This window comes from Macrotis lagotis, chromosome X (assembly GCF_037893015.1).
Source record: "Macrotis lagotis isolate mMagLag1 chromosome X, bilby.v1.9.chrom.fasta, whole genome shotgun sequence".
NCBI classification, from domain to species: Eukaryota; Metazoa; Chordata; class Mammalia; order Peramelemorphia; family Peramelidae; genus Macrotis; species Macrotis lagotis.
Window position 1 is genome coordinate 7,246,462 of NC_133666.1, and position 72,089 is coordinate 7,318,550.

The 72,089-nt window shown below is 36.3% G+C and overlaps 1 protein-coding gene across 1 annotated transcript; it reads right to left on the reverse strand.

The window, feature by feature from the left end:
• Positions 1 to 15,006: 15,006 nt before the first annotated feature.
• On the reverse strand, positions 15,007 to 51,186 carry LOC141498591 (uncharacterized). Its single transcript, XM_074201796.1, has 4 exons — positions 50,928 to 51,186; positions 46,157 to 46,209; positions 45,851 to 45,970; positions 15,007 to 15,619 (listed from the first exon to the last, which is right to left on the reverse strand). Exons 1-4 carry the CDS (start codon positions 51,184 to 51,186, stop codon positions 15,029 to 15,031), a joined length of 1,023 nt encoding a protein of 340 aa, XP_074057897.1. The 3' UTR covers positions 15,007 to 15,028.
• Positions 51,187 to 72,089: the final 20,903 nt, after the last annotated feature.

The following is a 72,089-nucleotide window of genomic DNA, read 5'->3' on the forward strand; positions in this document are numbered from 1 at the left end:
TGCTTTGAAAAAAAGATACAGAAGTGTTCCTTTGTTCCCTTATTATATTACTGTGGCTATTTTAAGAATGCTTTATCATTATTTTCTATTGTTAACAGTCAAGTCTCTTGCCAATAACTCTGGCCCCAACTTTATCTTACAAAGAACAACAGTTAAGCAAAGTTAATTGTCACCAAGACTATGTTGACATCATATGCAGCATTACACACCTGTAGTTATTCATCTCTCTACCAGGAGGAAGTATGTTTCATCATCTAGTCTCCAAGAGCAATATTACTCATTGTGTTAACTTCAAAGTGACAAAGTGATTGGCTTTGTGTGGTAATATTTTTTAATTTAATGTTGTGGTTATCTTGTATATTGGTGTCTTGGGGCATATAGGATGGTCAAAGAGGACTAGTACCTTTATACTGGAACCTGCTGAGCCCTTTTTGGGGTAGCTCATCTGACCCTGATGTTGATCTGGCACTCACCTCTCACCCAATACTCCAAGAAACTGTGGGTCACACTCAAGTAAATCAATATGGGCCAAAGCAGACTGAGAGTAACACATGGGTCTCAAACTGGTCAGTGAGTTGGGAGGTAGGGGGAAGCATGTGAAGACCCTTGTGATGTCATTGGTCTTATGCAAAAGTGAAAGAGAAACAACAATATTGATCAATTGATTCTGTTTTCTTTTCTTTTGTTTATGGAATGATTTTTTTTTACAAAAATTTTATTTTGAATTTTACAATTTTTCCCCTACCCTTGCTTCTCTCCCCCCACCCACACAGAAGACAGAAGTCTTTACATTGTTTCCATGGTATATATTGATCTCAGTTGAATGTGATGAAAGAGGAATCATATCCTTAAGGAAGAAAAATAAAATATAAGAGATAGCAAAATTATATAATAAGATAATGTGGTTTTTTAAAATTAAACGTAATAGTCTTTGTTCTTTGTTCAAACTCCACAATTCTTTCTCTGGATACAGATGGTATTCTCCATCACAGATACCCCAAAATTGTGCCTGATTGACACACTGATGGAATGAGCAAGTCCATTAAAATTGACCATCACCCCCATGATGCTGTTACGGTGTACAATTTCTTTTAGATTTGCTCATCTCACTCAGCATCAGTTCATGCAAATCATGCTGGGTTACCCTGAATTTTCATCCCTCCTGGTTTCTAATAGTATAATACTATTCTATCACACACAAACACACACACACACACACACACACACACACACACATACACACAAATATCAGTTTGCTAAGCCATTCCCCAGTTGAAGAACATTTACTCTTAATTTCTAAATCTTTGCCACCACAAACAGGCTGTTATGAATATTTTTGTACAAGTGATATTTTTACGCCTTTTCATAAACTCTTCAGTAGTGGTATTGTTGGATCAAAGGATATGCACATTTTTGGTGCACTTTGGGCATAAGACCAAATTGCTCTCCAGAAAGGTTGGATGAGTTCACAGCTCCACCAAAAATGTATTAGTGTCCCAGATTTCCCATATCCCTTCCAACATTGATCATTGTCCTTTCTGGTCATATTGGTCAGTCTGACAGGTGAGAGGTGATAATTCAGATATGCTTTAATTTGCATTTCTCTAATAATTAGTGATTTAGAACAATTTTTCATATGACTGTGGATTGCTTTGCTTTCCTCATCTGTAAATTGCCCTTGCATATCCTTTGACCATTTGTCAATTGGGGAATGCCTTGTCTTTTTAAAAATTTGACTCAGTTCTCTGTATTTTTTTAAATGAATCCTTTGTCAGAAAAACTAGTAGTAAAAGTTATTTCCCAATTTACTACATTTCCTTGGATCTTGGTTAAAGTGTTTTTGTCTGTGCAAAAGCTTTTTAATTTAATGAAATCAAAATTGTCTAGTTTATTTTTAATGACTTTCTCCATCTCTTCCTTGGTCATAAACTGCTTCCCTTTCCATAGATATGACAGGTAAACTATTCCTTAATTTCCTAGAATGCTTATAATATTGTTTTTTATGTCTAAATCATGTATCCATTTTGATCTAATCTTGGTGTAGGCTGTGAGGTGTTGGTATAATCCAAGTTTTTACTTCCAATTTTCCCAACAGCTATTATCAAAGAGAGAGTTTTTATCCCAATAGCTGGACAATGGGTTTATCAAGCAGCAGATTACTATAATCAGTTCCTGCTATTGCACCTAGTCTATTCCACTGATCCACAACTCTATTTCTTAGCCAATACCAGACAGCTTTGATGACTGATGTTTTATAATATAATTTTAGATCTGGTAGGGCTAAGTCACCTTATTTTACAATTTTTTCATTAAATCCCTGGAGATTCTCGACTTTTTATTTCTCCAAATGTACCATTTTTTTTTTCCTAACTCATTTTAGTAATTTATTGGAATTTTGATTGTTAGGGAACTAAACAAATAGTTTAATTTTGGTGGAATTGTCATTTTTATTATAATAGTTTGGCCTACCCATGAGCAATTGATATTTGCCCAGTTATTTTATTCTGATTTTATTTGTATGAGAAGTGTTTTGTAATTGTTTTCAAAAAGTTTCTGAGTCTGCCTTGGAAGGTAGACTACTAGGTATATGATATTGTCTGAAGTTAATTTGAATGGGATTTCTCTTTCCAGCTCTTTCTGCTGTATCTTGCTAGTCATATATAGAAGTGTTGAATATTTATGAGGGTTTATTTTATATCCTGCAACCTTGCTAAAGTTGCTAATTGTTTCTGTTAGTTTTTAAAATGATTTTTTTGGATTCTCTAGGTATACCATCATGTCATCTGCAAAGAGTGAGAGTTTTGTCTCTCCTTCGTCAATTTTAATTCCTCCAATTTCTTTTTCTTCTCTTATTGCTGAAGCTAACATTTCTAATACAATATTGAATGGTAATAGTGATAACAGGCATCCTTGTTTCACCCTGATCTTATTGAGAATGGCTCTAGCCTATTCCCATTGCATATAATGCTAGTTGATGGTTTCAAATAGATACTGCTTATTATTCTAAGGCACAATACATTTATTCCTAGGCTCTCTAGTGCTTTTAGTAGGAATGGGTGCTGTATTTTGTCAAAAGTTTTTCCCACATCTATTAATATAATCATATGATTTCTGAAATAATTAATTATACTGACATTATACCGATAATTTTCCTAATATTGAACCAACCCTACATTCCTGGGATAAATTCTCCTATTATCCCAGTGATAACTTGTTGTAGTCATTTTGTTAAGATTTTATTTAAGATTTTTGCATCTATATTCATCAGGGAGATAGGTCTATAATTTTCTTTCTCTGTTTTAACTCTTCTTGCTTTAGGTATCAGCACTATATTGGTATCATAGAAAGAGTTAGGCAGAGTTTTGTCTTCTTCTATTTTTCCAAAGAGTTTATATAGAATTGAAACCAATTGTTCCTTAAATGTTTGACAGAATTCATTTGTGAATCTATCTAGCCCTGGAGATTTTTTCTTAGGGAGTTCAATAATGGCTTGTTGAATTTCTTTTTTCTGAGATAGGGTTAAATTTTAGGTTCTTAATTTCCTCTTTGTTTAATCTGGGCAACTTAAATTTTTTGTAAATATTCATTCATTTCACTTAGATTATCAAATTCATTGGCATAAAGTTGGGCAAAATAATTCTGAATTATTACTTTAATTTCCTCCTCATTGGTGGTGAGTTCACTTTTCCATTTATGATACTAGCAGTTTGGCTTCTTTCTTTTTTAAAATCAGATGGGCTAGAGGTTTATCAATTTTAATGAGTTTTTCATAAAACCAACTCTTGGTTTTATTAGTTCAATAATTTTCTTGCTTTTGATTTCATTAATTTCTACTTTATTTTTTAGAATTTCTAATTTGGTATTTAATTGGGGATTTTTAATTTGTTCCTTCTCTAATTTTTTTAGTTGCATATTTAGTTCACTGATTTCCTCTTTCTCTCTTTATTCATTTAAGCAGTTAAGATATATTATATCCCCTGACAGCCACCTTGAGTGTATCCCATAGGTTTTGTTATGTTGTTTCATTATTGTCATTATCTAGGATGAAATAATTAATTAGTTCTATAATTTGTTCATTGATCCACTCATTCTTTAAAATGAGGTTATTTAATTTCCGATTAGTTTTGGGTCTATATCTCCTTGGTCCAATATTTCATGTAATTTTTATTTCATTATGATCTGAGAAAGATGTGTTCACTATTTCTGCCTTTCTGCCATTGATTATTAGGTTTTTATGCCCTAGTACATGGTCAATTTTTTGTGTAAGTGCCATGTACTGCAGGAAAAAAGTATATTCATTTTTATCCCCATTGAGTTTCCTCCATAAGTCTATCATGTCTAGGTTTTCTAACCATCTATTTACTTAGCTTCCTTCTTGTTTATTTTATGGTTAGAGTTAACTAAATCTGAGAGTGGGAGGTTGAGGTCTCCCACTAGTAGAGTTTTGCTGTCTATGACTTCCTATATAACTCCTTCAACTTCTACTCTAAGAATTTGAATGCTGTGCCATTGGGCACATACATATTTAGTATTGAAGTCACTTTATTGTCTTTTAGGAGGATATAGCTTCCTCTTTTTTTTTGATATCTATTTTTGCAGCTGCTTTTTCTGAGATAAAGTTTGCTACCCCTGCTTTTTTCACTTCAGCTGAAGCAAAATATATTTTGCTCCAAACTTTTACCTTTACTCTATATGTTTATGACTGCATCAAATGAGTTTTTGAAAGTATATTGTAGGATTCTGGATTTTATTCTACTCTGCTATTCACTTATGCTTTAAGGGAAGTTCATCCCATTCACATTCATAGTTATAATTACTATTTATTACCCTTCATGTTATCTTCCCTCTGCTTGTATTTCCCCCCTTTTTTCCCTTTTTTCCATATCCCCCAGTATTTTGCTTCTGAATACCACCACCTTAAGTGTTTGCCCTCCTATATCCAACCCCCTCCCCCTTTTTCCCCTTTCTACTTGCCCCTTCCTTCATTTCCTTCTGTTGGTACCCCTTTTCCTCCCCTCTCCCTTTTCCCCCTTTCCCCCTTTTAATACTTGAAAAGTATGATAAATTTCTTAACTTAACTGATTTTATGTATGTTAACTTTAATCCAAATCTGATGAGAGTAAGATTCATGGGGTTCTCATCTCCCTTCTTCCACTCTATTACAATAGGTCCTTTATACCTCTTAATGCAATGGGATTTATCCCATTCAGTATCCTCTATCTTCCCATCTCTTTAGTGGCTCCCTTTTTAAGGGTGTATTGTTTTCAGATCATTCTGAGTCACAGAAAAGTCATGAGTGTCCATCTCTTCTGACTAAATATATTCTCTCTAATAGAGTTACAATTTTTGAGAGTTGTTAAAGTCTTTCTCCTAGGTAGAGATACAGTCAGTTTCAATCTTATTGGATAACAGTTTTTTTCTTTTTTTTTACTACCCCCCCCTTTTTTTTTACCTTTTCATGTGTCTCTTGAGTCTCCTGTTTGAAGTCCAAATTTTCTATTAAGGCCTGGTCTTTTCATAAGGAAAAAGCTCGAAGTCTCCTATTTCATTAAATGTCCATATTTTGCCCCGAAAGAGAGGGCTCAGTTTTGCCAGATAATGAATTCATACCTACATTCCAAGCTCCCTTGCTTTTTGGAATATTGTGTTCCAGGCCCTTCGATTCCCTAATGTTGATGCAGCCAGGTCCTGTGGCTCCTTGGTATCTAAATTGTTTCTTTCTGATTGTGTGCAGAATTTTCTCTTTTATCTGACAGTTCTGGAATTTGGCCACAATATTCCTTGACATATTCATTTTGGGATCCCTTTCTGCAGGGGATCAATGTATTCCTTTTTTTTAGGATTTTACAAGGCAAATGGGGTGAAGTGACTTGCCCAAGGCCACACAGCTAGGTAAACATTAAGTGTCTGAGGCCAGATTTGAACTCAGGTCCTCCTGACTCCAGGGCCAGTGCTTTATCCACTGCACCACCTAGCCACCCTAATGTATTCTTTCAATAACAATTTTCCCCTCTGGTTCCATGATTTTCTGGTTCCAGTTTTCCATTACTAAATCCTGTAATATGAAGTCCAGGCTTTTTTTTTTCTTTTCAGTGCTTTCAGGAAGACCAATAATTCTATCTCTCCTCAATCTATTCTTGAGGTCAGTGGTTTTTGCTGATGAGGTATTCTACATTTGTATTTTCGATTTTTTAGTTTTGTCTAACAGATTATTGCTGTCTCATGAAGTCATTAGTTTCCACAGACTCCATTCTTTTTTTAGAGAAGAATTTTCTTCATTTACCTTTTGCAACTCCTTTTCCAATTTGCCAGTCCTATTTTTGAGTTTTCCATTTGACTAATTGAAGTTTTGAGAGAATTATTCTCTTTTTGCATTTGTCCAATTATATTTTCCAAGGATTTGTTTCCTTATTGCAAGGTGTTAATCTTCTCTTGGGTTTCTTTTCCCAAATTTTCTAACTGATTTTTAAACACCTTCCTGATTTCTTCATGGAATTCTTTCTGTGCTGAAAACCAAATTATTTTCTCCTCAGAGGTTCTAGGTCTTTCTGAGTTAGGGTCTTTCCTTCTAGGAATTTTTCTATGGACCCCCTTCCTGCTGGCCTTTCTTCATTTCCCTAAGATCTTGTGTTGGGGGGAGGGTTCAGTTCACAGAGTGGTGTTGGGATCCCTAGAGGCTTTACTCACTGGATTTAGTAACTTCAAGTCGTCCTCCAGTAGGGGGTTCTAGAGGTTTTGCTCACTGATTTTAATATGTGCATGTGGGCTGACCAGTAGAGGATGCTGGCTGCTTTTTCTGGAATGTCTGTGATCTTGATTTGAGGTCCTCTCCTTTGACCTGGAGTGGGTGGGTAAAGCTTCTGAATATTCTTATCTTTGAACAATGGTGGGCTACAGCTGATGGAGCTCTGCTGTTCAGGCCTGAGCTTGTGGGGGGGGGGGGGGGAGGTAGGCTGTAATTGTATTCGTTCTGGGAAGAGGCTTCAGCTGAAATGAAGGTATGGAGTCTGATGTCCTCCAGACCAAAGGATCCCAGGGATCGATGTCTGCAACTCTCAGGCACCACTGATAAGACCCAGACCATTAGTCCCACAGCCTGTCAGTCACACAGCCAATGCCTCTGATCCCTAATTGGCTCTTGGACCATGGTTCCCACAATCAGTGTCTCCGTGGCTGCTCCCAGGCTAGTCCTGCTCTCAGGCTCTCATCCCATCCTGTCCTCCTGGCAGAGTCTCTGTTCTCTGTGCCCAGCTCACCCATGATCACAGAAGACAAACCATGAGGTAGATGTTCTTCTCCCAGCTTCTCTTTCTGGGTTCTGTTGATCAGATTTCTGTTAAGAGGTTTGTTTCATATTATATATGATGGAAGATCAGGAGACGTTAGCACAGTGCCTGTCTTCTCTCTGACATCTTGACTGGAAGTCCCTATTTTCTTTTCTTGATGTCAAGTTTTGTAAGTCTTCCAATGTTTCTTTGAATTCCTTGTATTCATTATTTCTTATACTGTAATAGTATTCCATTGAAATAATAGTCATTCCCCAAACAATGAAGGGTTATTCACTCATAGTGGTTTGGGCTCAAAAGATATATATGAGCAGTTTAATGAGTTTTCCTCCATAATTTTTCTCATTTTTTTCTAAGATATTTTGGTCAAATTACAGCTTTATCTGTATTTCCCATAGTCCATCTTACATAGATAATAAACATCATAGAGCTATCTAATGAAATATATTCCAACTCACTAGTTTCTTTTTATTTTAGCTGCATTTGTTATGTTTATGTAAAGTTTTTGAATTTTATATAATAAAAATTAATTTCTTCCTATATAATTACTTCTATAACTTGTTTCTTTAAGAATTCCTCCTTGCAGGGGCATCTAAATGGCGCATAGGGCGGCTAGGTGGCACAGTGAATAAAGCACCGGCCCTGGAGTCAGGAGTACATCAGTTCAAACCCAGTCTCAGACACTTAATAATTACCTAGCTGTGTGGCCTTGGGCAAGCCACTTAACCCCATTTGCCTTGCAAAAAGCTAAAATTAAAACAAAAAAGAATTCCTTCTGGCGGTGATGATCAACCATGATACAAATGTTCATTCCATCAGTGTAATGATCAGGGACAATTTTAGGGGACTTGTGATGGAGAATGCTGTCCATATCCAGAGAAAGAACTTTGGAGTTCAAGTGAAAACCAAAGCTTATTATCTTCAATTTTTAAAAGTTGTCTTATGTATTAGCAATTCTGTTATCTCTAATGTTTTCTTTCTTCCTTTTGGATCTGATTCTTCTCTCACAACTTGTTCAATTTTTATCTATATTTATCATGATTACAAATGTAAAACCTATATCAGATTATCTTCTGTTGGGGGAAGAGAGACAAGGGGGGGGGGGAAGGGAGAGGAAAGGGAGGGAGGGAGAAAAATTATAAAGCTCAGAACCTTGCAAAAAATAATTGGTAGAAACTACCACTGTATGTAATTCAAAAAAATAAAACATTTATATAATTAAAAAATAATTTTCCTCTGAAAACTTAAATGAACTGATACAAAACAATATACAAATGAATACAATCTAAATATAATGAACAGATATAGTAAAGTATCAATTTTTTTAATATTTAAGGCAATGGGGTTAAGTGACTTACCCAAGGTCACACAGTTAGGCAATTATTATCTGAAGACAAATTTGAACTCAGGTCCTCCTGACTCCAGGGTCAGTACTCTACCTATGGTGCCACATAGCTGTCCCCTGTAAAGTATCAATCTTAATGCTACACAATAATAATGCTCAAGCTTAAGCCCCTCCAATAAAAGATATGAGAAAATACCTCTTCCCTACTTTGCAGAGGTGGGGGACTATGAACATGGAGTAGTGCATGGGGTGGTTAGGTTATTTTCGCTTTGTTATTCTTTATCATGAAGACTGGCTTTTCATATCCTGGGAAATGTAAATAATGTAAAAACAAAAGATACGAAGAGGAATTATTTTACAAAGATTACCCCAAAATAAGGGTCTAATAGGTATGACTTTCTTTTCTTTAAGTAGCATGTATAATTGAAATGTGTTGTGGTCTGTGGTTTAAATTGTTGTTCCAAACCTCATTTCTACCCCTTTGCTTTCTTATTTTCCCAGTAGCTCTTGTACTACTATAGTAAATCCTTTCCCCATTAGTTTATGTTTTGAGTTTTATTGGAAGTTTATCTGCTGGGTTCATGTGCTGCCAGGACTTGTTCCTTTAAAGTACTTTTCTCTTTTGTAATCAGTATCAACTAAGTTTTATGATTACTATTTTATAATGTTGTTTTAGACCTGGAACTGTTATGCACCTTTCAGCTCCACTTTGATTTTTTTAAACTTTTTCCCCTGGAAATGATTTTGAATTCCATAAAATAATCCTTCACTTGTCTGATTACTATGGCATTAAATCTGTAAATTTATTTAGGCAGGATAAATATTTTTATTAATATTGGAACAATTCAACTATAAACAATTTATATCTTTACAAATATTTATCTCTATATTCCTGTAAAGGGCATTTTGGAGTTGTATTTACATAAATCTTATGTCTTATTAGATTAACAGTCAAATATTATACATTGTATATAAATTTTGAGTGAAATATGATTTCTCAAAAACATTTTTGGTAATATACAGCAAGGTTATATATGGTTATATATGCACTTATTTTAAATTCTACTGCTCTCCTGAATCTATTATTTTAGTTCATTTTGAGCTTTTCTGTTGTAATCCATGATGTTTTCTAAGTAAGTCATTATAATGCCAGCCAGTAGAAATAGTTTTCACTTGCATTTTACGTATTTCTCTAGTTTTTTGTTTCCTATTAAAGGAAGCATTCTGTCACTAATTTATATTATGTTTTATATATATATATATATATATATATATATATGTATGTATATACGTGTGTGTGTGTATGTGTGTGTGTACCATCATTGAACCATATAATCTTAAAAACTTGTCTAGGACACTGAGAACTTAAATATACTTATACACATGTACATATTTACATACATAGAAGTGTTGATGTATATATGTATAAATACACACATGTATGTGTTTAATCTAAAGTGATCCATAAATATGGATGTATAGATATGGATAGATGAATATATTTGAGAAAACTATTTGGTGCAGTAGATTGAAATCTGGAAACAAGGAAAACCTAAGTTCAAATCTGTCATCAGACAGTTACTAGTTGTGAGGCACTGGACAAGTCACTTGATTGCCATCTGCCTGAGTTTCTTCAAATGTAAAATGGGAATAATAGTAGTAACTACCTCCTCAGGTTTTTTTTTTTGAGGATCAAAAGAAAAATTTGTAAATCACTTAACAAGGTACTTAACAGATAGTAGGTGGTTCCCCCCTCTGTATATATGCATGCATGTATATATGTATTTTATATGTTTATGTGAGTATGGATATTGTATGAATATAAATATATACATAAACACACGTACAAAATTGTATGTATGTATTAAATAATTGCTAGTATTTTATTTAATATTTGTTTGCTTCAATAGTTGACCTTAGATTTCTTTTTTCTGATTTGTTAATCTCAAGTTTGGATGCCAGAATCATATTTGACACCTGTGAGCACCATCCTTCTTGAATTTTTAAGAATAATATGCAATTCTTTAGCCATAGTTTCTTGTTTTTTTGTGAAATTCATTTGTAAATCTAGATTCACTTCTTTTTTTCTTTTTGGAAATCATTTATAATTTAGTTTTTTCCCTAAAATTTGTTATTTGCATCATTTATTCTCTGTTTTTATTTGGAATATTTTATAATTTTTTTAAAATATGTATTCATTTTGTGTAAGTTTTCAAGTGTTTGGGGCTCATGATTGAGTGTAATAGTTTCCTCTCCACTGGCTGCATATCTTTTTTTCTCTTTCTCACATTCTCACATGGTTCTCTCTCTCTCTCTCTCTCTCTCTCTCTCTCTCTCTCACTCTCTCTCTGTGTGTGTATCTGTGTCTCTTTCTTTCTCAGATCTATTTCTAACTCTCTATCTCTCTCCCTATCTCCTTCCCTCTCTCCCTCCCTGAACCGCCCCCCCCCCCCACCTCCTCTCCCTGTATCTCTGAGAGTTAAGCTAAAGGTAATAGTTATAAGTGTTAGGAATTCCCATGTGAGGAAACTTCCTCTGCTAATTTAGTTTTGCACCATCTCTGAACCATATAATCTTAAAAACTTGTCTATGACACTGTGAAGTTAAATGACACATGCATAGTCACTCAAACAATATACTTTGTGGGTGAGACTTGAACCCAAGTCTTCCTGACTTAGAAGTCAGTTCCCTATGTATTATAAACCTTTGTCTCTCTTTTTTCCTATTCTTTTGATTTCTTCAAACATCAGTTTTATCAACTCAATAGGTTTTCATTTTGTTTATAATTGGCTTTTATTTTCAGGATTTCTTTTTTTTCTAGTTTTATTTAATTTTAGTAATATTTATTTAAAATTTTTCTTTTTGATGTTGAATGCTTTAATTGACGACCTCATAATGTTTCATGTTGTTTCATGGTCACAAATATCTCTTGTTTAGAGAATTTTTCCTTTGACCTACACATTCTTTAGGGTATATTAATATTTCTACTTTTAAATCAAAATGTTTTGTATTTAGATTCCATATTTATTACAACACCTATTGAGTTGGTTCATTAAAAGTTATGGTTGCTTAATGAACTTGCTAATTCCATCAGTGCAACAATTAGACACAATTTGGGGGTATCTGCAATGGAGAATACCATCTGTATCCAGAGAAAGAATTGTGGGGTTTGAACAAAGACCAAAGACTATTACCTTTTTTTTTCTTTGTGATCTTAATATAGCCTTTATTGATAACATTAACATTCCATCCTTAATATTTCCTCTCTCCCCATCTGTCTCAACATCATTTATCATGATGAAATTTTTGTATTGTAGATTGCCCCACCTGAAACACCAGATGCCAAGGAGAGGATGGTGATCATCACTGGACCCCCTGAAGCCCAATTTAAGGTAGGGTCTATACAAAACGTCATGGTTAGGTGGTGTCAAAATGTTAGAGAATGTGTTATTTTTTTTCCAAAATGATAGTAACTTTTTCTTCCCTTTAAAATGAACTTGAATAATATTGGAGATCCATTTTCCTAAGGCCCTAATGTTTGATTATATGAGCATAATTGGAGTTATCCTCAAAATAACTCATTGGAAACCATTTTTTATGCTCAAGATTTTAAAATAAACATGAGGAAAAATATTTTTTCTTTAAAATTTTTTCAAAGCTGCTTTTGTATTCCAGTTTTAAGTCCCTTGTCTTTCATAGATTTCATATTTACTAGTTTCTTGGTTTGTTAAGAGTCACAGAAAATCAATTTTTTTTATGCCTAGGTTTTCTAACCTCTTCTGAGAAAATTCCTTATCTTCAGCAAATGGATTCATTTCCTCCTGCCCTTCCCTGGTGGACCTAGATATGCCCTCTCCATTGGCCTCATTTTGACAGGCTGCCCTTCTTTTCTAGTTCTTGCTTTCACAAAAGTGGAATTGTTGCATCTGAAACCAAAGTAAACCTTTTGGTTAAAATACTGAGGATACTGGATTGCCTTTTGATCATTTACTATTACAAAAGTTTTATTCATTACTTTTATTGAAAATGACAAATCATTGCCTGGAATTATGACTTAGAAATTTTTGTATGTTGAGAGATGCCCCAACTGTCTTCCTGGCTTTTGTACCAACTCTTAAAGTTTGCCATTTACCTCAATTATGTCAATTAGCTGTTTTAATTTGTGCAAAGGCTCCTATTTATGTTGGTAGAAGGGAAACATTTTGTCCCATAGTTTGCCTTTCTTCCCAAGTACTATCTTTCCTTATCTTAAAGCTGAATCACTTCTATGTCCAGAAATTTTCAGAATAGATATTAAAATCGAGGAAATTGAAACAACAGACTTTCTCTTTCCCGTACTCCTCTAATGTTGAATTAGAGCTGTGCTTGTATTTGACATCAGTGATGACTGCTGACAGGAGGGAATGTGGGCTCTATGGTTTTGCCTTGGCATATCAGTTGCTAGTTGACTGGAATTTTCATTATTCTCTTCTTACAGTTGGTTTAAATTAGTGTGATTGGAGGAAATGCTAGCGTAAGTTCACCTGAACCAGGTGTCTTCATGCTTTCTGAAAAATGAGCTGACTATTCCCCATAGTTTATGTATTTGACTCTGTTGGAAAAGGATCAACAGCATGCGCTGATTTCATTTGAGATCTGATTGAATTCTAAAGTCCTGACCAGGGCAGAAAACAACTTCCGCTTGGTCTGACGCATGTCAGCGTAGGGTCTTACTTGTCTAGGAAGAGTACCTCTGCACTAAGAGGACAGTGTGACTGAGCTTTGACAGAACAGCATACCACCAAGAAAAAGCACTTAAGTAATTTTTGGTTACATGGAACTATGAGGGATTTCACCTTTGGGCCTGAAATATAGACAAAATAATTTTCCTTATGTGATGATGACAAATTACTCTAATTTGCTGCCAAATAGCAAGTAATATCCCGGGTTATCTCAATCACTACTTGATCAAATCAGATGTCTTACCCTTCCCTGTGCATGGCCACCTACTCTCTTTAACTGAGGGGCTCTCTCAAAGTCATAAGTATGTTACTACTCTAGCAGAGGTTACTGTTCATTTATCTGCTCTCTTGTGATCGTGGGGTTGATGTTTGTATTTCCAGGCTCAAGGAAGGATCTATGGAAAGCTCAAGGAATAGAACTTCTTTGGCCCCAAAGAAGAGGTGAAGCTTGAGGCCCACATTAAGGTGCCCTCTTACGCTGCGGGAAGAGTCATTGGCAAAGGAGGAAAACGGCAAGTGTTTAAATAAAACCTTTGCAATCCTATGAAAGGGAGTCAAGTTTCAAAGAACTCTATTTGGGCCTAATCATGTAAACAGGACCAAGGGCAGGGTGTGACCATGTGCCAAAGGCTCACCCCTCAGCCCTATGTATTCCTAGTCAATGATGGATGGGATGTTGGCCCATTAAGGCCAGTCGGGAAGTCAAGCTTCTCGATTTTCTTTCACAATCATGGACCAACGCTGCTCAGTACAAAATACTATTAGGCATAGGGGTGTGAAAAGAGTTGTCCTTGAAAGCACTCATTTGGCACCTCTACAATGTACAACTAATAAGGGTGTGAACTTCTAAGTATGTTAAAACTTATTAAAAAAGCATAGTTCACTTAAACATAGTTCCATTCAAATTACACATTAAATTTAAATTGATAAAAAAAAAATGAATCTTGGTAATACTAGCTAACCTGAGTTTAGGGGGGATGTTGCCCTTATTCCCCCCCTCTTTCCTAATGCTTTTATGAAGGGATAATGTTTTTACAGTGTCTTAAAGATCTATGATTTTCATTGATGTGGCTGTTTTCTCCCTCAACATAAAATGAGAAGACCCCTGTATGGCTTACAAGTTAGTCTTTCAGAAATAATGTGGTCTAAAATCCATTGTCCACAATCATCCTCGTGGTGAGCTTACTGAAACTTGGGTTGTTCTTGGGGTAACACAAAATTAAATCATACTCGATAAGCTTTCCCAGCTTAGGATCCAATTGGACTCATGTTCATTTCCCCCCTGGCTTTTAAGAACCTCCAGTCAGTCACTTCCACATCTTGCTGAGGGATTGGGTGAAACTCTTAAGAACAGGAGGATCATTACTTATCATTAGACTTCCTATTATATGAAAAAGACATCCCCAATAATCATTTTAAAACTTGTTTGCAGGTGAACAAGCTGCAGAATTTGACCATTGCTGAGGTGGTTGTTCCCCATGATCAGATACCTGATGAGAATGATGAGGTGATTGTGAAGATCACTGGCCATTTCTATGCGTGCCAGGTAAGTGGTAGAAAATACATAGGCAGACCTTCATCTTTCTAAAACTTTAGCATCCTGTGTTCTTTCCTTCCTTCCTCCTCCTTCTTCTGCAAGTATCTCTGTGAGGTTGGTGACTTAGTAACACTAACTTTTATTTTTTCTTGGCCTCTACTATAGACCATGCCGCAGGCTCCTCTTCTGGGGGAAACCCGAGGATGAAGTCTTCCGGCCGCGATTCTGGAGTGATCTCAGCTAACTGATCATCATAAGTGCCCAGAGTCCATAACTTTTCCAATTCATAAGTTTCTCGGGTCTCGGGAAGCATGAAATGAATTACCATGATGCCAAAATCCACACACAGCCAATCATCTGCATCCTTCCCTTCAATTCGAACATAAGCATCACTTTTGGATTTCAGGAACTTAGGCATCTTCACCACGTACTGGGCCATAGCCTGCAAGTGTCTCATGGAGGCTCCACTCACAACCACAAAATAATCCGTGTATTTCAGTTCTGGAGAAATCTGGATCACACAAATGTCTTTTTCATTTTCTTGCCTCAGGAGAGACACAAGCAGATAGATGTCAAATTTGGGTCCAGTGTGACCTGCCGCCTGGTCCCGCCGCGCCACCCCGGAGCTCTCGCGCTCCCATGGCCGAGGCAGCGGCGGCGGAGGCCGAGGCCCGGGCCAGGCCGCCCCACGGGACCGCAGCAGCGGCAGGAGGCGCCCCCCGACTATTACCTTTAATTTAAAAAAAAAAACAATGTTATCTTATCATGTAATTTTGCTATCTCTTACACTTTATTTTTTTCCTTAAGGATATCATTTCTTTCTCATAAAATTCAACTTAGATCAATGTATACCATGGAAACAATGTAAGGACTAAGAGACTGCCTTCAGTCGGGCGTGGGGGAGGGAAGATAGATTGGGGGAAAATTGTAAAATTCAAAATAAATAGATAAATAAAATTTTTAAAAGGTATGGTTGCATTTAATTGATATCATATTGCTTGGCTTGTCTTAAGGAATAGGGGAAAAGTGAAAAGGAAGAAGAAAATTTAGAAATCATCAATTTTTAAAATGAATGTTAAATTTTTAATATGATTAGGAAATATTTAAAGAAATAAAAAAGTATATTTTTATTTTTTAAAGATTTTATTTATTTTGAGTTTTACAATTTTCCCCTAATCTTATTCCCTCTAACCACCCCCAACAGAAGGCAATCTGCCAGTCTTTACATTGTTTCCATGGTATACATTGATCCAAATTGAATGTGATGAGAGAGAAATCATATCCTTAAGGGAAAAAAAAAACATAAAGTCTAAGAGATAGCAAGATCAGACGATAAAATGTCAGGTTCTTTTTTCTAAATTAAAGGTAATAGTCCCTGGTCTTTGTTCAAACTCCACTATTGTTTCCCTGGATACAGATGGTATTCTCCATTACAGACAGACCCAAATTGTCCCTGATTTTTGAACTGATAGAATGAGTGAGTGCATCAAGGTTGATCATCTCCCCCATGTTGCTGTTAGGATGTAGAGTGTTTTTCTGGTTCTGCTCATTTCACTTAGCATCAATTCATGCAAATCCCTCCAGGCTTCCCTGAATTCCCCTCCCTCTTGGTTTCTAATAGAACAATAATGTTCCATGACATAAATAGACTACAGTTTGCTAAGCCATTCCCTAATTGAAGGACATTTACTTGTTTTCCAACTCTTTGCCACCAAAAACAGGGCTGCTATGAATATTTTTGTACAAGTGATGTTTTTACCCTTTGTCATCATCTCTTCAGGGTATAGAACCAGAAGGGGTATTGCTAGAACAAAGGGTATGCACATGTTTGTTGCACTTTGTTCATAGTTCCAAATTTCTCTACAGAAAGACTGGATGATTTCACAGCTCCACAAACAATGTAATAGTGCCCCAGATTTGGCACAACCCTTCCAACAATGATCATTATCTTTTCTGGCCATATTGGCCAGTCTGAGAGGTATGAGGTGGTACCTCAGAGAAGCTTTAATTTGCATTTCCCTAATAAGTAATGATTTAGAGCAATTTTTCATGACTATGGATTGCTTTGATCTCCTCATCTGTAAATTGCCTTTGCATGAAATAAAAATATATTAAAGTTATGCTTAACCATTCTGTTTTTATTCAAGTGTTGTTTCGTAGAATATTATTAATTTTGTAGAGCTATAAAACAATGTTGAAAATGTATTTATTGCATAAGATTTCTATCCAGTATCTAATTTTTCAGATATTCTTTTCATTTCCTTAATTCATATGAGATCATTGTAAAGTAGATAGCAGGTACATAGCAGGCAAAATATAAATGTTAACTGTTATTTTTGATAGTGACAGCTAGGTGGCACAATGTAAAGACTGTTGGGCTTAGAATCAGGAAGACTCATTTTCCTGAGTTGAAGTCCCACCTCAGATATTTACAAACTTGGTAACAATGGGCAAGACATTTCACCACCTTTGCCTCAATTTTCTTATTGGTAAAGTTAACTAGGGAAGAAAATGGAGATAACCCCAATATCTTTGTCAAGACAAAAAGTCAGACATGACTGAAATAATCAAACAAATTATCATCATTATTTTTGCCTTTCTCAATTTTCTTTCGTACTTGTCCATGTTTGAAAGGGGAAACCCCAATAATTTCTCTTGTTCCTCTCTGTATCTTTCTATATTCAATTATCTTTTCTTTCAAGTTGTTTATTATTATGCCATGAAGTATAATAGAATTAATAATGAAATTGATTCATTATTAAGTGTACTTTTAAATAAATGGAGGTTTCCCAGATAGTCTCTCTTAGCCATATTTTTTTTTACTATGACCTTATATGTGATAACTCCTGTTTTAAAAAAAAATTGTTATAAAAAAGATGTTTTCAAGATGGCAGAGAGAAGACAGGCACAGTTCTAAAGTCTCCTGATCTCTTCCCCAACGATCACATGAAACAAGCCTCTTAAAAGAAATCCAACCCACAAAACCCAGAAAGAAAAGCCAGGAGAAAGAACATCTACCTCAGGATTTGTCTCCAGCAGCAGCTTTGGCCGAATTTGGGCGGGTGAGTCTGGGCTCAGAGGGAGGATCAGCCCTGGATCAGCCAGATTAACAGCTGAATTGGAACTGGGAGTCTGAGGGCCTGAGAGCCGGACCTGCTGGATCAGTGGTGGGGCTGGACAACAAGGGCTTGGGTCCGCGGGGGAGCAGAGGCACTGGTGTTGGTGCTGTCTGCCTGGAGCTTGGGGACAGGGCTGGGGGAAGAGTTCTGGTGCAGGAGAGCTGCGTACACCATCCTGGGCTCCTGTGGTCCCATTACAACTCAGACCTCCTCCCAAACAAACAAATGCAAACTACTTCTGCCTCAGGCCCAGGTGTGTGAGCAGAAGAACCAGCCCAGCTGAGGAATGACCTCAGGTTAGGGTAAAGCCCACCATTGATTGAAGGCAAAAGGATTCAATAGCTCCAACCCCTCCCTTCAAGCAAAGAGAGAAGGCCTCAGCCAAGGTCACAGACACTCCAGAGAAAGCAACCAACACCTCCTACTGGCCAGCCAGAGAAACTGCACTCAGTGAGTAAAGCCTTTAGCAATACCAAGCCCCGGTGAACCAACCCCCCCCCCCCCCCACAACCAAGGTCTTAGCGAAAAGAAGAAGGGTCAGAGGAAAGGTGGATCCATAGAAAAATTCCTGGAAGGGAAAGACCCTAACTCAGAGAGACCTGGAACCTCTGAGGAGAATACAATATGGTCTCCAGCACAGAAAGACATCCCTAAAGAAATAAGGAAGGAGCTTAAAAATTTGGGAGAGACAATTAATTCCTTGCAACAAGAAAACAAAATCTTAGAAAGTAGAATTGGACAAATACAAAAGGAGAATAAATCTCTCACAGCATCAATTGGACCAATACAAAATGAGAATAAATCTCTCAGATCATCAATTGCACAATTACAAAATGAGAATAAATCTCTCACAGCATGAATTGGACAAATACAAAATGAGAATAATTCTCGCAGATCCTCAAATGGGCAAATGCAAAAAAGAAATTAATTCTCTCAAAACCTCATTTGGTCAAATGGAAAGCTCTTTCAAAAGTAGAATTGACCAATTGGAAACGGAGTTGCAAAGGTTAATGAAGAAAACTCCTCCCCAAAAACAAGAATGGAGTCTACAGAAACTAATGACTCCATGAGACAGCAAGAGTAAGTAAAACAAAATAAAAAATAGAAGCAAGTGTAAAATACCTTATCAACAAAACCACTGACCTCGAGAATAGATCGAGAAGGGGCAACCTGAAAATTATAGGACTTCCTGAAAACATTGAAGAGAAAAAAAGCCTGGACTTAATATTACAGGATCTAGTGATGGAAAACTGACCTGATATCATGGAACCAGAGGGCAAAGTAGATATTGAAAGTGTACATTGATCCCCACCAGAAAAAGATCCTAAAATGAAAACACCAAGGAATGTTATGGCCAAACTCCAGAACTATCAGATAAAAGAGAAAATCCTACAAGCAGCCAGAAAGAAACAATTTAAATATCAAGGAGCCACAGTAAGGATCACGCAGGACCTGGCTGCATCAACATTAAGGGATCGAAGTGCCTGGAACGAGATATTTCGAAGAGCAAGGGAGCTTGGAATGCAGCCAAGAATCTACTTTCCTGCTAAGTTGAGCCATCTCTTCCAGGGAAAAAGATGGACATTTAATGAATTGAAAGAATTCCAAAAATTTCTGATGAAAAGACCAGAGCTAAACAGAAAATTTGGACATCAAACAGGGGGTTCAAGAGACGCATGAAAAGGTGAAAAGAGGGGGGCCAGTAAAAGGAAAAAAAATGCAATCCAGTAAGTTGAAACTGGCTATATCCCAGCATGGTGGGGCGGCGGGAGGAAGATTCTCATAAATCTTGAGAATTGTAACTGTAACAGAGAGAATATACCTAGCCAGAAATGATGGACATTCATGACATATCCATGAGACTGCTATCTAATGGGATGTAAATGACTTTAACCCCACTTGGGAGAAAGACTCTAATAACTGTCAGGAATTTTGACTCTATTTGATAGAATATACTGAACTAGAAGGGACAGACACTCAGAAGTTTCTATGACTTGGAATGATCTAAAAAAACACTACCTCCTTAAAAAGGGGGACAGGAAAGAGACTGGAGGAGGGAGGGGATTGAATGGGGTAAATCTCATTACACTAAGAGGTACCAAAAACCTATGGCAATAGAGGGGAAGAAAGGAGCAAAGGAGAAACACCTGAATCTTCTTCTCATCAGACTTGGCTTAAAGTCAACCTACACATACTCAGTTAACTTATAAAACATCTAACCTTTCAAGTATTAAAAAGGGAAAAGGGGAGGGGGGATGGAGAAAGGGAAGGGGAATGGAGGAAAAGGAGAAATAACAAAAGGAAGTGAAGGAAAAAAGGGAAAGGGGAAAGAAAGAAGAGGGTGTGATATAGGAGGGCGAACACACTGAAGGGAGTGGTATTCAGAAACAAAATACTGGGGAATATGGATAAAGGGGGGGGAAGGGGGAAAATAAAAACAGAGGGAAGATAGCACAGAGGGCAATAAAGAATTAGTAATCATAACCTTGAATGTGAATGGGATGAACTCTCCCTTAAAACGTAAGCAAATAGCAGAGTGCCTTAAAAACCAGAATCCTACAATATTCTGATTGCAAGAAACTCATTTGAAGCAGAGAGATACATATAGTGTAAAGGTAAAAGCCTGGAGAAAAATATATTTTGCTTCAGTTGAAGTAAAAAAGTAGGGGTAGCAATCCTTATCTCAGACAAAGCAGCAGCAAAAATAGATAGCATTAAAAGAGATAAGGAAGGAAACTTTATCCACCTAAAAGGTACCATAGACAATAAAGTCATTTCAATACTGTATATATATGCACCCAGTGGGACAGCACCCACATTCTTAGAGGGGAAGCTGAAAGAACTACAGGAAGATATAGACAGCAAAACTCTACTAGTGGGAGACCTCAACCTAATGCTATCAGATCTAGATAAATCAAATCATAAAATAAACAAGAAAGAAGTTAAGGAGGTAAATAGATTGCTAGAAAAATTAGATATGGTAGACTTATGGAGGAAACTGAATGGGGATAGAAAGGAACATACCTTTTTCTCTGCAGTACATGGAACTTATACAAAAATCGACCATGTACTAGGACATAAAAACCTAATGATCAACTGCAGAAAGGCAGAAATAGTGAATACATCTTTCTCAGATCACAATGCACTAAAAGTCATATGCAATACTGGGCCAAGGAGATATAGACCCAGAACCAATTGGAGACTGAATAACCTCATTTTAAATAATGAGTGGACCAAAAAACAAATTATAGAAAGTATTAACCATTTTATCTTAGATAATGATAATAATGAAACAACATACCAAAGCCTATGGGATTCATTCAAAGTGACTCTCAGGGCATATATTATAGCTCTAAATGCTTACATGAATAAATTGGAGAAAGACGAAATCAATGAACTGAACATGCAACTAAAAAAAATTAAAGGAAGAACAAATCAAAAATCCTCAATTAAATACCAAATTAGAAATTCTAAAAATTAAAGGAGAAATTAATAAAATTGAAAGCAAAAAACTATTGAATTATTAAATAAACCCAAAAGTTGGTATTATGAAAAAACCAATAAAATTGATAAACCTCTGGTCAATTTGATTTAAAAAAAGAAAGAAAAAACCAAATTGCTAGTATTATAAATGAAAAAGGTGAACTCATCACCAATGAGGAGGAAATTAAAGTAATAATTCGAAATTATTTTGCCAAGTCTATGACAATAAATTTGGTAATGTAAGTGAAATGGATGCATATTTATAAAAATTTAAGTTGCCCAGGTTAAATGAAGATAAGAATAAATACCTAAACAACCCTATCTCAGAAAAAGAAATTCAACAAGCCATTATTGAACTTCCTAAAAAAAATCTCCAGGGCCTGATGGATTCACAAGTGAATTCTACCAAACATTTAAGGAACAATTGGTTCCAATCCTATATAAACTCTTTGGAAAAATAGGGAAAGATGGAACTCTACCTAACTCTTTCTATGAAACCAATATGGTGCTGATACCTAAACCAGGAAGAGTTAAAACAAAGAAAGAAAATTATAGACCTATTTCCCTGATGAATATAGACGCAAAAATCCTAAATAAAATCTTAGCAAAACGACTACAACAAATCATCACTACGATAATACATTATGATCAAGTAGGATTTATTCCAGGAATTCAGGGTTGGTTCAATATTAGGAAAACTGTTAGTATACTCAGTTATATCAACAACAAACCTATCAGAAATCATATGATCATATCAATAGATGCTGAAAAAGCTTTTGACAAAATACAACATCCATTCCTATTAAAAACACTAGAGAGTGTAGGAATCAATGGACTGTTCCTTAAAATAATGAGCAGTATCTATTTGTAACCATCAACCAGCATTATATTCAATGGGGAGAGGCTAGAGGCATTCCCAATAAGATCAGGGGTGAAACAAGGGTGCCCATTATCACCATTACTATTCAATATTTTATTAGAAATGTTAGCATCAGCAATTAGAGAAGAAAAAGAAACTGAAGGAATTAGAATTGGGAAGGAAGAGACAAAAACTCTCACTCTTTGCAGATGACATGATGGTCTACCTAGAGAATCCCAAGAAATCATCCCAAAAAACCACTGGAAACAATTAGCAATCTTAGCAAAGTTGCAGGTTATAAAATAAACGCTCATAAATCCTCAACTTTTCTTTGCATGTCTAGCAAGAAACATCAGGAAGAGCTAGAAAGAAAAATCCCATTCAAAGTAACCTAAGACAATATAAAATATCTGGGAGTCTATTTGCCAAGACAGACTCAGAATCTTTTTGAAAACAATTATAAAACACTTCTCACACAGATTAAATCAGATTTAAATAACTGGGAAAATATCAGCTGCTCATGGATAGGTAGAGCTAATATAATAAAAATGACAATTCTGCTAAAACTAAACTATCTGTTTAGTGCCCTACCAATCAAAATTACAAAAAATTACTTTAACGAGTTAGAAAAAAATTGTAAGTAAATTCATATGGAGAAATAAAAAGTCAAGAATTTCCAGGAGCTTAATGAAAAAAAGTGCAAAAGAAGGTGGCTTAGCCCTACCTGATCTAAAATTATATTATAAAGCATCAGTCATCAAAACTGTTTGGTATTGGCTAAGAAATAGAGTGGTGGACCAGTGGAATAGACTAAGTGCAAAAGCAGGGGATGATTATAGTAATCTGCTGTTTGATAAACCCAAAGAGTCTGGCCATTGGGATAAAAATTGCTGGGATAATTGGAAGTTAGTATGAAAGAAACTTAGGTTAGACCAACACCTCACACCCTTTACCAACATAAGATCTAAGTGGTTAGAGGACATAGACATAAAAAACAGTACTATAAGCAAATTAGAAGATCAAGGACTAGTCTACCTGTCAGATCTATGGAAAGGGGAGCAGTTTATGACTAAGGAAGAGTTGGAGAACATCACCAAAAACCAATTCGATGACTTTGATTACATTAAATTAAAAATCTTTTGCACAGATAAAACCAATATAACCAAGATCAAAAGAAATGTAGTAAATTGGGAAACAATCTTTACAACTAATGATTCTGACAAAGGACTCATTTCTAAAATATACAGAGAACTGAGTCATATTTTTAAAAACAAAAAGCCTATCCCCAATTGACAAATGGTCAAAGGATATGCAAAGGCAATTTACAGATGAGGAGATCAAAGCAATCCATAGCCATAAGAAAAAATGCTCTAAATCATTAATTATTAGCGAAATGCAAATTAAAACTTCTCTGAGGTACCACCTCACACCTCTCAGATTGGCCAAAATGACCAGGAAGGATAATGATCATTGTTGGAAGGGTTGTGGGAAATATGGGACACTACTACACTGTTGGTGGAGCTGTGAACTCATCCAACCCTTCTGGAGAGCTATTTGGAACTATGCCCAAAGGGCAACAAAAACGTGCATTCACTTTGACCCAGCAATACCACTACTGGGTCTATACCCTGAAGAGATGATGAAAAAAGGTAAAAACATTACTTGTACAAAAATATTTATAGCAGCCCTGTTTGTGGTGGCAAAGAATTGGAAATCAAGTAAATGTCCTTCAATTGGGGAATGACTTAGCAAACTGTGGTATATGTACGTCATGGAACACTATTGTTCTATTAGAAACCAGAAGGGATGGGATTTCAGGGAGTGATGTTCAACCTTGAAGGACTTGGTCATTCCACCAGTGCAACAATCGGGAACAATATTGGGCTATCTGCAAAGGAGAGTGCCATCTGTATCCAGATAAGGAGCTCTGGAATTTGAACAAAGTGCAAGGACTATTCCCTTTAATTTAGAAAAAAAACAGATATCTTATTGTCTGATCTTGTTACCTTGTTACCTCTTAGACTTCTGGTCTCTTCTTTAAGGATATGATTTCTCTCTCATCACACCCAATTTGGATCAAGGTACAACATGGAAATAAATTAAAGATTGACAGAGTGCTTTCCATGGCAAGGGTGGGGGGAGGGAAGCAAGATTGGGGGAAAAATTGTAAAACTCAAATAATATCTTTAATAAAAATAAATTTAAAAAATAAAACAAAATAAAGATGTTTTCAAAATGAAGGGGAGCTGCAACTTCTTAATTTAAGCCTGAATGACTCTTTGTTCTAAATGCTTCTTTTCAATCAATAAATTTAGAGGCGTTGCCTTCCTAGTGCATTCATTCTCCTGTTTCTATTTTATTATGCACAACATTCATTACCTGTATTGTTGCTGTTATATTTGTTTATGCCTCTTTATCAAATTTCTCCTCTTCGATTTTCTCTCATTCTGGGCCTTTAAGACAAAACAAGCAAAAGGTGGAAAAAACCAACACTTACATTAAGCACGTGTTATTTTTTTTTAATTTTTAGATTTTGGTAGGCAACGAGGTTAAGTGACTTGCCCAAGGTCACACAGCTCAGCAATTATTAAGTGCCTGAGGCTGGATTTGAACTTAGTTTCTCCTGACTCCATGGTCAGTACTCTATCAACTCTGCTACCTAGTTACCCCTAAGTATATGTTATTTACATTTCCTGTCTATCCCAGCTTTTCTCCTTCCTTTCTTCTCCCAGACTATAACCAAATCACTTTGTTCTTTTCCTGTTTTCCTTCCCTTTTTATAACTGCAGTTAAGAATTTGTAAGGATAGGGTTGATTGGTACTTATTCAATCAAGTAACCCCCATTCCTCTTGAAGTAAGAAATAAGAGACCCAATAAAAATTATTTCTCTCAAAGGCATTAGATCAAGGGTTCTTATACTTCTGGGGGTCATGGAACTCTTGGGAAGTCTGGACACCTCTTTAGAATACCTTTTTTAAAGCATAAAATAAAATAGAATTTCAATGGAAACTCTATTGAAATAAAGTTATCACAATATTCTTAGCCAAGTTCATAGATGCCAGATTAAAACCCAAGATATAACCTCAGAAGAAGATAAAAATGTGAAATCAAGTATAAACAAAGTCTCAAAGGAAAATATTAATTCAATTCAAGTCTTACAAGAATTCCTGGAGTTTTAAAAAAGAAAGGTAAAAGTGGTAGAGAAAAAATTAAGAAAAGAAATAAGAGTGATGCAAGAAAATTATGAAAAGAGAATTAACAGCTTAGCTTTTAAAAAGGCTAAAAATACTAAAGAAAATAATACTTTAAAAAACAGAATTGATCAAATGAAAAAAGATGAACAAGAGCTAACTAAAGAAAATAATTCCTTAAAAATTAGAATAAGGAAAGTGGCAACTAATGACTCCATAAGTCAATATTCTTAGAATGAACACAATAAAATAAAGTTAAAAGAATAAAATAGAACAAAATTTGAAATATTTATTGGAAAAGCAATTGGCATGGAAAATAGATTAAAGAGATATAATTTAAGCATTTTTTGCACTACCTGAAAGTCATCATCAAAAGCCTAGAAATTATCTTTCAAGAAATTATAAAGGAAAGTTACTCCCAATATCTTAGATCCAGAAGATAAAATAGAAATGGAAAGAATCCATTGATCATTTACAGAGAGAGATTCCAACATGAAAAAAAGGAACATTATAGACAAATTCCAGAGCTTCTAGGTCTAGTTGAAATTATAAGAAGCCAGAAAAACACAATTCAAATATTGTGGAGACAGAGTCAGGAACAAACAAGATTTAGTGGCTTTCAGATTAAAGGAACAGAGAACTTGAAATATTATATTCTAGTTTGAAAAGAACTAGAATACCAACCAAGAATAAATACCCATCGAAACCTAATATAATCCTTCAGGTCCTTGGAGGTGGGTATAAGTGAATGGATATTAAAGAAAATTACTGATAAAAAACAAAGCTGAATAGAAAATTAGATATTCAACCACAATATTTAAGAAAAGCATAAAAAGGTAAACATGAAAGGATAATCATAAGGGATTAAAAACTAATCTGGTTATATTCCTATAGGGGAAGATGGGATATCATATGGTATATCATAATGTCTAAAACCTTTTTCATTATTAGAGCAGTTAAAAAGAGTTTTAAATAGGGGGCTTGTAGCTGAGTTAATTACATTGGAATGATCTCCCCCCAAAATGAAGGAGTTAAAAAGAAGGATGTACTGGTAAAAGAAGGAAGAGAGTGGTAGAATGGGGAAAGTTTTCTCACATAAAAGAGGTGCTCAAGGAAGAGCTTTTCCAGTGTAGGGGAAAATGTGAAGTGGGCAATACTTGAAAGTTACTTTATCATAAGAATTTGTTCAAAGAGGGGAGAATAAATATATATATTTTGTTGTGCATAGAAATGTAACTTATCCATTAGGGAAATAGAAGGAAAAGGTTATGATAAAAAGGGGAGGGAGTAGGGATGATAGAATGGAGGGCAGCAATGGTTAGAAGCAAAATATACTCTTTAAAAATTAATTAATTTTTTCAACTATAGGTAAATATAGTATACAACATTAATTTTTGCAAAGTTTTTTCCTTTCCACCCTTCCTTCTGCAGCTCTAAGATTTCAAGTAATCTGATGTGGATTGTTCATTCAAAATAATGTTACACAGGGGCAGCTAGGTGGCACAGTGAATAGAGCATTGGGCCTGGAGTCAGGAGTACCTGGTTTCAAATCTGACCTCAGACACTTAATTATTACCTAGCTGTGTGGCCTTGGGAAAGCCACTTAACCCCATTGCCTTGCAAAAAAAAAAAACAACTAAAAAATAATGCTCAGATTCTGACTCAGCAGGACAGTGGTAAAGTAGGCCAGCACTGAGGATCTAAACTCAAGCTTGGAAGACAAAGTTCAAGCCCCAGGAACATTGGTGCAACAGGCAAGGCAAGTTGGGCTACCCTAATGCAGGGAACAAATGACCAGTACCTGAAAGTCTAGAGCAGAAAGTCAGGAACCAGATGCCCGACCCACAGCCCGAGAAGCTTGGAACTGTATACCTTGTGCCCCAGGAGAAGAATTCAACTATCAAAATGAGCAAAATAACCCCCAAACCTCTAACCCTAGATCACTACTATTGTGATAATGATAAGAATAACATCTCAGAAGAGGAAAGCAGTGACAAAATGTTGACATGTGAAGCCTCAAAGGGAATTATGGATTGAACTCAAATCCAAAAAGATCTCTTAGAGAAACTTAACAAGATTTTTATAACCAAAGAAGAGAGGAAGAAGAAAAATGGATAAAAGAAATGAGAATCATGCAGGAGAATTATGAAAAATTGACTGAAGAAAACATACCCTTTTGTGTAAAATTTCTCAACTGGAAAATGAATGAAACTCATCAAAAAGAAAAATTGAGCAACTAGAAAAGGAATTAACTCATCAAAAATTAAAATTAGCCAACTGGAAAAGGACAAAAGCTAACTGAAGAAAATAAAACTCTAAAAACCAGAATTAGACAAATAGAAACTAATGACTCTATGAGATACTGAGATTCTATCAAATCAAACCAAAAGGCAGAAAAAATAGAAGAAAACGTAAAGTAATTCTTGGGGAAAAGGATCAATCTGGAAAATAGATCCTGAAGAGATAGTTTACAAATTATTGGTAAACCTGAAAGCAATGATCAGAAAAGAAACTGGAAAATATGCAGGAAATCATCATGGAAAACTCTCATAATATCCTAGAACAAGAAAGCAAAAGTCTTTGAAAGAATCCACCAATCACTGCCAGAAAGAGGCCCCAAAACAAAAAAGGAATATTGTAACCAAATTTCAGATTTTCTAAACTAAAGGAGAAAATTGCAAGCAACCAAAAAGAAGTCATTTAAATACCAAGGACCCACAGTCAGAATTACACAGTTCATATCAGCTTAAACATTAAAGGATCTGAAGACCTTGTATATGATGTTCCAGAGGGCAAAGGAGCTTGAATTACAACCAAGAATTCCCTGCAAAATTCACCATGTTATTTCACAGGAAAAGATGGTTTTTCGAGGAAGTCCATCAAGGTTGATCATCACCCCCCCCCCCCCAAAATAGCAGATTTTCAACCTTACCTAATAAAAAGACCAGAACTGAGCAAAAAATTTGATCTTCAAATATAAGACTCATGAGATATGGAAAAAAAAGATAAAAAGGGGGGATGTCAGTCAATAAAACTAACCTGTCTCCATCCTTACACTGAAAGACAATACTTGTCAATATTGAGAATTATATTTCTCTTAGGACATTTTAAAAGGAGCATATTTAGACAGAATGTATGGGTATAAGATGATTATAATGTGACTATACTTTAGCACCTGAGGACTGTATTTCTATTGGGATAGATGGAAAGTGTGGGTAAAAAATTGATTATAATTTGATAATTCTTATGGCTCATGAGAATTATATTTCTAAAGGGACAGTTTAGGTGAGCATGCTAGGACAGATGGTATAGGAATGAAGAGATTATGATGCAATCATAATTATCAATCAATCAATTAACCCTAAAAAATTGTACATCTATCAAGTCAGATAAAAGGAGTATAATTTGACAGAGGGTGTGGTTACAATTAAGACATAAAAAAGATTATAGCGGGAGAAGAAGACAGAGTCATTAGAGGATAAATAACAACACATGGAGAGACACAAAGGAGATATTATGGTAGAGGGTGAGAAGGGAGGGTGTGAGCAGATTTGACTCAAAGAGGGAATAGCTCATATTTCCAATCAGGTTTAGAAATGTATTCTACCATTCAGGGAAGTAGGGGGGAAAGGGGAATGAAAGAGGAAAGAGGAGCTGATAAAAAGGAGGGGGAAAGTGGAAATAAAGAGAAAGTTGAAGTAAAAGTAAAAGAAGAAAGTGAGAAGAAAAGGGAAGAGAGATGATTGAAGGGAGGACATATTGAGAAAGGCAACAATCAAAAAGAAAACATTGGTCAGAAGGGAAAAAGAGAAAGGAGAGGAAAAAATACAAATGGGGGAAGATAGTATGGAGGGAAATACAGAGCTTATCATCATCACTGTGAATGGGAGCAACTCTCCCATAAAACAGAGGTGGATAGTAGAATGGGTTAAAAATCAGAATCCTACAAACTGTTGTTTACAAGAAAGACATTTGAAGCAGAAAAATACACACAGGGTAAAGGCTGGAGCAGAATATATTATGTTTCACTTGAAGTAAAAAAAAAAAGCAGCAGTAGCAATCCTGATTTCACACAAAGCAAAAAAAATAGATACAAGTGAAAACAATAAAAAGGGGAACTACATTTTCTTAAAAGGTACCATAGGCAATGAAGTGATATTAATATTAAACTTATATTCTCCAAGCAGTATGGCATCCAAATTCTTAGAGGAGATACTAAATTAGTTACAGTAGGGAAACATGGCAAAACTATATTAGTGGGGATCCTCAAGCTCCCTCTCTCAGAAGTATATAAATTTAATCACAAAATAAACAAAAAGGAAGTTAAGAAGGTGAATAGATTTTTAAAAGTTAAATATGATATTCCTCTGGAAAAAACTGAATGGTAATAGAAAGGATGATATCTTCTCTGTGAATCATGGTACCTACAAAAAAATTGATCATGTATATTAGGGCATAAAACCTTTTCAACCATAAAATGCAGAAAGGCAAACATTTTAAATGCATCCTTTTCAGATCATGATGCAATAAAAATTACATATAATTTAAGTCTACAGAAAGTGATATAAAGATTAATTGGAAACTAAATAACCTAATTTTAAGAATGAGTGGATCAAACAAATCATAGAAATAATGAGCAATTTCATTCAAGACAATGACAATGGGGTGGTTAGGTGGCACAGTGATAGAGCACTGGCCTTGGAGTCAGGAGCACCTGAGTTCAAATCCAGCCTCAGACACTTAATAATTACCTAGCCGTGTGGCCTTGGACAAGCCACTTAACCCCATTGCCTTGCAAAAAATATAAATAAAATAAAAAAAAGACAATTACAATGATGAGACATCATAACAAAACTTGTGGGATGTAGCCAAAGCAATTTATTAGCAGAAATTTGATATCTTTAAATGGTTACATGAAAAAAAGCAGAGAAAGAGGAGATCAATGAATTGGGCCTGCAAATAAAAAAACTAGAAAAAGAAAAATGAAATTTCTCAATTCAATATTAAATTGGAAATTCTGAAAATCAAAGGAGAAATTAATAAAATTGAAAATAAAAAACTACTGAACTAAAAAATAAAACTGAGTTGATCCTATTAAAAAGCAATAAAATAGATAAACCTTTGTTTAATCTGATTTTTTGAAAAAGAAGGAAGAAAACTAAGCCATCAATATCAAAGATGAATAGAGTGAACCCATCACCAATGAGGAAGAAATTAAGATAATTCAGAGCAATTTTGACCAACTGTATGTCAACATATCTGACAATACAAGTGAAAAAATATAAATATTTACAAATATATAAACTGTCTAGATTAACTGAAGAGAAAATAAACACTTAAGTAACCTCGTTTCAGAAAAAGAAATTGAACAAGCCATCAATAATATCCATAGGGAAAATTCTCCAGGGCCAGATGGATTTACAAATGAATTCTACCAAACATTTAAAGAACAAGTAATTCCAATTCTATATAAACTACTGTAAAAATAGGTGAAGAAAGAGTTCTGCCAAATTCCTTTTATGAGAGCAACACAGTACTGATACCTAAACCAGGCAGAGCCAAAATAAAGAAAGTTATAAACCAATTCCCCTAATAAATAGTGAAGCAAAATTGATAAATAAAATTTTAGCAAGTTATCACAAAGGCAATATACTATGATCAGGTAGGATAAACACCAAGTATGCAGGAATGGTTAAATATTAGAACAACAATGAGTCCAATTGATCATATGAATAACAAAATTAACAGAATTCATATGATTATCTCAATAGATACTGAAAAAGTCTTTGAAAAAATACAGCACCCATTTCTATTCAAAACACTAGAGAGGGGCAGCTAGGTGGTGCAGTGGATAGAGCACCAGCCTTGGAGCCAGGAGTTAAGTTCAAAACCAATCTCAATCATTTAATACTTACTTAGCTGTGTGACTTTGGGCAAGTCACTTAACCTCATTGCTTTGCAAAAATCAAAATCAACAACAAAATACACTAGACTAAATGGAGTTTACCTTTAAATGATTATCAGTATCTTTCTAACTAGTATTATATATAATGGAGAAAGAGCAGCTTTTCTAATAAGATTATGGGTGAAACAAGAATACTCATTATCATCACTATTATTGAACATTGTATTAGAAATTTTAGCTTTAGTAATGAGAAGAAAAATAAATGTTAGCTGTGTGGCCTTGGGCAAGCCAGTTAACCCCATTTGCCTTGCAAAAACCTAAAAGAAATAAATGGAAGGAGTTAGAGTAGGCAATGAGGAAAGAAAACTCACTCTTCAGATGACATGATGGTATATTTAAAGAACCCTAGAAAATCAACTACAAAACTACCTGAAAAAATTAACAACTTTAGCAAAGTAGCAAGATAAATAAATCCACATAAATCATCACCATTTCTATAAATGATCAACAGAACTCAACAGCAAGAGATAGAAAGAGAAATTCTACTCAAAGTAACTGTAGACAACATAAAATACTTGGGACTCTACCTCTGAAGATAAACCCAGAAACTATATGAACACAATTTACAAAACACATTTCACATAAATAAAGTGAGATTGAAATAAGTGGAAAAATATTGATCACTCGTGGGTACACCAAGGTAATATCATAAAAATGACAATCTACCTAAAATAATCAGCTTATTTAGTGCCATACCAATCAAACTTTCAAAAACCTATTTTACAGAGCAAGGAAAAAGTAAGAATAATATTCATCTGGAAAAAAAGTCAAGACTATCAAGGAAATTAATGAAAAAATATGGTAAGGCAGGTAGCCTAGGTGTACCAGATCTAAAACTAGATTATGAAGTGACAGTCATCAAAACTGTCTAGTACTGGCTAAGAAACAGAGAATGGATCAGTGGAATAGATTGGGACAAAAGAAGCAGTAGTAACTGACTGTAGTAATCCACTGTTTGATAAACCCAAAGACTAGCTTCTGGGATAAGAACTCACTATTTAACAAAAGTCAGTAAATAGTATAAGAAAAACTAGAATAGACCCACATCTCACAGCCTATACCAAGATAAGGAGGAAATGGCTATAGAATTCAATCATAATAGGTGATATCATAGGCCAATTAGGAGAACAAGAAATAATCTATATATCAGATCTATGGAGAAGGGAGAAGTTTATGATTAACAGGAAATAAAGAATATTATAAATTGTAAAATGAATGATTTATACAACATTAACAAATTTTTGCACTAAAAAACTAATGCTGCCAAAATTGAAAGGAAAACAGAAACCTCGGAAACAATTTTCAAAGCTAGAGGTTCTGATAAAGGTCTCACTCCTAAAATACATATAGAGAATTCAATCAAATGCATAAGGTTACAAAGTCCTTTCCCAAATGATAAATGGTCAAAGGATATGAACAGTTTACAAATGAAGAAATTAAAAGTATATATAGTCATATGAAAAATGCTCCAAATCATTACTGATCATAGAAATGCAAATTAAAACAACTATGAAGTTCTAAGATGATAAAAAGTGGAAAAGATAAATGTTGGAGAGGCTGTGGTAGGATTAGGACATTAATGCACTGTTGGTGGAGTTGTGAACTGATCCAAATATTCTAGAGAGCAATATGGAACTATGCCCAAAGAACAATAAAACTGATCATACCCTTTGATGCAGCAATCCCAGTACTAGGCCTATAGCCAGATGAAATCATAAAAATAGGAAAATCTCACTTATTCCAAAATATTGATGCAACTCTTTTTTTAGTGGCAAAGAATTGGAAATTGAGGGGAGGTCCATCAATTAGGAGAATGGCTGAACAAGTTATGGAACATGATTGTGTTTTTAGAAGGTTTTTATTTTTAGTTTTACAATTTTTGTTCCTATTCTTGCTTCCCTCCCCCCACCCCCCCACAGAAGGCAGTCTGTAAGTCTTTACATGGTTTCCATGGTATGCACTGATCTAAGTTGAAGGTGATGAGAGAGAAATAATATCCTTAAGGAAGAAAAATAAAGTATAAGATATAGCAAAATTACATAAAAGGTAATGTGGTTTTTTTCCCCTAAATTGTTGCACCAATGAAATGAGCAAATTCATCAAGGTTTATCATCACCCCAATGTTGCTGTTAGGGCATACAATGTTTTTCTGGTTCTACTCATCTCTCTCAGCATCAGTTCATGCAAATCATTCCATGCTTCCCTGAATTCCCATCCCTCTTGGTTTCTAATAGAACAATAATGTTCCATCACACACACAGAAATATATATATATATATATATATATGTATATATATATATATATATATATATATATATATATATATATATATATATATACCACAGTTTGATAAGCCATTCCCCAAATAAAGGACATTGCTCTCCAGAAAGGTTGGATAAGTTCCCAGCTGCACCAACAATATATTAGTGTCCCAGATTTACCACATCCCTTCCAACATTGATCATTATCCTTTCTGGTCATATTGGCCAATCCGAGAGGTGTGAGGTGATACCTCAGAGATGCTTTAATTTGCATTTTTCTAATAAGTAATGATTTAGAGCAATTTTTCATATGACTAGGGATTGCTTTGATTTCCTCAACTGTAAATTTCCTTTGCATATCCTTTGATGATATGTCAATTGGGGAATGGAATGTTTTTTTTTAATATTTGACTCAATTCTCTGTATATTTTAGAAACAAGTCTTTTGTCAGAAATGCTAGTTGTAAAAATTGTTTCTGAATTTACTTCATTTCTTTTTATCTTGGTTAAAGTGGTTTTGTCTGTGCAGAAGGTTTTTCATTTAATGTAATCAAAATTATCTAGTTTGTTTTTAATGAAACTGCTTCCCTTTCCATAGATCCGACAGGTAAACTACTCCTTGATCTTTGAGTTTGTTTATAATATTGTATGTCTAAATCCTGTATCCATTTTGATCTTATCTTGGTATAGGGTGTGAGGTGTTGGTCTAATTCAAGATTCTGCCACAATAACTTCCAATTTTCCCAACAGTTTTTATCAAAGAGAAAGTTTTTATCCCAATAGATGGACTCTGAGTTTATCAAACAGCAAATTACTATAATTGTTTCCTGCTATTGTACCTAGTCCATTCCACTGAAGCACAACTCTGTTTCCTAGCCAATACCAGACAGTTTTGATGAATGATGCTTTATAATATAAGTTTGGATCGGGTAAGGCTAAGTCACCTTCTTTTGCACTTTTTTTTCCTTTGAATCCCTGGAAATCCTTGACTTTTCATTTCTCCATATGAATTTACGTACAATTTTTTCTAACTCCTTAAAGTAAGCTTTTGGAATCTTAAGTGGTAAATATTAAACTACTAAATAAGTAGTTTAGTTTTGGTAGAATTGTCATTTTTATTATATTAGCTCAATCTATCCATGAGCAGTTGATGTTTGCCCAGTTACTTAAATCTGATTTTATTTGTGTGAGAATAGTTTTGTAATTGTTTTCAAAGTTTCTGAGTCTGTCTTGGCAGGTTGACTCCCAGGTATTTTATATTTTTTGAGGTTACTTTGAATGGGATTTCTCTTTCTAGCTCTTTCTGCTGTACCTTGCTAGTCATATATATAGAAAGGTTAAGGATTTATGAGGTTTTATTTTATAACCTGCGAGTTTACTAAAGTTGCTAATTATTTCTAGTAGCTTTTTAGATGATTTTTTGAGATTCTCTAGGTAGACCATCATGTCATCTGCAAAGAGTGAGAGTTTTGTCTCTTCCTTCCCAGTTCTAATTCCTTCAATTTCTTTTTCTTCTCTTATTGTTGCAGCTAACATTTCTAATACAATACTGATTAGTAGTGGTGATACTGGGTATCCTTGTTTCACCCCTGATCTTATTGGGAATGCCTTTAGCCTATTCAGTTGCATATAATGCTTGTTGATGGTTTCAAATAGACACTGCTTATTATTCTAAGGAACAATACATTTTATCCCTACACTCTCTAGTGTTTTTAGTAGGAATGAGTGCTGTATTTTGTCAAAAGCTATTTCATCATCTATTGATATAATCATATGATTTCTGATAGGTATGTTATTGATATGATTAATTATAGTAACAAGTTTTCCTAATATTGAACCAACCCTGCATTCCGGGGATAAATCCTACTTGATCATAATGTATTAACTTAGTGATTACTTGTTCTAGTCATTTTGATAAAATTTTAGTATCTATATTCATTAGGGAGATAGTTCTTTAATTTTCTTTCTCTGTTTTAACTTTTCCTGGTTTAGGTATCAGCACCATATTGGTGTCATAGAGTTAGGCAGAATTCCATCTTCACCCGTTTTTCCAAAGAGTTTATATAGAATTGGAGCCTATTGTTCCTTAAATGTTTGAGAGAATTCACTTGTGAATCCATCTGGCTCTGGAGATTTTTTTCTTAGGGAGTTCAGTAATGACTTGTTGAATTTCTTTTTCTGAGATAGGGTTAAGTTCTTAATTCCCTCTTAATTTGATCTGGGCAACTTATGTTTTTGTAAATATTCATCCATTTCACTTAGATTGTCAAATTTATTGACATAGAGTTGGGCAAAATAATTCTGAATTATTACTTTAATTTCCTCCTCATTGGGGATGAGTTCACCTTTTTCATTTATGATACTAGCAATTTGTTTTTTTTCTTTCTTTTTTTAAATCAAATTGATCAGAGGTTTATCAGGTTTTTTTGGGGGGGGGTTAGGTTTTTTCAAGGCAAATGGGGTTAAGTGGCTTGCCCAAGGCCACACAGCTAGGTAATTATTAAGTGTCTGAGGCCAGATTTGAACTCAGGTACTCCTGACTCCAGAGCCGGTGCTCTATTCACTGTGCCACCTAGCCACCCTGGTTAATTAGTTTCATTGGGGTTTTCTTAAAACCAACTCTTGGTTTTATTTATTAGTTCAATAGTTTTCTTGCTTTCAATTTTATTAATTTCTTCTTTAATTTATAGAATTTCTAATTTGATATTTATTTGGGGGTTCTTAATGTGCTCTTTCTCTAATTTTTTTAGTTGCATATTTAGTTCATTGATTTCTCCATTCTCTAATTTATTCATGTAAGCATTTAAATATATAACATATCCCCTTATAGCCACCCTGAGTGTATCCTATGGGTTTGGGTATGTTGTTTCATTATTGTCATTATCTAGCATGAAATAATGAATTGTTTCTATACTTTGCCTCTTTATCCACTCTTTAAAATGAGGTTGTTTAGTTTCCAATTTGTTCTGGGTCTCTATCTCCCTGGCCCAATATTGCATGTGATTTTCATTGCATTATGATCTGACAAAGATGTATTCCCTATTTTTGCCTTTCTGCAGTTGATCATTAGGTTTTTATGCCATAGTACATGATCCATTTTTTGTGTAAGTGCCATGTACTGCAGAAAAAAAGTATATTCCTTTCTATCCTCATTCAGTTTCCTCCAAAAGTCTATCATGTCTAGGTTTTCTAACAATCTATTTATCTCCTTAACTTTCTTCTTGTTAATTTTATGATTAGATGCATCTAGATCTGAGAACAGGAGGTTGAGGTCTCCCACTAGTAGAGTTTTGCTGTCTATGTCTTCCTGTAGCTTTTCCAACTTCTCCTCTAAGAATTTAGATGTGATACCATTGGGTGTATACATATTTACTATTGAAATTACTTTATTGTCTAAGGTACCTTTTAGGATGATATAGTTTTCTTCCTTATTTCTTTTAAGGACATTTATTTTTGCAGCTGCTTTGTCTGATATAAGGATTGCTACTCCTGCTTTTTTTCACTTCAGCTGAAGCAAAATATATTTTGCTCCAATCTTTTACCTTTATTCTATATGTATCTTTCTGCTTCAAATGAATGTCTTGTAAGCAGCATATTGTAGAATTCTGGTTTTTTAATCCACTATGCTATTTGCTTACATTTTAAGGAAGAGTTCATCCCATTCACATTCAAAGTTATATTTACTATCTCTTCATTGCCCTCCATGATATCTTCCCTCTGTTTGTGTTTTCCCCCTTTTTTCCCTTTATCCATATAAGCCACCTTCAGTGTGTTTGCCCTCTTATATCAACCCCCTCTCTTTCTTCCCTTCCCCAACCCCCCCTTTTCACTTTTTAAAACTTGAAAGTTAAGATAAGTTTCTTAAGTTAACTGAGTGTGTATAAGTTAACTTGAAGTGAATTCTGATGAGAGGAAGATATAGGTGGTTGTCAGCCCCTCCCTTCTTCCCCTCTATTACAATAGGTCCTTTGTACCTTTTAACATAATGAGTTTTACCTCATTCAATCTCCTCCATCTTCCTGTCTCCCTACTGTCCCACTTTTTTTTTAAAGAGATATTGTTTTTAAATCATGCTATCTGAGTCACAGAAAATTTGTGAATGTCCATCAATTCTGGCTAAATATATTCTCTCTAATGGAGTTACAATTCTTGAAAGTTATTAGAGTCTTTCTCCCACATAGGGATTTAGCCACTTTCATCTTATTGGATAGGTCTCACAGATAAGTCATGAGTGAACATTATTTCTGGCTAAGTATATTCTCTCTAATAGAGTTACAATTCTCAAAAGTTATGCAAATCTTTCTCCCAAGTGGGGATATAGCCAGTTTCAGCTTATTAGATAGCAGTTTTTTCTTTACCCCACCTTTTAACCTTTTCATGTGTCTCTTGAGCCTCCTGTTTGATGTCCAGATTTTCTATTTCACTCTGGCCTTTTGATCAGGAAATGTTGAAAGTCTCCCAGTTCATTAAATGTCCATCTTTTTCCCTGGAAGAGAAAGCTCAGTTTTGCTAGATAGGGGATTCTTGGCTGCATTCCAAATTCCCTTGCTCTTCAGAATATCTCATTCCAGGCCCTTTGATCCCTTAATGTTGATGCAGCCAGGTCTTGCATAATCCTTACTGTGGTTCCTTGGTATCTAAATTATTTCTTTCTGACTGCTTGCAGGATTTTCTCTTTTATATTTCTGGAATTTGACTGCAACATTCCTTGGTGTTTTTGTTTTAGGATCTCTTTCCAGAGGTGATTGATGTATTCTTTCAATAACTATTTTGCCCTCTAGTTCCATGATATGAGGACAATTTTCCATCACTAAATCCTGTAATATTAAGTCCAGGCTTTTTTTCTCTTCAATGTTTTTAGGAAGGCCTATAATTCTCAGGTTGTCCCTTCTTGATCTATTCTCAACGTCAGTGGTTTTGCTGATGAAGTATTTTAAATTTTCTTCTATTTTTTCATTATCCATGGGAGACTTGTTATGGACAATGGTATCCACATTCAGAGAAACAAAAACAAAACAAAATGAAGGAAAACCTACAGAATCTGAATGAACATGACATTCACATTATAAAAATTGCTACATTGTTGGCTGTCATGGCGGGGAGGAGAGGGACAGTTAGGTGTTAAAAAATGTTCAACTCATAAGCTTATAACTGGGTAAATGTGGAAAGCAACTACCATTATTTGTAATTATATGTATGTACACACACACACACACACACACACACATACATATATAAACACACACACATATATATATATATATATGAGAGGAAAAAAATTGTCTTGAATCAATATATTGCTGAGAAGAGCTAAGTCTGCTACAAGTGATCATTACACTATATTCCTGTTCCTGCATACAGTGTTCTCCTGGTTCTATTTATTTCACTCACAATTAGTTCATGTAAAGTCTTTTAAGGCTTTTCTGAAATCTACTTGTTCATCATTTCTAATAGAATAATAATATTTTATTGCATTCATTTGCCACAGCTTCTTCAGTCATTCCCTAATTCATGGGCATCTCCTTAATTTCCAGTTCTTTACCACCACAAAAATAACTGCTATGAGTATTTTTATACATGTAGGTCTTTTCCTCTTTTTTTATGATCTCTTTGAAATACAGATCTAGTAGTAGTATTGTGGGATCAAAGATTATGCACAATTTTATAGCCCTTCAAATGAAATTCCAAATTGCTCTCCAAAATAGTCAGCTCAGTTAACAACTCCTTCAATAGCGCAACTCTTCAAACTAATCGTTTTCTCACATTCCCTTCAACATCGATCTTTTTCTCTCAAATTTGCCAGTATGATAGGCGTGAGGTAGTACCTCAGAGTTGTTTTAATTTGCATTTCTCTAATCAATAATGATTTAGAGCATTTTCCCCTATGATATAGATGGCTTTAATTTCTTTATCTGAAAACTTCCTGTTCCTTTGACCATTTATTAATTGAGGAATCACTTTTAGGAAAATATACCTTTGAGGAAGGAAAATATAAAAAGAGAGAAGGAGAGGAGAAGAAACAAAAAAAGATGGAATGAAGGAAATAACACAGTAATCAAAACTAAATATGAATGAGAAGAATTAACCCATAAAACAGAGGCAGATAGCAGGATAGAAACCAGAATCCAACAAAAATATGTTGTTTACAAGAGACCCACTTGAAACAGAAAAACACACACACAGTTAAAATAAAAAACTGGAACAGAATCTAATGTACTTCAGCTAAACTAAAAAAAAATCAGGATTAGAAATCATAATCCAAATAAAGCAAAAGCAAAAGCAGACCTAAATAAAGGGGATAATCATAGAAACTACATTTTGCTAAAATGTACCATAGACAATAAAGCAAAATCAGAAGTTTTTACAATAAGTTTTTTTTTTGTTGTTGTTTTTGTAAGGCAATGGGGTTAAGTGACTTGCCAAGGTCACACATTTGTCTGAGGTCGGATTTGAACTCAGGTCCTTCTGACACCAGGGCCAGTGCTCTATCCACTGTGCCACCTAGCTGCCCAACAATAAGTTTCTTTTATAAAGACCTCATTTTCAAATATATACTGAGTATAGAAGTGAATTAAATTTATAAAAATAAGATCCATTCCCCAATTGACAAATGGTCAAATGATATAAACAGGTAGTTTCAGAAGAAGAAATCAAAGGTCTCTAGAGATATATTTTCATTTTATGGATGAGGAAACTGAGATTTGGGGTAATGAAATGGTTCACTAATTGTCACACAAATAGTATGTGTCTGAGATAAGATTTGAACCCAGCATTCTATCTACCATCCCATTTTGTTCATTGTGTTTTCTATCCCTTTTAGTTAATTAGGTGACTAGAAAATGTGATCTGCTATAGAATACTGCTTGTGAAGCATAGCTATACCTTTCATTTATCTCAAGGATTCCTTTTAATGGAAGCATGTCATTCTTATAATGACTTTACAGAGTTGAGAAAATCTGATAATCAATCATCAATGATGTTCCATCAATGACCTCTCCTTGGTAATAATACCATCTGTGATCCCCCCTCATAATTAATTTGGTATCAATTATTCTATCAGTAAACATTAATCATGTAACTGTGTGACAGTTACTGTACTAGTACTGGAGAACAGAAAGATGAAACTATGATTGACCTCAATGAATTTATATTCTACCATTTCAATACACATATAAATAAATAAGTAAATACAAAATAAATACAAGGTCAGAGATACTTTGAAGGGACAAAAAGATTTTCTTAAATGTGATCTCCTTTTCCTCATTTCATAGTCTAGCTACTGAGAGGGTCTTGAGGAAAGATTTCACTGCCACTGATGTTATTAATAATTTGTTATGGAAATATCAACTTTATTCTCCTACCTGTCCTCTTCTCTTCACTCTACTGTAAGCCTTTCATCACATCTCACTGATGATGGCAAATCACCTCCACATTAGCCTCCAAACTCTCAGTCAACCCTCCACATAGTCATTAATGTGATTTCTTTACAGCTCAGGTCTGCCCATGGCATTCCTTTACTCAATAAGCCCTAGTGGTTCCTTATTAACTTTAGGTTAGAGAATCCTAATATCTTGGAGATCATAGATCTCTTTGGAAGTCAAGGTTAGGTCATATAGCCCTTCTCAGAATAATGGCTTATTGTTCTTATTTAACTAATAATAGGAGGAAATGCTCATTTTCAGGTGAAGATTGGTGGAAATACCTTCCAAATTAATTTCCAAGTTCATGGCCTCCTAGTCCACAGATTCCCTGGCCTCCAGGTTAAGTTTCCCTGCTCAAGTTTTCAACTTGAATTGCCTACTTGACACAGTATTTAAAGGCCTTCACACCCTAGTTCTCAGCAACACTCAAAGAATGACTATCAACCATTCAACAGAATCAGCTTTGCTTCGCATCACATCTTTTGTCTATGTCATCAAGAAGCTGTGCCTTGTGACTAAAATGTGGCCCCTCCTCATCTTCAGCTCTGTAGAATCACTGCCTGTTTTGTAAAATTATTTTCAGCTCCAACATTCTATGTTCTCTGTCCTCAAGTGTCTAAAATTCCACATTCCAAAGTCCTCCTGTGGGACTTTGGGCAAATCACTTCTTCTCTTTGGGGTTCTGTTATCCCCTTTGTAAAATGAAGAAGTTTGACTAGAGGGCATCAGAAGTTCCTTCCAGTTCTATCATTGCTTGATCCCTTCCAGCTTAAAAACTCTTTGTCTTAAAGTCACTCTCAGTTCTGATATTTTGTTCCTCTCAGACAATGTCTCATGAATCGTTGGGGTTGTCCGTTGCTCCAGGTATCTATATACTGCAATTTGAACATCAGTTGTTCCTAAATGAACAGACTCAACATGAATACATAGTTACTTTGTCCCACAGCAAAACAGTGAAGGAATGGCCCAGCCTGCCCTCCACATGTGTTGACCCAAACTGCCCCATGCTCTCCTGTGACTTCTCCTACCCTTCAAGACTATGCTGGTGACCTGACTTCCTGTGGCTAAGTGTGTTAAGGCTTACAGAGTTCTTTCCTTCTAATATCCCTGAAAAGACAAGTACAACATCCCCAACTTCCAAGTTAGAAAATAGAGACAGAGTGAGATGAAGTTCCAAGTGACACATTCTACATGTGAATTAAAACCCATGCCTCCAAAGTCCATAGCTGGTGATGTATCTTTCTCATACATCACCATGCTGCCACATAAAAACCATGGAAATGTGAACTTATTGTTATAATTAAGACTAAGACTTTTCTCTCCATATTGGTGGTATGACCCTAGGCAAGTCACCTAACCTTTTGAGAGTGCTCCATAAAACTCTCAAAGACTTTCTATTTCTGAAAAGTTGATAAGTGAACTGGTAGAGGATGTTTCCTTGACAAAGATCCCTATATCAGTGTCATCAGGAACAGGTTTCTTACTGGTTAGAGCCTGAGACTAAGAAACATATGAACCAATCCCACAGGCTGTACCCTACTCCCTCACCCATGGTGCTGGATCAGAATCAGGAGCCTTTGGTGGTTACAAGAGGGAATTAGCACATGTAGAGAATGCCAAGCCATCTCTCCCCACAGCCAGAGACACAGCATGGGGTATTATTTCCTCCTGCCAATGAGCATCCAGTAGCATCAATGTACATGAAGATTCTAAAAGGAGAATATTTTCCATCTCTGGCTAAACTGTAGTTGGCAACCAGTGAGGTGGCACCAGCTGGCCAATGGACTATGCCTTGGAGGGTTCCTTGTTTCAGGACCTGGTGGTGGGCCACATGCTCCCAGCTTCTGCCAGAGGAATAAAAAGAAAACATTGAAAGGTATGTAGCTCAGTAATTCATATGACCCATTTCCCATGGGCAGTTATAGAATCTTCCTCCACAGAGTCTGATGAATAATCATAACAAATCTCATCAAGGTTAAGTTTTAAGGCTTATTAACTACTTTGTTCTTAGCAGTTGTGGGAGGCAGGGAGCTCAAGTTGTTAGAATGGAAGAACATTGAATTAGGAATTTGAAGGATTGGGTTTTAACTCCCAGCTCTCCTGGAGAATGAAAATCATGGTGAAATGGAATGAATATTGAACTTGGGAGTCAGTACCTGTATTCCAACCCATATTCATTCACTTAGGACTTGTGTGACCTTGGGAAAGTCACTTAGCCACCTTTAACCTCAGTTTCCTCTTTTTGTGAAATGAGGGATTAGAACTAGAAAGCCTCTGAGGTACCTTCCAGTTTTAACTATCCTACAGTATTATGGCCTAGAAATCATAAATCAAGACTGGACCTTGTATCCTCAAAGGGGACCTGGGGTACCAAGGGGTTAATGGGAAGAGATTATTTGGAGCTCCTTGGCCAGAAGGAAGCAGATGAGACAAAGCCATGTTTCTGGCTTGTGTGAAATGCAGACACCAGACCCAGGGTGTGGACACCAAATACCGTTGGTGGCACCATGCCCAGAGTCACCTCTTTCCCATTTGAAAGAATGTACCTTCAAATGTACCAGGCCTTCAGTCCTCCTTCACTGCATTCCCTTTTATGGGATCCGAGCCATGAGCCCACACAGGCCGAGGCTCTTTGCCACTGGACTCTCTGCTCCCCAGGGGGTAGTGAAGATGGCTTTGGGGTGAACAGGACTGATGTTGTCATGGTAATCCTCCACTTTTTTCACAACCCCAGGCAGACCACAAGATTCTTTCATGGCAAGCACTGACTGGGACTTGCTCCAATGACTTTCTCAAAGTGTTTTATTCATTATGGAAGGATACTGCCTGCTGCCTGAGGGGTCAAGGAGGAAGTGAGAACATCAATGTGAAGGGACAGTAAGGGAATGGTATAGCAGAAGAGTCTGCACCACACAAAAATCAACCTAGTTCTTTCTTTCCATTTAGACCCATCTTTGTAGACTACTCTAATCCCCTCACTTAACAAATGAGCAGAGACCCAGAAAGGAGCAAGTAGCCATTCTTCTGAAGTGTGTCAAAGAATACAAAGATAGTTGGTATCAAAGATGGGATTCAAGCCTAGTTCCTTCAAAACCATAACCATTAATAAGAAGGCCCTTGCTCATAACCACTCTCTGAGACCCAAGCACAGGAGCACACAACCATTTGTTTTGCTTTTTTTTTTTTTTTTTTTTTTGCAAAACAATGAAATTAAGCAATTTGCCAAGATCGCACTGCTTAGTAAGTATTAAGTGTCTGAGGCCAGATTTTAACTCAAGTCCTTCTTACTCCAGGGTTGATGCACTGCACCACCTGGCTGCCCCAATACCACCTTTCTTAACAAGAACCAAGGCACATATATGGGTGTATCATTTCCTTTGTTCAGGCATGTTATCAATGGTTCATTATTATAAATATTTAGTTCAGAGTGATTAAAATAACTTTTATAGATACATCTTTGCAAAGATGGCCCTCCTCTCTTATAGACAAGGCTCCGAATCATGGCAATGCTGGTCCATTATATGCAGTTTGAAAGGCTTGGTCCTTCCCTTTTGTGCCAATCATTGGCTAGGGTCACAATCTAATTGAAACATTCACCCTCATATGTCTTCCCCTCCCTGCTCATTATACTAATGAGCACAGGGAAGTGAACAGTCACATCCTTGAGCAGGTGCAAAGGACAATAACATAGACCCTCATTCAACCTCTGCCTTTTGTTTAACTTTGTCTTTCCAGTAAACAGGCTTCCAGACTTTTGTACTGTATTATCCTCACTGACATCTGTGAGATTCTGGCAATACCCTCTCTCATTCTTGTGGAAACAAAACACTTGATTCTTTCCTACAATTCCCCCCCCTTTTAAAATCAGTTTTGTTTTCCACACTTTCCCAATAGTTCCTTCTTTAAATCATAATCCTTGTCATTGACATGATTGACTTTTTCTATCAAGATTTTTACTTTCTAATTATTAAAGCCATGGCTTCTTCCTATTTTTCCAGGTTTGAATGGGAGCACATACCAACTTTCTACAAAAGAATCAGATGTTTTCCTGGTTATTTCCTTTGCTACTTGCCTATTGTCATCTCTTTCTTTTAGGCAGCAACTTGATAGATTCAATTTATCACAAACTCCTTCTTCCAATCGACAGACAGTCTAATACGAATCTTGTCTCTCTTATTTGCATAGCTTAGTCAGTCAGCAAGTTCAAGGCCCTAGCTGTCTAATTGCTAGTTGTTTCCACTACAGCTTAGAATCTAATCAGTACGTAAATTGGGGTTCCATAGCCCTAATTCCCATCCTGTGCCCAGATAGCAGGCCCATAAGTCTGGATTCACTAACCCTTGGGCATATGGGTGCAATGCAGTGGTAATCACAATTTTCTTTCCCTTAATGCATCCTGACAAGGGATCTAGGTGCCATAATTACATCCCACATGAGTCTTAGCCCACCTATCTCTGCAAAGCATACAGTCCAGAGTATGTGTTCCCTGTTTCCGGACGTAAGTTCACAGACATTTGCTATTCCCCAAGAAAATGTCCTATCCATCGGTATAATGGTATACCAATTGGTATAAACCATAGTCATCCTTAACTGACTCAGTCAAATGCAACTGGTGTTTCTCTCCTCTGGACCAGAATCCTCTGCCATGATACATCTCTGACTGGGAGCTGAGAATCCAGACCAGAATCAGGGGGACTGGCACCCTCAAGTCCAACAGTTGCCACACTAAAAGCTGACTTTGGAGCAGGAATTGGGGTTGTATACGCAACAGTCACTAAGGACTAGTATAAAGGAAGGGCAGGTTAAATATAGTGACGTACTTCAGCAAATCTTCCCATCACTACCTAGTACTCCATTTTCTGAATTGAAGATTAGACTCTTCCTTGATAGGAAATACAGACTCATGTAGGATATAACCATACCACACAATCCTGACCTCCTTTTCTCTTAATGGAGTACATCTTTACCCCACCTCCCCTCTGTTCTAGCAAAGCCTTCATCCCTTGGTTCGTACATGTATCTATAAGGATAGGGGTAAAAGTAGGGGCAACAAACTTACAGCATCAAGGGGAAGATACAGGTATCAAAAGTGACATATCCCCTGACTAAACAAGTAGTGCACATAGGCACAAGATGGAAAAGATGAACTCGTTCAATGTCTCTCTGTCTCTCTTCTATTCTCCCCTGGAAAGATGCAATGTCCTTCAGCATCTTCTGAATCTGTTCCAAGAAGTCCTCTCCAGCTCAGATGACTTGTTAAAACCTTCTCTTCTGGTAAAAACTTCTTTTTTTAAATTTATTTATTTATTTTGAGTTTTACAATTTTCCCCCTGATCTGGCTTCCCTTCCCCGACCCCCATAGAAGGCAGTTTGATAGTCTTTACTTTGTTTCCATGCTGTACATTGATCTAAGTTGAATGTGATGAAAGAGAAATCATATCCTTAAGGAAGAAAAATAAAATATAAGAGATAGCCAAATTATATAATGAGATAACTTTTTTTCCCTAAATTGAAGGTAATAGTCTTTGGTCTTTGTTCAAGCTCTACGATTCTTTCTCTGGATACAGATGCTATTCTCCCTCACAGATACCCCCAAATTTTGTCTGATTCTTGTACTGATGGAATGAGCAAGTCCATCAAGGTTGATCATCACCCCCATGTTGCTGTTAGAGTGTACAAAGTTCTTCTGATTCTGCTCATCTCGCTCAGCATCAGTTCATGCAAATCCTTCCAGGCTTCCCTGAAATCCCATCCCTCCTGATTTCTAATAGCACAATAGTGTTCCATCACATACATAAACCACCATTTATTAAGCCATTCTCCAATTGATGGACATCCCCTCAATTTCCAATTCTTTGCCACCACAAACAGAGCTGCTATGAAGATTTTTGTACAAGTGATGTTTTTATCCTTTTTCATCATCTCTTCAGGGTATCGACCCAATAGTGGTACAGCTGGATCAAAGGGTATGCACATTTTTGTTGCCCTTTGGTCATAATTCCAAATTGCTCTGCAGAAAGGTTGGATGAGTTCACAGTTCCACCAACAATGTATTAGTGTCCCAGATTTTCTACATCCTTTCCAACATTGATCATTGTCATAAAGAAACTTCTTAACAAAATATTTTACTCAGACCAAAACACATTTTCATCGTAAGATAATAAAATTATAGAGCCTATTACATCTTACATTTTGCCTTACTCACTGTCATGTTGCCATACATGTCACTCTAACACAATAAACTTCCATAATTGTTTCATTATATGAGTGAATCCACTTAAAATTGCCAACTTAACTTGAATTTGTAACATATACATTTTACAATCATCTTAGTACAGCATCCAGAAAGTGACTTACAAATAAACAGTCTTAACCTTTTGCTCTCATCAATAATGACCCAAACATCCTTAGTCAAAATGAACTTTTTTTACCCAAATATTTTCAAATATACCATAGGTTTTTTTCCTGATTTATTTAGATGACTCACATTCCTTCCTTTAAACTAGACCTTGAAACTGTAATTACACTGGATATCTTTACATCCTAAAATCGTCCCATTCTTCTAACCTAAATATCCCCTCTAACATAAAAATTAAGAGATCTTAATCTTTATCTAAACATCCTAGCTGACAGCAGGTGCCAGAGTCACACAGTTAACCTATCTGGCTATTTCATCCAATTGCCCTAAAATTTCCTTACTAGAGCTTACTAGAAAGATCCAGAATATCAAAAGAAAATTCCTTTATAGAAATAAGTTTTGAATATCAGTGTCCAGGCAGAGGCCATGTGAGTAGTTAAATGTCTTAAGTCAAATTGAACCTACCAGGTAAGACATTTTCCAAATGTCACATTTAGGAAATCAAGTCAGAAATGGTCCAACCTCAGACCACACTAAAAAGCCATCCCTTCAAATGCTTATCCCTGTCACATGAGGTTTTCAGCCTATTTGACCTTCCTGGCTCCAGGAACACATTGATCCATCAACACTTTCTTTTGCTGACCAATCCTGATATCAGACATAGAAGACAAAATCAATTAAAAGTCCCATGATCTAAAATAGTAATTTTTACCTAATTAGGACTTCAAGTCATTCCAATTCACTAAATTCCAATTATAGTCTTCATAGAGTCCCAATTAATGAGTCCCCTACCCAAAGCTCTGAGTGTCCTGCCTAAGTCCTTGCTAAAGCCAGGAATTCTAACAATGACTGGCTGTATATAACTCATCTCCTACCTTTTGCTCTAGGCCTCTGATCTTCAGACCCACATCCCTTTGTCTGAAATCATATCTGTTCTATCCCTACATTAAGATAGTATGTCAGATGCCTCTTGGCTAGAGACCTCTCCTAGCCTGTTGTATTTTACAACAAATAAACATTTCCACAGACATTTGCTATTCCCCAAGAAAATGTCCTATCCCTTGGTACAATGGTATGCCAATTGGTATAAACCATAGTCACCCTTAACTGATTCAGTCAAATGACACTGTTGTTTCTCTCCTCTGGACCAGAATCCTGTGCCATGGTGCACCTGACTGGGAACTAGGAGATTGCCTATCATCTCTTAAATTTTCATATAACACTTAACTAGAAGTTGTCACAGAAAAAAAATATCAAATTATCTTTCTTGTTTTTATCTTTTTCATATTACATAGATGCTTTTACTTCAAAGCAAACAATCACTTATGAACCACAATAATCAAATCAAACAACCACAAACCAATTTACATATATAACTGAAAAATTTCTATACATTACACCTGTTTAACTACTATCCATGCTTAAAATACAAATCATTACTTTTAGAATTCTTTCAAACTAGACGACTTTAACTTTCAACATCCGTTAATTCCAATGTAACAAAACAGCAGTAAGAATACCACACGAATTACTAGATTTTACAAAATAATCTTTCCAATATTACATTATACATGAACCTACAGATCTATACCAAGTTTAATTCATAGTCTAAAAATTTCAGGAATCCCAGAAGGGACATCATGTTTGATGCTTCCCTTATTAGCCCTTCAAAGCAATCAAGTGTTAATTCCAGGCTTTAACAATGCAACAAATAACCAAATAATTGTAAGTATAATCTATCTGCAGTCATAAAAGTATATCACATAACTGATAAACACATCTTATTCATCAAGAGGTTGACTTACAGGGGGCCACACAATTGTTGTTTGACTTCAGAGCCCCACCCACATTAGCAGCCTGCATTTACCATTAGGGAAGAAGTCCACAATCTTGACTTCTTTAATATTAAACATACAATTATTAACTTACATTGGACATAAGATTCTTATGCTAACACCTTCTTTCCTTAGCACAAAATTCAATCTCTTTCATATGATACATTTAAAACCCCAATTTAATTCTTAGTTTATGCCATGGTAAATCTGATGGCAAAGGCCTAAAACATTAGGTGAAACCTCAGTTAATTTAATTTATCAACAACCCAATTTTAAACTTCTAAAAGTTTAATTTGATAAAAGCTTTAGACTACCTTGAAAAGAGAATCCAGACATAACAAATCACTCCATCTAATACAGATTCCAAAACTCCATCAAATACAGTTATTATCATTATTAAGTTCAACATTAAACCAAATTAGAAAATTTTAATAAGCCCACTGCATAAATGCCTTTTACAAAACTCTTTCCTCTCCTGTATTTTCTTTTTCCCAAAAGAAATCAGCAAATGTTCCTGATAACGTAATTATTTTATTTCCTTCTTCCTTCTTAGTGACACATATAGATTCCAAATTTGCTTCATATCCCATAAATCTCAGATGCTACAAAACTTCCAAATGCCACTTTCCTTGAACTCAAAGTTATTTCAATAAAGCTTATTAAAAGTTCCAAGATTTAACTTATATAGGCATACTCTAGATAACACCAATTTAACAATCTAGGTTGCTTAATTACCCACATTCTGTACAAAGTTTTGTCAGAATTTAACAAGATAAATATCTCTTTTAAAATCCTCAGAGTAATCCCACCAAATGGAGTAAAGGTCAAGAGTACAGCACTTTAGGCCACGGTGGTCAGAGCAGAGGGATCCATTAAACATGATTTCCTTCGAATGAGCTTATCTTCCAACCCCCGGTTCTTATATTTTCTTTCTTTCTCTACCACACATTCCACCTGATCTTACTTTCCCCCTTAAGTCTAAGGTCTTGAAGCCTACCCCCCCTTACTGGCTGGCACTCCTCAGCTGAACTCAGTTTAGCATAAAAGTCTCAAGATGGGGAGGGTGGAATCAAATCACCAAGGGCACAGCCCTCCCTCTCAACCCAGGGAGAAGGCATGGGGCACTCCCCAGACAGTCTTGAGAATAAGAACTTTTGCCTCCCATAATTCCTGAATCTTAATCATTTCCTTTAGAATTCTTTCTCTTCTCAACTCTCCGCACACCACAACTTTTGATTTTTTAAGAGCTCACCCCCACCTTCAATCTCCAGCTCCACACACCAGTGCTTAGCCAGCTCAGAGAGGGAGGGGCTGAGTTCCACGAAGAAGGTGCTATAGGTCTACTGCCTCCCCTTAACTTCCACAATTCTTCCACTCACCCCCTTGCTCCCCCCACAGTTGCAAACTTGAGCTGGTCCCAGACCTAAGATAAACCCCAAGGCGAGGACTAAGCCAGACAACTTAGAACACAGATAGTGACAAAGACAGAAAATATGACTGAAACACACCCACGGGAACACACACACACCCACACACCCTTCATACCGGATCCAATCAGCTTCCTTCCTTCTGGCTTCTTTCCAGCTTCTGGTCTCAAGGTTCCCTGGCCTCCCAAGTTTGCCAGCAGCTTCCCCCAAGGTGGGCTTTTAGTTTTGGGGAAATTCCTGGAGGAGGAACCCCAATTCCTCCTTCCCCATTTTGGGTCCTCTTTTCCCTCAGATCCTCGAGTCTCTCCTTCGGGATAACTCTCGCACCTGGTGGACTTCTTAGCCAGCCAGGACAGTTCTGGCCACCACCTCACCATCCTGGGGATCACCTCTTACTGCAGTCCCCCCCCCCAGACACTTTAATCCCTCAACCCTGAGTCCGTCAGTCTTCCCAGAAATCCCTGAGATATTTCTCTACAGAGAACGCCAAGAAATGTGCTTGAAGTCAAGTGCATGCTATTTTCTTGAGTTCTTCCAGGAGAATATCAAAAGATTTCCATTATTGTATCCCCAAAGAGCCTCCAAATTGTTATCAATGACTCATCATCATAAATATTTAGTCTAGAATGATTAAAACAGCTTTTATTTATATCTTTGCAAATATAGACCTCCTCTATTAAGGCCAGAAGACCCTGAATCACGGCAATGCTGGTCTTTCTATGCAGTTTGAAAGGCTTGTTCCTCCCCCTTTGTGCCAATCATTCTCCAGGTCACAATCTAATTGAGGCATTCATCCTCTTACATTGCCCCCTCTGCTTATATGAGCACAGGGAAGTGAACAGTAATGTCCTTGAACAGGTGCAAAGGACAATAACACAGACCCTCATTCAACCCTTGCCCAGTTCTTTAATCACCTTTCCTTTTGTCTAACTCTTGCCATCCTGTAAACAGGCTGCCATCTTTTGGTTTCCACGAAGACCAAGCATCCTGCCTCTTGTACTGTATTATCCTCATAGACATCTGTGAGATTCTGGTAATACCCTCTCTCATCCTCGTGGAAACAAAACACTAGATTCTTTCCCACAAGGCACAACCTTCACACATGGACAAATCCCCATCACAGTTCTTATACATCAGGCAAGCAGGCAGATAGAAGTGATCCCTCTACTCAGAATGCCCAAGCAAGTATCTGGGTATATCTCCTTCCTGTGTTCAGATAATAAGATACTAAAAAGCACATCTCCTCCTGTGGCTTTGAGACCAAGGGACAGACATTTATTCTCCTTGTGCTCCAGAGAGACCAGAGCTCACTATTCCTTTTAGATTAGAGGGGACAAAAGGTACACAGGCACACAAGCACATACCCCTTTTAAGAGGAAAGACCAAGTCCCAGAAGGCTTCTTTCTCACTCTACAGAGAACACTACACCTGCAGACAAACTGCCTCTGCTCAGATAAATACAAGTGGGCCAAAAACTAGGTAAGTAAAACATTGGTGAGACAAATGATGAAGTTAGTGGGAGAAGGGGAAGAAAGTGTGGTGTGTGTTGATGGAATTGTGAACTGATTCAGTCATTCTGGAGAGCAATTTGTAACTATGTCCAAAGGGCTACAAAATTCTTTGATCCAGCACCATGTCTTTATTCCAAAGACATCCAAAAGAGGAAAGGGGTCTATTTGTACAAGGATCTTTATAGTAGCTCTTTTTGTGGTAGCAAATAATTGGAAATTCCCATCAATTGAAGAATGCCTGAACAAGGGAGATTTCAGGAAAGCAGAATCAGAACATTGTAAACAGTAACAGCAATACTGTAGGATGATCAACTATGATAGACTCAGCTCTTCTCAGCGATCCAGTGATCCAAGACAATTCTAAAAGAGTTCTGATGGAAAATGCTAACCATAGTCCAAGAAAGAACTAAGGAGTCTGATTGTACATCAATGTATACTATTTTTACTGTTTAAAAATATTTCTTGTTTTTCTTTCTCATGATCTTTCCTTCTGCTTCTGCTTCTTCTTTCATAACATGACAAATATGGAAATATGTTTAACATGATTGTTCATGTATAACACATCAGATTGCTTGATATCTTGAGGAAGAGGGAGGGAAGGGAAGGAGGAAAAAAGTGGAAATCAAAATTTAGCAAAAATGAATGCTGAGGGGGCGGCTAGGTGGTGCAGTTGGGGGAGGCTAAGTGGCGCAGTAGATAGAGCACTGGCCCTGGATTCAGGAGTACCTGAGTTCAAATCCAGCCTCCGACACTTAATAATTACCTAGCTGTGTGGCCTTGGGCAAGTCACTTAACCCCACTGCCTTGCAAAAAAAAAAGAATGCTGAAAACCATCTTTAAAGATAATTAGAAAAAAAGTAAATACTATTAAAATTTCTAAATATAAGCATAAGTTCAAAAACTTAGAAAAAATAAAGTATGGTGTGACTATTATCTGGTTATAGGCAGTGGATGAGGAGAGTAGGGCAAAAGGTTCTCAAAATTATTCCCATACATTCTATGGTTTGATCCTTACTAGTCTAACGTAATATCACAGGCACTATTATCTTCACTTTATAAGTAAGGGAACAGAGACATGGAAAAGCTGACTCCTTTATCATACAATTCTTTTGTACAACAAAATTTTGTTGAATATCTATATTGGGCTAGGTAGGCACTAGGGACTACAACAAAGACACACACACACACAAACAATTCCTATGTACAGTGTCCAAGTTCTGAAAAGCTCATCTCCCATCTCCCTCTTGCACAAATGATTCTAGGGTCCTGGAGTAAGACTACACCTAGTTCACCCTCATCCTGGGGGAAGGGGGGGTCTCAGGCAGCACCTGTGGAGCAGGGTGATCATTTTAAATACTGTTGATTTGGGCTCTCACTGATGTGTTTCCCACACTCCACCCTTCAAGATTATTAGGGGAGAATCATTATAGTCAGCCAGCTTTAATTAGCTTTTAGAAAGGGACTATTTAATCTCGTCAAACATTGACAATATAAATTTTCAGACTTTGCCAACTATATTAGCTCCTGCTGTAGCTGATGGTGGGTATTTGAGCTGGTTACAGTGAGAACAGTTGGTACAAATCATTCCTATGGAAATAGTTATTGTGCTCCTTGTTCTCCAGATGAGGAGTGGGCTCTACTAAGTCTCTTTTAGTTAAAAGCCAGAAAGCTTGCTTAAAAAAGTTCTTTTAGTAAAGCTCCTGAGCCTACCATGAACCAGCAGAAGTCTTCTGGGAGTTGAAAGAAATATCCTTTTTGGCTTTTGATTTTTCCCTTACAGAATTAATGCAGATAATTTAAAAAATGATGCAAAGAATTATGAAAGAATTGTGAATGTCAAAAATTATAATCAGAAACAAATTCTGTAATCTTTTAATGCTGTTAAATCTGGGAATCTTGTTACTAAAGGTGCAGAAGGCTCTTTGCTCTTGAGATGTAAATTGACTCCTATTATTTCTTTGTTTAAAGTAAAATGTGTATCCTGTCACATCATTTCCAACCCACCCCACCCCCCAGTCTCCAACCAACTACCTGTAAGGGGGGGGGGGATTTCCCCTTTTGTCCTCAGTGCCCATTAACCTGGTGTGACAGGGACTGACATGTTGAATTTAGAGGTCACTCACCTTGGAACAGGAAGGACCAGTACATCGATTCCCATAGGAGAATACCTGGCCCAGGTGCTAGACCATCCCCCAAGCACCACTCCTTGTCCATCTACTACAGAAGTGTATTTAAGAGGAAGTACCACTCCTTCTTGCTACTTCTTGACTCTATCCTTGGCCCTCCAGGATATCTGAATTTCTCTTTCCTTCCTAGGCCATGGGCTCCCATGCTAGGCCCTGGCAGTTCACCATAGGCCCGTATGTCACATGGCCCAGACTATCTCGCTCTCTTTCTTTCTGTCTCTGTGTCTCTCTCTGTCTCTGTCTCTGTCTCTGTCTCTGTCTCTGTCTCTGTCTCTCTCTCTCTCTCTCTCTCTCTCTCTCTCTCTCCCTGTCTCTCTCACTCTCACTCAAACTTCAGCTAGCCTATCCTCAAATTGATTAATGCTTTTCTAGAAGTTTTAACCTGTTTACTTTGTAATAATTTGTAATAAAATCCACAGCAGTTTTAAATTCCCAGAGAGTACACGAATTCCTTTGTCTTTCAGTAACCCTCAATTTCTTGGTTACCACCCAAATCCCAGCCGCAACAGATTGACCTACCTCTTTCCCTTCAGAGTCCTGACTTTAAGGTCTCTCTTCAGGCTCAGGCTCCAAGTTCTTTAAAATAAACAACAGCAATCCTTGCAGTCCTTAAATAGCTCGGGCTCTCAGACTTGTCTGTTTTTTTCTTTGGACAACTTGTGTGTCCAAAAGTTAGGGTCTCTGGGAGTGATTTTTCTGTAGTTCATGGAAATGCTACATACTTCCTGGTTTTCATTTTTTAAGGCTCTACCTGACCTTTATTCATGTCAGGGCTACTAGCCCAACTCTAATACCAATAATTGCTAGCTCTGGGTTTAGGGGATCCCCCTTTGTAATTCTAAATCTCTTGTATTCTCCCAAATCAATGGGTGAGGAGAAAAAAGACCCAGGCATGAGGCTAAACCAGGGGGACTAGTTCATTTTCTCTTGGACCAGTCTAGCCACATTCTTGCCCTTTCATATGCAGATAAGAGCAGCCAAGCAAGCTAGAAAGGCTTTGAACATATTTTTAAATTTTTTTTAATGGAAAAAAGCTGCTATTTGAAAATCAGAAAAACAAAGAATCTGGAAATTCCAAATGGAATTGTGCCCTGCATCCTGAGGTCAGAAGATGTACAATGTCGCACAAAAGAGGAAGAGAGGCAGAAAAACCACTGAAGTCCTGGTGAGATTTGAGGCTTTGACTAAAGAACCCCTCCACAAGTGGTCATCCAGTCTATACTACATAGCACTCCAATGACTGGGATTTCCCTAAGTAACAAAATAGGGCATTCTGGACTTTTTAGAAGCTCTAATTAATTTTTTCTGGTTGGTATTGTCACCTTCATTGCTGTTGCTTTCCCTCACAAGCAGCTTAAATCAAACTCATTGGAATGTTAGGTCCTTGAAGGCAGAAAATTGTTTCCTTTTTTGTCTTTTTATCTCTAGCACCTGGTGCCTGCTAGATACCTAATAACTATGTATTGAATTCAATTAAATACATCAGACTTTCTGAAAATTCTACTGTTCTCCCACTGTTCCTGGTTTTATCATCTAGGGTCAAGAGGAAGAAATCTGATTCTTCTTCACAGAAGTCTTTAGAACATTTGAGGGTAGCTCTCTTGTCTTCCTTAACTTTTCACTTCTCAAAGAGAAGCATCCCTTTCCTTCAACTGATCCACGAATTGTTATCCAGAGCTGAAGACAAGACTCTAAATGTGATCTAATCAGGACATAAGCCAGTGGGGCCATTGCTTTCCTCATTGCATCTCTTGATATAACCTAAGTTTGTGTCATCTACTATATTATGCTGCTAGAATACTGAGCCTGAAGACCTGTAAGACCCCTGGCTCATTTTCACATGAACAGCTATAACTGTGTCTTTTCCATTTTTTATATTGTGTAGTTGATTTTTGAGCCTGTTTGTTTCTTCCAAGAGTAGTTTAAAAAGAAAACATCATTCTTACAAACTGGTAGCCTGGTTTCCCTATTTCCTTTAAAGTATTGTCAGGCCTCTATGCCAGACTGCTTGGAACTAGATCCATGGGAAGAAAAGCTGTTCTAGGTGTCTTCCCAAGGAAGAAGGAACTGCCAAAATCTGAACCCTGGTACCCTGGGTTCTGTGACCCTGCTTATTGGATCCTGATCTTGCTAACTGTACATGGTTCAGTTAATTTAGGGAAGGATGTCCATGTATTGCTTCTCTTGTTTGGGAATCCCTTTAAGATTGATGGCTAAGTGGAACACATAGTGGAGATAGATGCCTTCCTGTTGTGGGGAAGGAACAAAGAGAGCCACATGCAGAGAGGAAGCAGACTTGTCCCACAAACAAAGCAAGAATAATAACAGCAATAATGGAAAGGACAAGTCTTAGACAGGAAACAAAGTAGTGTCTAAAGAACAAGGTAGGTCAGGATCAAGGTCACTCAATAGCTCTAGCTGGTTTGAACTGGAAGATAAGCAAATGGAAGGTAAGTGACAATTTGAGTTTAGATGACCTCTCAGCTCTGACATTTTCTGCTCTGTGGTCATTCAATCACCATTTATTTAATGCTGACTAAGTACCAGAGATACAAAAAAGAGACAAAAGACAATTCCTGCCCTTGAGGGACTTGCAATCTAGTATCAGGGTGGGGAGGAAGAGACAACACAAATGCCAATATATACAAGCAGGCTATAGAAAGGTAAATAGAAGATAATTAACAGAGGGAAAGTTTTGGAATGAAGAGAGGTTGGGGGAGGCTTCCTATAGAAGGTAGGGTTTTAGCTGGAACTTCAAGGAAGCCAGGGCGGTTTGAGGAGCAAGAGTAGTCTAGGCATGATGGACAGTCAGAGAAAATGCTGGGTCAAGAGGTCAATATCAGACACACTAGAAAAGTACCTGTTGGGAAGGAAGGTGGCAGTAGATTGTAAAGATAGAAAGGGGCAGATCTTGAAGGTTCCTTCCAGCCATTAGTTAGGCTTAGGGACTGGACCTTCATTATTATAAGAATCAACTCCTTCCAACACAAGTTGGCAGCTACTGAGCAAATTTGAGTCTTCTCATAAGGTTATGACTATGCAATTCTTTCATTCAACAAAATGTCATTAAGTAGCTGTCTATGCCAGATTCTACCCAAGTGATTCAAATGATATGATAAAGACAAACTGATACAATTCTTATCCTCAAGAAGATTGAATATTAAAGAGCAACAACAAATGGATAAAAAGATGTACAATTACAGAGTAAATTCTGAGCAATTTCAAGGGGAGGATAATAATAACAATGGATTCAAAGGCAGCCTCCTGTTGGAGGTGATGCTCAAGGTACCCTCAGAAGGAAGATAGAGATGCTGCAAAGGGGAGGCAACCAGTATAAAGTTGCAAAGCCAATAGAGAATATTGATAATGAGGAATGACTGGAAGGAAAGTTTGACTGGAACAAAGAACATATGAATGACCTTACAAACTTGATTAGGCTCAAATTATGAAAGATGTTAAATCGCAGATAGTTCGATTTGACTAGTTAACTAGAGGAGGCCTCTAGGAACTTTTTGATCAGGGGAATCATCTTAGGACTATCAAGTCGTAGTCAAAGATTGTATTGTTGGAAAGTTAGGGACCTTCAAGAAGGAGGACCCTTATGGTCCAGGTGGGCAGCAAAGACTTGAGTGGGTAGCAAAGATTTAAGTGGGGCTGCTCAAGCCCATGATGAACCTTTGTTCAGCTATCAGACCACCCTATGTGAATCTGAGAACCCTCTGGAATAGCATCTATCTGGGTCTGGGACAGCTGAACACCAGGAACTGAGCCCAGGTGGACAAAATTAGAAACTAGAGTTGAAAACCCTGCTAGAACTCATAGGAAGCTATAGTTCTTATATACTCAAGTCAAGGATGGAAGAAGAGATTTGGATGCCAAACAAGCTGGAGTAGCTAAGAGCAAAGAGCAAAGTATCCCTACATACCTGTAGAGCCAAGAGAAATAAAGAGTGCTCTGAAGTCCACTTGCTCTGCCAAGAGGAGGCATTGTACAAAAGAGAATTCATCTCTCCATCTCCACTTTACACAAGAAAGCACTCTCTGAACCGGGGTAGCACCTAGGCTTGATGCCAAAGCCCAATGAGGGCATACTCTTAGACCTCCTGGCACATTTTTTCAGGAAAATAGTACATGTAGACAAGGACCCCATGTCCCTGCTCAATGAGACCTCTGACCCAGCTGAGTATGCCTTCTATCATGGACACTTAGTCCAGAAGCTGCTGAATGACATCAGTCTCTTCCTCAACCCTTGAATCCTGCTTCTGCCCCTCATAAATGTGCTGAGCTTAACCTGACTTTGAAAATGCTAAAGTAGGAGAGAATAGAATTATATGATATAGGAGCAGAGATAACTTGATCTTTAGGGATAATCAATGAAAGGACAGGGCATAGGACTGAGTCTCTTCACTTAAGGGCCTAGAGTGACTTCCACCACATGGCAAAACTTGCTTTAAGTTTGATCCTTCCATGAATTGACCTTCCTAAAAGTCAACCTAGCAGAAAAAAAAGTTTTAAAGGAGGAAGGAAAGTAATTGTAAGAGTAGTTTCATTGACTATTTCACCCATTTGAAAGTAATTACCTTTAGGTAAGAATATTTTGACTAAATTAAGAATCAGAACTAAGTGTGAATCTGTATACTTCTTCAAATTAATCAAAGTCGTTGTATCAGAGACTGGGCAGGGGGAGAATGATTTAGATAATCTAAATTCAAGGGTTGGAACAAAATTGGCATAATAGCACATTTCTTAGGAACAAGGAGAAGACTGAGTGGTGTCAGAGAAGGTAGATGTTGAATCAATGGTTCTACTGGTACCTTGAAGAAAAAGACCTGGAACAAGGTCTTAAGAAAAGGTAGAGGACAGCTAGGTGGTGTAGAGGATAGAGTACTGACCTTGGAGTCAGGAAAATGAGAGTTCAAATACAGCCTCAGACACTTGACTCTTACTAGCTGTGTGACCTTGGACAAGTCCTTGACTATCTCACATCCAGGGCCATCTCCAGTCATCCTGATTCATATCTGGCCACTGGAGCCAGATGGCTTAGGAAGAGAAAGTGAGGCTGGTGACTTGACACAGCCCCCCCTCCACTGAAATCCAATACATGTGTTTGTCATGGCATCACCTCCATGATATCATAGTCTTTTCAAGAATGAAGGAGAAAAACACATCAAAAAAGGTAAACTGTTTCCTCAACTCTCCCTCCAGATACCTATCAATACACAGATACTATAATAAAATCTGCTGTTTTGTTATCTGAACATTTCCAGTAAAGTGATTTTTGTTTTAACCACAGAGACCAGGGATTAGAGATAGCTATAAATGCAAAATTAGGCAGAAAGCCCAATCTCTGATAGGAATTAGACCAATTTGGAACTCAGAGAAATTGTGACAGCATCAATAAAGGTTTATCAAAAGTCAACTGTCTAAAGTCATTAAATATTGTTTTCTAGACTTAAAACAAGCTAATGTTTTTTATTACATGTCACATCTACACATGTAATCTCATAGGAATGAAATAAAGGATTTCAAATTTGGTATCCAAGAAGTCCTATACTCCTGATTGACATAGTGAAATAAAGAGGTAACAAGTACAGTTATTAACCATAATTCAGACATTAATATATGGAATAAAGAGAAGATTAATAAAAAATAAAGAGAAAACACAGGAAAGCAATGGGAAAGTGTTCAGCAAAAGAGGGTTACTTAGGGCAGCTAGGTGATGTAGTGGATAAAGCACCGGCCTTGGAGTCAGGAGTACCTGGGTTCAAATCCGGTCTCAGACACTTAATAATGACCTAGCTGTGTGGCCTTGGGCAAGCCACTTAACCCTGTTTGCCTTGCAAAAAAAACCTAAAAAAAGGAGGGTTACTTAAATTAAGCGTATGGAAGAATTGGAGGAAAAAAGATTTGGAATGAAATGCTTAATTGTGTAGTGAAAAGGGAAGATATATCCATATGGCTATTCTAAACAGACACATGGTTTGTTCATAGCATTGATGGGGTCTCTGGAATCTTGCCCATCTCTTTCCAAGAGACTCTAGAATTTTTTTTTTATTTGAGAGGAGCAGAACTTGCCATGAGGCAGGTTCCTCTGTTCTCTAATCTTTAAGAGACTATTTATCTGATATCTTAAGTATTGCTAGTTTAGAAATAGAAAGAACAGTATAATAAAAATATATTTTAAAAATAGTAAAAAAATAAATCTACTTTTCTGTTCTGTCCCTTAAAGAGGAGAAGGTAAATTGCTCCAACTTTACCTCCACTAACTTGACACCTTCCAACTAAATTCTGGTGTTAGCCCAACAACCATCAAAAATGTGAGTAAACCTATTTTTCCAAGTGGATATCAAATAGATATTGGAGAAATTTTATATATTAGAATATATGAAAATTATATGATTAGAATATTTGAAAAAAGACTGAATGAAATCTTTAGATGGGCCCCACTCTCACCCAAGGGGGATTTCCCCAAATTTCCCCAAATTCTCTAGGAAGTAAACTGGAAATCAGGGATATGTTGCTGATCTTCCCTACATGTTTTCAGGTAAATGCCTCTCTTTTGGTTCACATTTCTAGAGTAAGTCCCTAAGTGACTCTTTACTGACCCTCCAATTAGAAGCCCTTCATTGTAACAAATAAGTAACATTTCAACACTTGGCTGTTGTTCAATGGTCTATCAGTCATGTCTTACTCTTTGTGACCCCAGTGGGGGTTTTCTTGGCAAGGATACTGGAATGGTTTGTCCCTTTTCTTCTACAACTCATTTTATAGATGAGGAACTGAGGCAAACAGGGTCAAGTGATTTCCTCAGGGTCATAAAGCTAATCAGATTTTTTTTTGTCTGATTTGAACTAAAGTCTTCCAGACTACTAGTCCTGCATTCTATCGACTGAGCCACATAGTTGCCCTTCAATACATTGGTCATGTCTGAAAAAATGTGTCTCATTCTGTAGCCTTTTTGCCAACAAGTAGGTGGTATGGCTCATTATCATTCCTTTGATGTCACAACTTGATAAGAGTTTTCTAATCTTTCAAAGTTGTTTTCATTTACTTTATTGTGTTCATTCTGCAAATTCTTCTGCTTATTTAACTCAGCATCAATTCATATGGATCTTCTCAGTTTTATCTGAATTTCTCATAATTTCTTATAGCACAATAATACTCCATTACATTCATATACCACAACTTGCTTAACCATTCCCAAATGACTGGTCTCTCCTTTTCTTTTCTTTTCTTTGCTTTGCTTTTTTTTCCTTTTTTCTTTTCTTTTCTTTTTGTTTTTTTTTGGGTTTTTTTGCAAGGCAATAGGGTTAAGTGGCTTGCCCAAGGCCACACAGCTAGGTAATCATTAAGTGTCTGAAGCCATATTTGAACTCAGGTCCTCCTGACTCCAGGGCCGGTGCTTGATTCACTGGGTCACCTGGCTTCCCCCTCTCACTTTGTTTTCAATTTTTTCTATAATAAAAAGTGTTACTTTAATATTCTTGTACACATTGGCTCTTTTCCTCTGTCTATAACCTCTTTGGAGTATATTAAGAGTAGTGAAACAATAATAATCATAAAAATATATGGGTTATGATTGTACATGTATAACATATATCAGATTACTCACTGTCATGGGGAGGGGAGAGGAGAGGGGAAGGAGGTAGAAAAATATGGAACTCAAAAGCTTAAAAAAGATGAATGTTGAAAACTATATTTGCATGTAATTGAAAAAATAAAACAACATTCAAAAAAAGTATGATAAAAATAATTCAATAAAGAAGAGTGCCAAAGTGGTAAAGAAAACAGGATCCAACAGTTGTAGACCAGCAAGCATCTGTAGTCTATGCACTCTGTAGTTTATCATCCAAACTTGTACTCACACTGATTACTCTGGTCCCCAGAGGACTGGGTACATCTTCTCCTTGAGGTTCTAGTGGTAACTCTAAGAGGCTGTGGAATTTCCTCTAATTTCATCACTGTTTACCCCACTATCAATTAGTTGTTACATTTAATATCTGCATTATATCACTGATTAATTAAGTAATTAAAGCCATTCCTAAGAGATAGTTATTGAGAAATCAGGACAAGAATAGACATACAAACACATCCTTCTGAACAGGGGGTACATTTTCCCAAAATACCATCTTGGTCCCTGGGAAATATGTACTCGACGTTAAACTATTACAAACAAATAACCTTACCCAATTCACTTTTGTATGTGGCATAGTCCATGGATGAGTCACTCCACTGCAGCAGCAGGACAGGAAGACTTGACTTGTTTTCAATCACTCTGGATTAAAGTGGTATCCATACAGTCTTGGATCCAAGACCGGATACCAACAAACTAGTAGAGATTCCATTCCTGGACCCCTGAGGTGTTTCAGATATTTCAAACCTCACAGGATTATAGTTAAACTCTAATATACTTGTATCTAAGAGCAAGATAGGAAAAACACAAAAGAAACAGGAAAAGCAGTTGGGACATATGTCCAAAGACCACATATTGAGTTGGACCAGGAGGGTCCAAAGACCCTCTCTCTACCCAGAAGCTGGTAGCATATCTTTTCTCAATTGCCACCAAGAAGACAAGAACTTGATTTAGTTAGTTAATGCTTTTTTGCATGCATATCCAATTTCAACTCAACAGTCTTTCCAAAGGTTTGCTTTTGCACCTGAGTAAAGGATAGCAAACAATCCTAAAATACTTGCACATTCTAATAAATACATATGAAGGCATGCCCATAAAGATTTGGATGTAACTGGTAAGTCCTCCATTAAATATCTATGAAATAACATAACATTAAAAATGAGAAGCTGGAGTAAAATTTATTATGCATTATATGATTCCCCAAAAGTAGAAAAAGCAATCATATTATCTAGAAAAGCAAAAATAAAAATTCACCATGTCAAAAGAAATAAACAGAAACTCCATTATATTTAGAGGCACCATAGACAATGAAGTAATAGCAATATTTAACATATATAAACCAAATAGCAAAGCATCTAAGTACTAAAGAAAAAAAATTATCAAAAGTACAAAATTCCTTAGCGAACAATCCAATATACATTAATCAACTAGAATATTCTCTCAGAGATGTCAATTCTATGCAAAGATTTTGCTAAAAATTTCTGGGGAAACTGGAAAGCAGTTTGGAAGAAATGAGGCATAGATAAATATATCATTCTATATATCACAATAAGGTCAAAATGGATAAATGATTTAAAAATATATGATGATATCTTAAGTGAATTAGGGGAGCATGGAAAAATCCGCTTGTCATATCTATGGATAAGGAAAAGTTTATGATCAAGACAATCAGGGGAAGTAAAATGGAAAATTCTGATTACATGAAATTAAAACAAAAAACTTTTCCACAAAAAAATAAATGGAGCCAAAATTGAATAACAGAAAACTGGGAAAATATTTTTGCAGCAAGTTTTTTTTTTGATAAAGACCTAATCTCTCATATATATATATAGAACTAAGTAAAATTTATAAAAATAAGAGCCATTCCCCAGTTGATAAATCATCAAAGGACATGAACAGGTAACTTGCAGAAGAAGAAATCAAAGATATAGTCACAGTAAAAAATTGCTTTATATCAGTAATGATTAGAAACATGTAAATTATCATAACGGTGAGGTACCACCTTATACCTGTCAGATTAGGGAACATAACAGAAAAGGAAAAGACCAATAATGGAAGGGATGTAGAAAAATTGGGACACTAAGACAAATCTGGTGAAATTGTGAAATAATTCAATCACTCAGGAGAGCAATTTGGAACTATCCCCCAAAGGCTATAAAACTGTTGACTACTCTTTGACCCAGTTACTAAATCCTTATTCCAAAGAATTCAAAGAAAAGGAAGAAAGACCTATTTATAATAAAATATAACAACTCCTTTTTCTTTTGGTAAAGAATTGGAAATTGAGGGGATTCTCACCAATTTGGGATTGGCTGAACAAGTATTATTGTACTATAAGAAGTAATGAGCAGGATGTCTTCAGGAAAACCTAGAAAGACTTATATGAACTGATGCAAAGTAAAGTGAACAGAACCAGGAGAACATAGTCCCAGTAACAGCAATATGGTAAGTGACTTGGCTTCTCTGATCAAGACAGTTCCAAGGATCCATGATCAAAAATGCTATCCGTCTCCAGCAAGAGAGCTGATGAACCCTGAGAGTAAATTGAAGCAAATTTTTTTCACTTTTTCCTTTGTTTTGTAATATGGCTAATATGAAAATATGATTTACAAGATTCCACATGTATAATTGATATATTGCTTCCCTTCTTAATGTATGAGATAGGGGCAGGAAGCAGAAAGAAAGTTTAGAAGTCATTTTTTAAATGGATGGTATAAATAAATAACAAATATTTAAGAAAACAAAACCAAAAGTAGATCATCTTCTAGGGCAAAAATAAATAATAAATAAATGTAAAAATCAGAAGTACTCAGCCCATTTTAATAGATCAAATCACAAGTCAAATGATAAGTAGTATATAAAAGAGATAACACTAAACTTAATGATATCCCAAATAATAAGTTTTTCAAAAGATAACTCATATAAATTAGTTATAACTATGAAAGAGATTGATAATGATGAAAAACAAGGCAGTAAAGCTGAAGATCAGCTAAACTATTGCTCTGAGGAAAATTCATATCTTCAATAAGAACAAATTTTATCTACAATAAATAAACAGAAAAGGAGGATCAATTGAGAATGCAATTTAAAAATACTAGAAAATAAACAAATATATAGAAAAGAAAAAAATATATAATTAGAATGGAAATGAATTAAACTGAAAACAAAAAGACAATGTATGAAAACTTAATATTATTTCTTTCTGTAATAGAGCTGGTCCCATTGAAGCATCGATTTTGACTCTATGATGGAACAGCATTTTCAGCCTCTTGCTAAAGGATATGAGCAAGGCAAAGGCTTTTTGTTGTTTCTCCTGTGTGCCATCCCTCCTTAGGAAGGGGTGAATCAACCACGGAGTAAAGAAGAGTATACCATTCAGTAGACTTTAAAAAGAGTGATTCTGTCCTCTTGTACTTCTGAAACAACTTCTATTTTGTTAGATATCAACAACATGATTCAGGTGCATTCCTACCATCAAACTTGCTTTTGGGCATTGTCTCAGACAAACTGAGACATGAGAAAGATCTTAGCATAAAATGGCCAAGGTCACCCACTTCATCCTGAGCCATCTCCAGTTATTCAGTTTTTTTCAATTCTTTATGATCTCCTTTAGGGTTTTCTTGGGAGAAGTAATGGAGTGTATTTATATTTCCTTCTCCAGTACTTTTGACAGATGAGGAAACTGAGGCAAACAAGGTGAAGTGACTTGCTCAAGATCACACAACTAGCAAGTGCCTGAGGCCAGATTTTGAACTCAAGAAGGTGAATCTTCCTGATTCCAGGACCCACATTCGATCCATTGTACCACCTAGCTGCATTGTCATTAGTTACCAATGTTAACTGGTTCCTTTTCTGTCTTTCCCTTATGCCTTTGGCATCTTCCCTTTTTTTCCCATAACTTATGAATCTACTCCTCAAAGCCCTCACAATTATGTTGTATGTTTACACATCTATATGTGTATCTGTGTGTATCTATGTGTGTGTTGTACACATAGAAACACACATGAGTTTTTTCCCCATCTTTGTTCACATTACTGCAATTTCTATCTCTATAAGTACATCTAGAGTCCAAGTTTGGTGCTTCCATTGTCCTTGATTAAAAAAACAAGTGGTTAAAAATGTCTTTTACAAATCTTTTTTTTCCAATTTTTTTTCTATTGGTTGACCTTCTTGTATTTTTATCCTTGAAAGTCCCACCCTGCCTCATTGGATTTCTTGCTAGCCTTCTTCCTTTCTTTTTTTTTTTTAACATTTTAACATTTTATTTGTTTTCCAATTATATACAATAGCAATATGTACCCATCATTTTTTTTGCAAGGCTCTGAATTCTACAATTCCCCCCCCCCCCCCCACAGAAGGCTGTCTGACAGTCTACATTATTTTCATGCCATACGTTGAATTTTATAAGTATAAACATAAGAATAAACATAAACCCCCTCCCCACCCAAGAAGATGGGAAACCTTGAGAATAGAGAGAGAGAGAAAAAAAAATGTACTTCAGTCTGTGTTCAGATTTCAATGGATCTGTCTCTGCGGTGAGTTGCTTTCTTTATCATAAGTCCACCAGAGAAGTTGCTTTAATATTTTCCCCACAGTCGCTATTACTAGCTGTTCCTCCACTCTATTTCTTCCCACTCTCATTTATTCTATTCACTCTCTCCCTTCATCCTGGCCCTGTCCAAAAGTGTGTTGGATCAGAGTACTCTCTCCCTCGATCTTCCCTTTCTTATATCACCTATTCCCCCCTTCCCTCCCCCCATTCCCCCTCATCCCATCCCTTTCCTCCCATCCTTCTCCAGGGCAAGACGGATTTCCTCATCCTGTTAAGTGTGTATGTCATTTCCTCCCTGAGCCATTTCTGAAGAGAATGAAGGCTCACTCATTCCCCCTTGCCATCCCCCCCTTCACTCCATCGACAAAGCTTTTTCTTGACTCTTATGTTAAATCTCTCAGGTTCTTCTTCATCTCCTTTTCCTTCCTCCCAGGACTTTCCCCCATCACCCATTGACTCAATCCCTTTACCACACCATGCCATTATATTCTGCTCCTTCCTGTGCCCTGTCTATATATGCTCCTTCTAACAGCTCTTATAAATGAGAAAGTTCATATGAGTTATCAGCATCTTCTTCCTATGCATCAATACAAAAAGTTCAGCATCATTCATAGTTAGTCCTTCTCTTCCACCCCCTCTATGGTTCACTAGAGTCCTGTACTTGGAGATCAAATTTTCTGTTCAGTTCTGGTTGCTGGATAGGAATGTTTGAAAGTCCCCTGTTTCATTGAAAGTCCTTCTTTTCCCCCGAAAGAGGATGTTCAGTTTTGCTGGGCAGGTGATTCTCGGTTGTAAACCAAGATCTTTTGCCTTCTGGAATATCATATTCCAATTCCTATGAGCCCTTAATGTAGATGCTGCCAGATCCTGTGTAATCCTGACTATGGAGCCTCAGTAGTTGAATTTTCTGTTTCTGGCAGCTTTTAGAATTTTCTCTTTGATTTGGGAGTTTTGGAATTTGGCTATAATATTCTTGGAAGTTTTTCTTTTGGGATTCCTTTCAGGGGATGACCAGTGAATTCTCTCAATTTCTATTTTACCCTCAGCTTCTAGGATCTCAGGGCAATTTTGCTGTATTATTTCTTGAAAAATGAAGTCAAGGCTCTTCTCCTGATTGTGGCTTTCAGATAGTCTAATAATTTTTAAATTATTTCTTCTGGAATTGTTTTCGAGGTTGGTTGTTTTCCCAAAGAGTTAGTTCACATTTTCTTCTAATTTTTGGCTTTTTTGGAAGAGCTTTATTTCTTCCTGATTTCTTGTAGTCATCAGCTTCCTTTAGTTCCATTTTGCATTTGAAGGAGTTATATTCTTCAGAGAGTTTTTTTTAATCTCCTTTTCCAGCTGGCCAATTCTGATTTTAAAGGCATTCTTCTCCTTATTTGCCTTTTGTTTTGCTTATTCCATTAAGCCTAAACTGGATTTTTGCAAGACTGATGGGTTTAAGTGGCTTGCCCAAGACCACACAGTTGGATTTGAACTCAGGTACTCCTGACTCCAGGGCTGGTGCTCTATCCACTGCACCACCTAGGTGTCCCTAAACTGGTTTTTAACATACTATTTTCTTCAGTATCTTTTTGTATATCTTTTACCAAGCTTTTGATATGCTTTTCATGATTTTTCTGCATTGCTCTCATTTCTCCTCCCAATTTTTCCTCCACCTCCCTTAATTGCTTTTCAAAGTCTTTTTTGAGCTCATCCATAGTCTGAGCCCATTTTCTGTTTCTCTTGGAGGTTTTGGATATGGAAGTTTTGATTTTGTCATCATCTGAGTATGTGTTTTGATCTTCTATGGGACTAAAGTAATTCTCTATGGTCAGATTCTTCTTTTTCTGTTGTTTACTCATTTCCTCAGTCTGAGACTAATTTACACTTCCAAGGTGTTCCTGTTGTTGTTTTTATTTTTTGGGACACCCCACTGGGACCTTTTTTTCCCTCCAAGGTCTTATGCTCTCTAGCCTGTGCTTTGATATGTAGATAACCACAGCACTACCCTCTGCCCTGGGGCTATCAGGAGGGATCCAGCTTTCTTAGTATGGAAGCCCAAACTGCAGTATCTGAGTGTAAGCAAACAGCAGAGTCCTACCTCCAGGAGAGCAGAGAAATCTCTGCAGACTTCCCTTACCTTCTCTGGGGGTGCAGGCTGCTTTCTCCTGATTCTTGCTGCAGGTTCTGTGGCTGGTTCTCCTCACTCCACACTTATTCTGGTGCAGCAGAGTTCTCTCACCACCCCTTCAAGTTGCTGCTGGAGATCTCTGGGCTGTGCTGGGCTGGGTGGGTTTTTTTTTTCCAATCCCTGGTCCTGATGAAGCACACCTTTCCTGTGGAAGTTCTTAAGTTATTTTCCACTGGGGAAAATGCATCACTCAGTCTTTCTGTGGGTTCTGCCCCTCTAAATTTTGGCTAGAGCCATCCTTTGTTTTGGGGGGGGGGTTGGGGGGGTCATAGTTTTCAGGAAATGCTGCCTTCATGCCACCATCTTGGCTCCACCCTATCTAGTTTTCTTTAAACTGGTTTTAATTTGAGTTATAAGCTAATATGGTCCAATAATTCATAATTCCTCAAAAATATAAAATGTTCACATTAGCATATTGAAAAATTGAGATCTTAAAGCATCCAAATCCCAGAAAATGGAATTGAATAATCAAAAAACTCACACAAAACCTAAAATTGATAATGATATAGATACATTTTCTACATTTAAAGAAAAAAATAATTGCTATATTAAACAAATTATTTTTAGAAATTGAGAAAAAAAACACTCGAACAATTTTATGAAACAAATAAGTTCCTAATAGCTATATACAGGATGGATAAATTGAAATAAAATTATACATTAATTCCACTAATGAATATTAATGAAAAATGTTTAAATAAATTTCCAAGAAAAAGCTACAGTTATATGTCCAAAAATAATATTCCCCATAACCAAATTGAATTTTTATGCCAAGGGTGCATGGATAGTTCAACATTTGGAACACAATTAATTAAGCATATTAAAACAAACCAAAAAAAAACCAAATGCCATCATTTCATTAACAGATGTAGGAACAATTTTTAACAAAATACAGCATTCATTAATGCTGCAAACTTATGAAGCATAAGCTTAGTATAAAATCACTTCTAAGTTTATACTTCATACCTCTTCTCCCTATTACTTGACATCAAGTATATAAACAATAGTTAAAGGGGCAGATGATATAAGTAATTACTTAGCAAACTGCAGAGAATTAGCGTAGAAACCAGTGGGGTAAATACTAACTTTAGGAAAGTATCTAGATGCAAAATTCCATAACAAAGATCAACAGCATTTCTTTATACTTCATATGTAATGAAATGCAGAAAGAATTAACAGAAAAATTCCATTCAAAATAACTATGAAATGAAGTATCTGAGATTCAATCCACAAAGACATAATGCCATATAAAATTATAAAATATTCTTTAATGATTTTTTTAAAAAATGACTTAAACAATTGGAGGCATATCTATTGTTTACAATTGAGCTATGTCAATATAATAAAAATGATCATTTCAGTTCCATGGAAAAATGATCACAGTTCACAAATTTGGGATATAGATCAAATAAAGATGTTATTACAATCCATAAGAGGGAAAGATTAACAGTATTCCCATTAGATAAGTAAACTCTACACACAATTTACTACCTACATATAAATGTATGAAAGAAAGACAGAAAGACAGAAAGACAGAAAGACAGAAAGACAGAAAGACAGAAAGACAGAAAGAAAGAAAGAAAGAAAGAAAGAAAGAAAGAAAGAAAGAAAGAAAGAAAGAAAGAAAGAAAGACAGACTCAAGGAATGTCTATATGGTTCTGCAGTGAACCTTGAAGGTGGGTAGTCAGCCTCAAGAGAGCAGTTTTCTCTGCTAGTAGAGAAAAATATTTGCTATCACAAACATCTGTGCACTAGCTAATTTCTGTGACAAGAATGCATCCCCTCCTTGCCTCTGCCTCTTGGAATCCCTATTGTAAATCAAAGCTCAACTCAAGTGCTACCTTCTACTCAAGACTTTTCCCAAGCCCAGCAGTTGCTAGTGTCCTGCCTCCAGAATCCCACAGAATCTTGGCATTGAGCCAGAAGACCTCAGAGCACATCTAATCAAATCTCTACTTGAAAGAAATCCCCTCTTTAACATACTCAATTGGTCATCCAACCTCTACTTTAAGATTTCCAAGAATGTCACTATCAACTTTTTCTACTTCTGGAAAACTCTAATTGTTAGGAAGATTTTTTTTTCAATATCAATCTTAAACCATATTTTCTGCAAATCTGCCAATAACTCCTGGTTCTGCCTGTGGAGCTAAAGTGAAAAATCATACATGTGAATCCATTATACATATTACAAACCTCCAAATATTTGAACACAGCTATCATGCTACCCTTGAATCTTCTCTTCTCCAGGATAAACACACCCATTTCCATAAATCATTCCTCACATAACATCCTCACATGACATGGATTAAGAGCCCTTCATATCTTTGTTGCTGCTTCTGGACATACTCTATACTGTAATGCACAGAGATAAATACAAATATCCCAAATGAAGTCTGATGAGGGTGTTCTTGGGAACTGTGAATCTCTTAATGTATCTCAGGATCCCATAAAAATTTTTATCTGCCCCAGTCCACCATTACTCATAGGGAACTTGCAGTCCACTAAAGCACCCCCTCCATCATCTTTATCAGGCATACTGCTTTCTATCCATACTTCCCTTGTTATACAAATGAAGTTAATTATTTGTACCCAAGTGTGAGAGTTTTCATTTATTCCTATTGAATTTTGCCTTATTAGATTTCACCAAGCAAAACAAAAGGCAAATGAAGAGAAGAGTGCCTTATAAAGCAGAACTGGCCAGCTGGAAAAGGAGATAAAAAAACTCTAGGAAGAAAATAACTCTTTCAATTGCAGAATGGAACTAAAGGAAGCTGATGACTTTGCAAGGAATCAGGAAGAAATATAACTCTTCCAAAAAAGTCAAAAATTAGAAAAATATGTGAATTATCTCATTGGAAAAACAACCGACCTCGAAAACAGATACAGAAGAAATAATTTAAAAATTATTGGACTATCTGAAAGCCATGATCAGGAGAAGAGCCTAGACTTCATTTTTCAAGAAATAATACAGCAAAATTGCCCTGAGATCCTAGAAAAAGAGGGTTAAAAAATGTCAAGAGAATTCACTGGTCACCTCCTGAAAGAGATCCCAAAAGAAAAACTGCCAGGAGTATTATAGCCTAATTCCAAAACTTCCAAATCAAAGAGAAAATTCTAAGAGCTGTCAGAAACAAACAATTCAATTACTGAGGTTCCATAGTCAGGATCACACAGGATCTGGCAGCATCTACATTAAGGGCTTGTAGGGATTGGAATGTGATATTC

Excerpts from the sequence above, each read along its gene's own strand:
- LOC141498591 (XM_074201796.1), bottom strand. The coding sequence starts at position 51,186 with ATGGTGAGGTGGTGGCCAGAACTGTCCTGGCTGGCTAAGAAGTCCACC. Across the intron at positions 46,210-50,927 it reads AAGGAAGCTGATTGGATCCG|ATACATGTACGAACCAAGGG; the intron begins GTATGAAGGGTG and ends CTATCCTTATAG. Across the intron at positions 15,620-45,850 it reads GTCTGGATTCTCAGCTCCCA|GTAATAGTCGGGGGGCGCCT; the intron begins GTCAGAGATGTA and ends TTTAAATTAAAG.